At 31.9% G+C, this 72089-nt stretch overlaps 8 protein-coding genes across 10 annotated transcripts; 4 read left to right on the plus strand and 4 right to left on the minus strand.

Moving 5' to 3' along the window:
- Positions 1-6167: 6167 nt before the first annotated feature.
- LOC123906197 (serine decarboxylase-like) lies at positions 6168-11683 on the plus strand. Of its 3 annotated transcripts, none has more exons than XM_045956091.1 (7): positions 6168-6393; positions 8447-8699; positions 8840-9062; positions 10040-10271; positions 10385-10578; positions 10722-10858; positions 10961-11683. In XM_045956091.1, exons 2-7 carry the CDS (start codon positions 8544-8546, stop codon positions 11546-11548), a joined length of 1530 nt encoding a protein of 509 aa, XP_045812047.1. In that variant the 5' UTR covers positions 6168-6393; positions 8447-8543; the 3' UTR covers positions 11549-11683. The 3 variants fall into 3 exon arrangements, with proteins under 3 accessions (XP_045812047.1, XP_045812118.1, XP_045812200.1); XM_045956162.1 differs by having other exon boundaries at positions 8444-8699; positions 10961-11612; XM_045956244.1 differs by having other exon boundaries at positions 8623-8699; positions 10961-11612.
- A 3036-nt stretch (positions 11684-14719) lies between these two features.
- On the plus strand, positions 14720-19609 carry LOC123906391 (serine decarboxylase 1-like). Its single transcript, XM_045956320.1, has 5 exons — positions 14720-15030; positions 16969-17200; positions 17802-17995; positions 18435-18571; positions 18757-19609. The coding sequence occupies exons 1-5, from the start codon at positions 14802-14804 to the stop codon at positions 19315-19317; spliced, it is 1353 nt and encodes a 450-aa protein (XP_045812276.1). The 5' UTR covers positions 14720-14801; the 3' UTR covers positions 19318-19609.
- Positions 19610-23368: 3759 nt separating this feature from the next.
- Positions 23369-24343, plus strand: LOC123906470 (vacuolar iron transporter homolog 4-like). The gene has a single exon (XM_045956422.1). It carries the CDS (start codon positions 23480-23482, stop codon positions 24149-24151), a length of 672 nt encoding a protein of 223 aa, XP_045812378.1. The 5' UTR covers positions 23369-23479; the 3' UTR covers positions 24152-24343.
- Positions 24344-27475: 3132 nt separating this feature from the next.
- On the minus strand, positions 27476-36235 carry LOC123906560 (eukaryotic translation initiation factor 5B). Its single transcript, XM_045956529.1, has 12 exons — positions 33886-36235; positions 32741-33261; positions 32546-32653; positions 32342-32442; positions 31269-31359; positions 31060-31170; positions 30920-30985; positions 30392-30451; positions 29707-30264; positions 28749-28868; positions 28301-28420; positions 27476-28135 (listed from the first exon to the last, which is right to left on the minus strand). Exons 1-12 carry the CDS (start codon positions 35855-35857, stop codon positions 28070-28072), a joined length of 3894 nt encoding a protein of 1297 aa, XP_045812485.1. The 5' UTR covers positions 35858-36235; the 3' UTR covers positions 27476-28069.
- Positions 36236-36796: 561 nt separating this feature from the next.
- On the minus strand, positions 36797-40902 carry LOC123906647 (eukaryotic translation initiation factor 5B-like). The gene is made up of 10 exons (XM_045956640.1): positions 39977-40902; positions 39347-39870; positions 39150-39257; positions 38957-39057; positions 38783-38873; positions 38579-38689; positions 38434-38499; positions 37727-38344; positions 37326-37565; positions 36797-37211 (listed from the first exon to the last, which is right to left on the minus strand). The coding sequence occupies exons 1-10, from the start codon at positions 40830-40832 to the stop codon at positions 37146-37148; spliced, it is 2781 nt and encodes a 926-aa protein (XP_045812596.1). The 5' UTR covers positions 40833-40902; the 3' UTR covers positions 36797-37145.
- Positions 40903-43347: 2445 nt separating this feature from the next.
- Positions 43348-45303, minus strand: LOC123906729 (protein WHAT'S THIS FACTOR 1 homolog, chloroplastic). The gene has a single exon (XM_045956733.1). It carries the CDS (start codon positions 45265-45267, stop codon positions 43942-43944), a length of 1326 nt encoding a protein of 441 aa, XP_045812689.1. The 5' UTR covers positions 45268-45303; the 3' UTR covers positions 43348-43941.
- A 1091-nt stretch (positions 45304-46394) lies between these two features.
- Positions 46395-54707, minus strand: LOC123906809 (ubiquitin carboxyl-terminal hydrolase MINDY-3-like). Its single transcript, XM_045956843.1, has 7 exons — positions 53806-54707; positions 51836-51914; positions 51194-51342; positions 49691-49814; positions 49350-49535; positions 47757-47828; positions 46395-47661 (listed from the first exon to the last, which is right to left on the minus strand). Exons 1-7 carry the CDS (start codon positions 54204-54206, stop codon positions 46837-46839), a joined length of 1836 nt encoding a protein of 611 aa, XP_045812799.1. The 5' UTR covers positions 54207-54707; the 3' UTR covers positions 46395-46836.
- A 5700-nt stretch (positions 54708-60407) lies between these two features.
- LOC123906894 lies at positions 60408-63478 on the plus strand. The gene has a single exon (XM_045956947.1). It carries the CDS (start codon positions 60953-60955, stop codon positions 62306-62308), a length of 1356 nt encoding a protein of 451 aa, XP_045812903.1. The 5' UTR covers positions 60408-60952; the 3' UTR covers positions 62309-63478.
- Positions 63479-72089: the final 8611 nt, after the last annotated feature.

Below are 72089 nucleotides of genomic sequence, written 5' to 3' on the forward strand. Positions count from 1 at the left end.
ACCCCAAACAGACATTTTTGTCCTTGCAAGGTTTTTCGGTTTTTACGAACCGATTTGTTTCCATCGTTTAAATATTTCGGTTAATATACACCGCTCGCTAAAGTTTTTGGTTTATATCATTGCAAAAAACTTCGAAGTCGATGATTACTTCGAATCTTCTTTTGGTTTGGTCATTGCAACTCTAAAACGATTCATCACAATCAACTCATCGTAATCAACATTTCACATTCAACATATTTTCATCAAATCAACAATTTCATTCTTTTCATCAAATCAATCTTTTTATCAAAATCATTGCGCAACACAAATCTTTTTTTCATTAAAACAAATAACACATAAACATTTTTTATCCAGAACCACGGAACTTTGACTTCTCAATCACATTGGAAGATATGTAGGAGCAATAACTCACTCTATCAAGCACAATAATAATAGGGTTAAATATATTTTTAGTCCTTATTAAAATTTTCAAACTTCGTTTTTAGTCCCTATAAAAAATTTAAGCAACTTTCCGTCCTTGAAATATTTCCTGTTATGATTTTTGGTCTCCGCTTTTCAGTCAACTCATGTATATCATTCAAAAAAAATTATGTGGTTCTCTAAAAAAAATAAAAATTATGTAGTCATGTTTAGTACATTATAGAAACCTCTTTCGCAAAAGTTTAAATTTTTTTAACAATGAGCAATTCCCCTCCCCCGACAATCCGAGTGCGTTAAATATGATTTTATTTTAATTTTAGTTTTTTGTTCTTAAAAAATCATAAAAAATCATCTTATGTTAATTTTGTTTTTGGGAGAGGTTCTTACAATTAATAACATTGTATACAAAAAGTTGTGATAGAAAATATTTGAGAGACCAAAAGTTGTTAAAATTTTTCAAAGAAACTAAAAATAAAATTCAATAAATTTTTAGGGACTAAAAACATATTTAACTCATAAGCAGTATTTTAGCCTTGCAACCGCATCATAAGCGATAGCCTTTCATTTAAAACCATCCCATATAGATCTTCCATATCCTTGTGTAGCTTCTTCTTCTATTACCAGTTCATTATGTTATACTCTCTGCATCCTTCCAAAATCAGAGTAATAATCAATTAAAAAGAGAAATAACAAAAGTAGGTGAATTGGAAAAAAGTTTGAATAAACAAAAAGGAACAATATAACAAAAATATCTATGAGAAAGTTGTTAAGTCTCATATCGATTGCGAGATGGTCTGAATGTGTGTTTATAAAGTGAGGACAATTCTAACCTTACAAGCCGGTTTTGTAAGGATGAGTTAAGCCCAAAACTCAATTCTCTGACATGGGTATCAGAGCGTGGTTCACAATCCGCTGGACCGCCTGCTATCAGGTTTCCGCTATTAAGACATTCATCGTTTATATTCACGCACCAAAATTGTGTCCCTCTATCCGAGAATCTGTGTTTGCACGCACTGATCTACTGCCCGATTTCTGAATGATGTATCTAGTGGAGGATGGCTATTGGTCCAAAACTCAATTCTCTCAACAGAGCCAAAATTGTGTTTGGTGGTTAAACCTCTATATCTATGTTGGGCGATGACACAACCTTTCCCATCCCCTTCCATGTTCTCACATATTACCATATTTGGTACATGTGACATGTGAAAAAAAGGAGAAAGTAAAATTGTGTGTGTGTTTTTTATAGCATTTCATTCAAAATAATATATGGTTCATGCATAAAAGTAAAATTGTGTTGTGATTGTATTTGGTGGCTATTATCACACAAAAACAAAATAAAAACTAGTGGAAGTTCCGTGAGGCGGGGCCGAGGTTTTTATTTTACTCCAAGTAAAATGGAAAGTGGCTACGTTTAGAAACTGAAATGGACAGGGTATAATGAAAATTAAAAGAAGTTCACACCGCTTATAAAAAAAAATTCACACTAAATTCATGTATTATTTTTTTTGTCAACTAGTTTAGTGATTATAAATTACACATTTAAGGTGGATAAGTGGAATGATTGAGATTCAAATTCCGACATCTGCATATATAATACAACATCCCTACCAACTGAGCTAAGCTCACCGGATAACTCATATATTTTCTTTATATTGTCATATTGTCATAGATAATCACGTAAAATGGAAAGTGACTACGTTTAGAAAATGAAATGGATATGGTATATATAATGAGAACTAAAAATAGTCCACACCAAATTCATGTATTTTATATTTTGTCAAGTATAGCCCACTGACTAGAAATTACACTTTTAAGGTGGACAAGTGGGATGACCGAGTTTTGTAAAAAAAAAAAGTGGGATGACCTAGATTCGAATCCCGACACCTGCATATATAATACAACATCACTGTCAAGTGAGCTAAGCTCACGGGAAAACTCATATATTCTTTTATATTGTCATAGATAACCACGTAAAATGGAAAGTGACTATGTTTAGATAATGAAATGGACCGAGTATAATGAGAATTAAAAAAACTCCACACCAAACTCGTGTATTTTATTTTTTTGTCAAATAATCTGGTGACTAGAAATTACATCTTTAAGGTGGATAAGTGGAAAGATCTGGATTCGACTACCAACAACTAAGTTCACAAGATAACTCATATATATATATATATATATATATATATATATATATATATATATATATATATATATATATATATATATATATATATATATATATATATATATATATATATATATATATATATATATATATATATTGTAAGTCCTTTATCTTATTTTTTTGTAACACTTTGGTCCTTTATATTTTTTTATTTGTAACATATAAGTACTTTATTTTTATAAATAATTAAGATAAGAGACCAAAGTGTTACAAAAAAAATGGACTAAAGTGTTACGAATAAAAAAAGATAAAGGACTAAAGTGTTACAAAAAAAAATAAAGGATCAAAGTGTTACAAAAAAATAATATAAAGGACATGCAGTGTAATTTTTTATTTTTTGTCAAGTAGTAAATTGACTAGAAATTACAGTTTTAAGATGGATAAATGAGATAATCATAATTCAAATTCCGACACCTGCATATATAATGCAACATCCTTACCAACAACTAAGCTCACGAGATAACTTATATATTCTCTTTATATTGTCATAAATAACCACATAAAATGGAAAGTGACTACATTTAGAAAATTAAATGGACATAGTATAATGAGAATTAAAAAAAGTCCACACGAAATTCATTTTTTTTTGTTAAGTAGCCTAGTGGCTAGAAATTATACTTTGAGGTAGATAAGTGAGATGATTGAGATTTGAATCCCAACACCTGCATATATAATGCAACATCCCTGTAAACTGAGCTAATCTCACGGGACAACTCATATATTCTCTTTATATTGTCATAGATAGTTACTCCCTCCGATCTTTTTTATAAGAAACACTTTACAAAAATACATAGACCAGTGAAACACATTATACATAGTTATCTTCATTTAATACTCTTATAAATTTAAATTTATATCTTGTATACCCTTATTTAATTGCTTCATATTCTCTTCATCCTTAATTATAAGCAAAAGTTCACTTTTCAGATTCATTGAATAATTGATGCATCTGATACATCAATTATTCAATGAATCTGAAAAGTGTACTTTTACTTATAATTAAGGATGAAGATAATACTTATTTTTAATATTCTCTCTCATAATAAATAAGGATATAAGTGAAACTAAACATTGAAAATTGATGAAAATTCCTTATAAAAATGACCAAATTTTATTTCTCAAATTGTTTGTATAAAAATGTCCAGAAAAAGTAATTAAAAAAAAAAAGGCAGCATGAAACAAACAAGGAAGCTGAACAACACGCAAATGTAACAACAGTACAACACTAGGACACTCATCCCCTCCCATTTTCTTCAGCTTTCTATGACTTTCCAACAAATTCACACACTCTATCAAAAGCTTCAATCACTTTTAGTTCCCTTTCTTTTGCGATATCAATTTTTCTTTCAAGATCAATTCTATCATGAAAGAGTGAATGAAATGACGTACTCCCTGTGGTCTTAATCATAAGCAAAAATCTTCCAAAAAATTTATCCTTAAATATATAGGATCTGGATTCCCTGCTGTTGGGAATCACACAGTTTTCACGCTGTTTTGCATCTCAGCCATTCATTATCAGATCGGACGGATCAGAACAATTCATTTATAAAATTACTCAAAACGATCACAGCCACACGATTATGATCGGACAGTCCCCAGCTGTTACAGCGTCCTGCTGTAACAGCAGGAAATCCATTTCCAAATATATAAGCAAAAGCTAACAAATTCAACTCTATGACTATATATTACTTTTATTCCAAAAATACCCTTTGTTTTACATTAAGTTAACATTTTAATACTCACATCTTCCCACACGTTTTCCGAGAAATGGAGCAATCCATACACATAATAGTATAGACTATAGAGTACTCTTACTAATTTGAATGTCTACTGGTGGAGTAATCCTACTTCACATCATACTACCATTTCTTTTTTTCTTTTTTTGAAATATTTTTCATTGTTTTGAATTTTCTTTTTACAATTGTTTTGAATGTTAATTATTCCACTCTTAATTTTACTTTTTGCATTGTAATTCAAGTTTCTCTGAAGTTTTAAAAATAAAAAAAAAATTAACTAACCATGCTAATATTATTTCAATTATTAAAATTTTTAACCAATAAAGAAACGGACAAATTAAGATATATAACTCATGTAATTTAATTTTTTTCATTTCCACGATTCAATACACGAGTTAATTTTTTCGTTCAAAATTGTGAGGAATTTGTAAAGTTGCTAGCCAGTAGGAAGGAGTAGTAGTATTACTATTATGAACGGAGATAATAGGGAAAGTGCAGTATTGGTTGGATAGTAAGAAAACGTGGATAGTATAGTACGGTCCGTACCGACAAAGTTATTAATCTCTTCGTTCTTAATTATAAGCAAATGTCACTTTTTAGATACATTGAATAACTATTATTCAATGTATCTAAAAACTGACATTTGAGTGAATATGAATTTCAAAAATAAGTTTTATCATTTGATCGTTAAATATTTTTATAGTAAAAATAAGTTATACTATTTTTTACTAAATTAAAAAGATTGAATAATTTTTATAAACAAATATGTTAATTCATTGCACGGTTTTTTAAAAAATAAAAAGATTTAATGATTTTTATAAACAAATATGATGAGTTTGCACAAAAAAATTGTGATTATTTTTAATAGTGAAAAAAAGTTACACTATTTTTCAAGAAAATACAATGGGTGAGTTATTTTAATGAAAAAAATATGACGATTCGTCATTTAGATATTTAATATTAAAAAAATCAAAAAATAATTTGCGTAACCCACGACCCAATCCAACTCAACTCGAAAATTAGTGGATTTATCCAACACGATTCAATGTTGTAACGAATGGTTATTTTACTAGACCCAATCTGGAGTACCCTTTGTGGTTCGGGTATTGGTTTTAACCAAACCCAACACAATTCGGCCCACGTACACCCATACATGCTACTATAAGTTTTACACATGACTAGAACGGCTTAATATGTGTGAAATTATTAAATGTTGCTTATAAATTAGGATGGAGGAGTATGATGCAGATATCTCGAATAACATTATAACGAATTTGACAAAATTCACTATTATATCATATATATCATCCATAAATTTTCAAAAATCATTTCATATGTTATTGGAGATCTATCAAAATTAATGTTATTCAATAAAAATTCATAAATCGTTAACTCTGATGGGTTTCAATAAGATATCAGCTAATATTCAATTTCTTTAAAAGAAAATTATGAATAATTTATATGATATTAATTTTCAATTCAACGATAAATTTTATAAAATTCGTATTCCTTATAGAATTATTAACAAGTGTTGCACTTTGCACCACGTCTGATACTGTTTCATTTTAGCCAAAACTTTCTTGCAAACCACACTTTAATCAACATACAAATTATGCAATGGGGACAACAGAGTTTTATCAATTAACTCTTTAAATTGAGAGCAAAAAATCAAAACAAAACAAAACAAAACAAAACCAAGAAAATCATTGAGGAAAGAAGAGGCTGAACAGTGTAGAATAAACAAGCTTCATTTATCACCATCTCCATTCCCACAACCACACATCCAACATCTTCAACCATATTCAATCACTACCGGTCTACCACTACCATTAAAAACCATAAAAACCACCACTATTTTCTATCAACTAAACCTCACGAACCAAATCACAACACCACCATTTTTCAACACCTCCGACAAACCACCTCACAAAATAATATAAGAAAAAAAAAAACCGAAACAGAACAAGAAAGAACAGAGAAGAAGAGAAAAATCGTTTTTTCATCTTCCCCGCTGCCGCCGCAAACCTCGCCGGACCTCTCACTCTCACGGTCTCTTTCTTTCTCTCTTTCACGTTTCATGCTTTTATTTTCCTATTCTGTTGGTTTTGTTCTTAGGATGTTGAAAACAACCAGAATTCATGCAAAATTCTGCAACATACAATCTGATTATTATGCAATGCTTGTCATATGAAGAATACAAAAGAAATGTAAATCAGAAATAATGTATCGCGAATCAACCAAAAGGGCTTAACATAAAGAGTAGTGTTTTCTCATCTAAACTTTGTTGTAAGTGTGATAGGAAGATGAAAGCCATTAACGAGTTAGCAATAGACAGATGTATTTTCGGAAGATATGTTCCAAAATTAGCCGTTTTCGGATTGTATCTTCCAAACCATCCTGAGTCTAAAAGCATGGGTATTTTAAGGTTTTTGGCAGCGGCCAAAAGAACAATTTTTCAGGTCTATTAAAGATTTAGTATTGCTTTGTTGGGCCAATCTTCATCCTTGTTTGTCCAATATTTGTCAAAACATATGACAATTTTATAAAAATTAATCTATTTACTATTCATAAAATTAATCCTTAAAATAAATTTTAGAGATGTAAAAATAATTTTTATTGGTTATTACTTATAAGAAAAATGAAATACAAACAAATTTGTATTAATTTTATGAGAAAAGTTAAAGTAAATCTTACTAATTGATAAAAATTAAATTTCCTTTTTTACTTATAATTTAGAAGAAAAGAAATTAATTAATTTTTACTTATAACTAAAGTGTGAAAGCTTTTTGTTTTTGTTCGGCGATTGTAACATGCATTGGACGCGTGCACCAATTTTATTGCTTGGGCGCTGCTTTCCCCAGTATGGAATCTATGGATGGAAAGCAAAGAAAATTGGGACCGCAGATTGCAGAACATCCATCATACTTTTTCATCACGTTTTTCATCAATCATATACTTCCTCGTACTTTATTTATAAACAAAAAATCAATAAAGTAATCAAATTTAATTATATTTAATGTTATTGTTCTAAAAGTATCTCTTATTAATTGTTCTATTTTTTAAGATGATTGTATAACCCAAATGTAAATTTAATGTAATATAAATGATAGTTTAGTAAATATAACAATGTTCTTACTAAAGTCCTGTTTTGATTAGTTTATTTTTGAGTTTATGCAAACAGTTTATGTAATTTTTTTATATTATTATAAATTTGTCAATATAGTTTATGATAAAATAGCTTATAAAAATACAATTTTCACTAGTGTGAACTTATAAAATAACATAAAACATAATTTATATTGCATAAGCTCAAAAATAAGTTAATTCAAACAGGACCTAAGTGTGAAACAATATAATTTGACTTATAAATGAGTCCAGAGGAGGGAATTGACTAATTTTGGTACGTACAGGAATTTTTAGAGTATATTTGAAAATTTGAATGTACCTATAAATAAATGTATATTTTTTGAAAGATTTTTTTTTATCATTTAATAAAATTATAATATTTAATATTTTTTTAAAAATAACTTACTACTCACAATAGTTAATATTGATTTATTTTATGAAAAATGTAAAAAAGTAGTGCAATTCTTATAAATAATAAAATTGTGTTTTTTTAATGAAATTATTATCTCTAAAATACAATAATAGGTAAATAATTTTTTAATTCATAAAAATAATTATTAATTTATCGGTTTAATATACCGATAAATTTAAATTTTCGAATGTACATAGATGTCATGTGTTTCTTTTAACAAGTACATCTTACATGTCAAGAGATACTCATTTTAAATGTGTACATGTGTTACATGTTAAGAGACATAAAAGTCTCACATCAAACATGAGCCGGTATGAATAATAGTTTATAAGTAAGAGGCGATCCTTACTTTACAGCCAGTTTTATAAGATTGAGTTAAACTCAATTCTTAATTTTAAAATGATATCAGAGTCTTTTAAGATCCGTTAGGCCACCACCATTTATATCTACACACCAAGTCCTATAGTGCTGAACACAAAAGAGTGTGTTAAGAAATATCTTGGATGTGAGTTGGTCTTGAAAAAGATTAATAATTAACAGTTTGATATGTTATTTTGACAGCAGTAGCGAATCCTGCTCTTTTGTCAACCCGTCATATTAGTCACCATCGCTCCAACTGGTGTTTCAGAATTTTGAGTTTCATTACAAATTTTCGTTCCCCATGTGGCTTTGGCTTTTATCTTTTTCAACTTTTGTGGTTCAAATTCTACAGAAGCTGAAACATTATTCTATATGTGTAGTTAGAAACACTACTCCAAATAGAGTCCTTTTGGGCTCCAAACATCACAGAACGCTGAAACACTACTCCACAAAACAGGTATATCTTCTTTTTTTTCCTTTCTCTAACAATACATCTTTTTCTTTTCAATTATTATTATTAATTTATTATTATTAGAATAAATTCATGTTGGGTCTTTTAAGTCTGTAATAAATTCATGTTGGTCACACACATTACAGGATATGATGGAGACTCTAGAAGGAAACAACATGACTATGATTCATGATGCCATAGTTTTAAAAGAAGAAGCAATAGTGCATGAAAATATTCATGAACAAAACAATATTACTAGTCTTACAAACCTCGCCATCACGCAGTGCATTGGCGAAACAGATACCAATTTGGATGCAATAATTACTCGTTATGCGGATACTATAAGTAATTACAACTTGCGTAACTTAGGTACTCTTTAATTTGCTTGATTTTTCTATTTAGTTATTTATGATATCACAAGATATTTTTATTGGAGATTCTACGGTACATTATTTGAATGTACCGGTATATTAGATCATTAAATTGATAAATGAGTGATTATTTATATGAATTAAAAAATTATTAACCGATTATTGTATTTAAGAGATAATAATATCACAAAAAATAATACAATTTCATTGTTTTTTTTTTGGTATAATGGAGAGAAATAAAAGGAAAAAGAAAACAAAAGCAATTAATGATAGAAACAAGTCTCACTTGCATCATCAAGTAGGAGCAGATTTATTCTCGCAGATGGGCTTGCCATAATGGAGAAAGCGTCGTTGTTGCGAGCTCCAAATTTTGCTAGATAGTCTGCACAAGCATTACCCTCTTTCAAATTATGAGCAATTATGACCCTGAATAACCAATGATTTTCCAAATATTTTTCAAAACAACACAATCTCTAAGGCATGCGGTGAATAATTGTTTCGTTGTTATTCTTGCACCTAGGACAAGTGTTATCATGAATCATACCACGATGAGAAAGCATCTCTTTAGTAGGGAGGGCCTTAAAGCGCAGTCCAGAGGAAGAGTTTGATTTTTTCCGGCGCCGGGATGTGCCACAACCAAGACCAACTGACAGTATCAACGGAATTCTCTATGAAAGCAGCGGAATTTCATTGTTTATAAGCCTTACACTATTTTTTTAACATTTTTTCATAAACAAATTCAATATTAACTATTACGAGGAATAAAAATTCAAAAAAAAAAATCAAATTTTATATTTTTGATTGTTTTGATAAATGATATTTGGTTATTATAATTGTTTTAATAATAGAAAAAAATATTTCTTTTAAAAAATATTTATTTACCTATAAATTTAATGACCTAATATATACTTGTATATTAGAAATCATTGTATGTACCATAGAATTTTCCTCTTATATATACTGTTTCCATTGAAGGTTACCCTACAAATCAAAACTTCAATTATAATGCGTTTGCACCATTGCTTAATTTTCATTTGAACAATGCTGGAGATCCATTTCTTGGAAGCAGTTTCTCTCTAAATTCAATGACATTTGAAGTTAGTGTGCTTGATTGGTTTGCTAAACTATGGGAGATAGAAAAGAATGATTATTGGGGATACGTCACAACTGGTGGAACTGAAGGCAATCTTCATGGAATTTTAGTAGGGTTAGTTTTCTAACTACAACTTTTTTACTATAGATTTTAAAAAAATAAAATTGGTTACTAGTATAAATGACTAGAGATGGATAAATTACTTAATTATATATTTTCTTTTATAGGAGAGAAAATTTTCCAGGTGGAATTCTATATACTTCAGAAGATTCACATTATTCAATACCGAAAATAGCAAGAATGTATCGAATGCAATGTGTGAAGGTTGGTTCTTTGATCTCTGGTGAAATTGATTGTGTTGATCTAGAGGCTTCTCTACTTGCCAACAAGGACAAACCAGCAATCATCAATCTAAACATAGGTATATATCTCCTCATTTGTATTTGAAAATTGAATATTTATTTGTACAACTATAACACAAGTTAAAATGCTTATGCATGCACATTTGAACAAAATTAAATTATGAAAAACCTAAAACATGCAGTTTTTTTTTTTTTTTTGAAGGGACGACTTTGAAAGGAGCTATTGATGATATTGATCTTGTAATACAAACACTTTACAAATGTGGATTTACTCGTGATCGATTCTACATTCATTGTGACGGTGCTCTATTTGGTATCATGTTGCCTTTTATCGAACAAGTGAGTTAAAGTTATTTCCATAATCAGATTAAATAAATTTCAAGATTTGAATGATTATCTGATTATAACTTAACTAAAATATTATTTTTGGTCATTGGATAGGCTCCAAGGATTAGCTTCAAGAAACCTATCGACAGTGTAACTATTTCGGGTCATAAGTTTTTGGGATGTCCTTCGCCTTGTGGTGTTTTGATAACTCGTTTGAAATACATTGATGCCCTCTCGAGCGAATGTGGCATCATTGCTTCAAGGGATGCTACAATCACAGGCAGCCGAAGCGGGCATTCTCCAATATTTCTTTGGTATGCTCTCACAAAAAGGGGTTTAATAGGACTTGAAAATGAAGTGCATAATTGCTTAATGAAATCACGTTACTTATTAAATCTACTACGTGATGCTGGAATTGGTGCAATGTTAAATGAATTTAGCAACGTAGTTGCATTTGAGAAGCCCCAAGATGATCAATTTACCCGTAGATGGAATTTGGCAAGCAATGAAAATATTGCACATGTGGTAGTATTGCAACATGTTACTATTGAAATGCTTGACAACTTTGTTGGTGAATTTGTCCAAAAACGATTGATTTGCTCTAAAGATGGACAAAAGTTTCAACCTCTATGCATTGCAAACGATGTTGGTTCTAGGAATTGTGCTTGTTCGATGCATAACGTTTTGAGAAATATTTATTAGCTAAAATGTATGGGATGTTAATTAATAATTGGTTCAATTATTGGGCCATTTATAATATGATTGTACTCGTTTGTATTTATTTGATTGATTTTTGTTCTTCATTTTTTGAAGAAACCAAAATAATATATATATATATATATATATATATATATATATATATATATATATATATATATATATATATATATTATTGAACGCATGTGCAAAATAACTTTAAATCGCCGGTGCATATAAATTAAATTCTATATATATTAACACAAAATTAAGCATAAGGTGTGCCTATTAATAACAAATACAAGAGTTTGAAAAGAATAACATAATAGAACATACTTTAACCACCATTGTGACACAAGTGGTAGATACTTGCATCCCTTAATTATTTAGTCCTGAGTTCGATCTCCGACTGGTGCGTATGGAGAAACATTTGTTGAAAGAGGACAATCCATCAAATGAATCTCAGTTACATCTGCAGTTAAGCGCGGAGGATACCTTTGATTAAAAAAAAGAAAAGAAAAGCACATACTTTCTATTATCCAATTCTACACCCCAAACAAGCTACGAGATTAATCGAACTTAAAATCTGTCTTTCTAACCACCACCACATTAATAATTTCACCTAGTCGAACACTACCTCCAACAAAGATTATTTTTACGCAGAATTCATATTATTTTTCTTTCTTTTCAGAGATTCCAACAAGTCAATCAAACCGCTTTTATACATGTCCGAACACCCCTTTTCTAGTTTTTTTTTTATTATTTATTAAGATTACATCATTTTTGTTTACAAATGGAAATGAGTCTTTGGAAGAAGAGGAAACAAGAACACTACGATGAATTTTATGCGTTGTTGTTTTGGATGATACAGTTGTTGTTAAAGGAAGGTTTTACCAACTGCAAATTTCGTTTGCGATTTGTGCATGTTCTTCATCTCTCTGGCATTTCTTTCATCTTTGTGTTCTGTGTTTGATGTGTGAGAGGAAGATGAGAGGTGTTGGGTTTGAATTTTAAGTTTATAATTATTTGGTTTGATGGGTGTTGGACATTATTCAATTTTTTGGATTTGAACAAATTTCTGAGTTTGGACGCATGTGTTGATGAATTTAGTGATAAAGATATGAGAGATTTAAAAAATAGTTATTTTTTAAAATATGTATTTAATAGTAGAAGTGCCATGTGAATTTTTTTTTTTTAAAAAAGGATAAATAATTAAAAAATTCAATTAAGCATATCATATTATTAATTTTGTCTAGTTAGCGTCCAAGTTATCAATTTAGGGGGGTATACGATGAAATTTTGACATGAGGGGGAATCAAATTTTTATTTTTTTAGAGGATAAATCAAAATTCGCTCACATTACAAAGAATAAAGACTTATTAACCATAAAAAAATATATTATTATTTGAAATTATTAAAATAAAAACCATGTTTTTGATACTTTGATTAGAAAATAGACCATGTGTTTAGTAACAAAATAAAAATTTATAATAAATTGAATAACAAAATTAAACAAAAACAATAAATTTGTGTGAGTCTTTGGTCAATGTTCATGCTTGCTTAGGGATGGATCGATGTTTCTTCAAATTTTGAAAGGGTGTCACACTTTCTCTAGTTTATTAGGTATAGGTCCCTTATTTGAACTTCTATCAGTCAATGTCAATCCCTTATTTATATATATGTTATTTTTTAATATACATGAAATGATTCACTTGTTATCTAATGAATGTTCCAAAAAAAATAAACTTAACTAATGAGAGAGTAATATAAATTAATATTCTTAACGACTTTTTAAGAGGTGTTCACAACGTTAAAATAAAAAATGACCCGGGTATTACGCAAACTACCCATGGATTCCTTCCTGCATCTTGAGCATGAGACTTGAGAGTCTATTTTTTTCTCAAGTAGTTTAGTAGTTAGAAATTCTACCTTAGAGGTGAATAAGTGGAGAGTGTATTTCTAGTACACATCCTTATTTATTTTTGCCATTAAGAAAAAATCATCTTAAAAGCTAATCATTTATCCAAAAATTAATAATTAATTTGTGGAAATGCTAAGAGCATCTCCAATAAGGATATTTAAGAGAGTTTCATATACTAGTGATACAGTATCTTAACTTTTTTATCATTGGAGTTTCATGACGTGACACAGAGGGTATCAAAATTGATGATACTGGTACCTTAAATAAGGTATCGTGTCATCAATTTAATAGCTTCTATATATGTCAAAACGTTGCTGTTTGTCGTTAATGTATTATACTCAAAAAGTGGTATCACCATTGGAGTAAAATATGAATGAGTTGCATAAATATTACATGGCATTATAGGGACCACATGTTAGTAATGTATGATACTATTGGAGATGCTCTAATCTATATGATGATCATCGATCACTATTTATTTATTTATATAAAGGAGGGCTTAATGGAAAACTAAACACACCGCAAGAAGTGAAGAGCAAAGAGTAAAACGTTAAGGAAAAATCGTCTCCAAGTTTTCAACATTAGTAAGCTTTTCTTTCTCCTTAGGTAGTATATTCTTTGTTTTCATCAACCCTAAATAACATAAAACTGGTTTTCGATTTCTTTACTAAGCTTAGTTGTTTTTCATTTCTTTTACGGATCTTGCAATAAAAAATTGAGCTGTTTCAATAAAGAAATTGCTGACTTCTAAAAAAGATAATCATTTGCACATAACATGAAGAAAAACAAATTTGATCACTTGCACAATGAAGGAAATTAAAAAGTTTACATTCAATTCCACTCACCACCCTCACACACATTGGCATAGCCAGGTCCATAGTGTTAAAAAATAGATAAATTAAGTAATATAATTTCAAGGTTCAAAATGCTAAATATAAAGATAAATACGTGCATTTTAAAAATAAATAAATCGATGAGTTTAATTGAACCCCTCAATATACTTTGCCTCTGCCATTGCTAAATTACACTTTTGATCTCCTAATTTTTACAGAATTGCAATTTTGATATCTTAACTTTCATACTTAGTACTTTTGAGCTACCTAATTTTCACAAACTTTCGATTTTAGCCATTAGTTTTTTTACACTAATTGCTATATAAAGAAATTTGTTTCTATTTATTGCACATGATGTCATTATTAGAAAATGAGCATTGCTAGATAGAGTATTAAATAATGTAAGAAGACCATTCAAACAAAATATACTTTCCTCAAGAGAATCTTGAGCAAATGGAGAGGATCTTGAATTACTATTAATAATGCACTATTACAGGATGAATCAATGGGGAATCAAGTAAATGAAAACATGAATATATATTTCAATATTCCACAAGTTCATGGCTTGGAGCCCTGTAGGGAAGAAGGTAAGGATATAAAAATTCAAGAAATCAACAATGGACATAATATGAACCTTGCCATCACAAAGTGCAACGGGGAGTCGCAAGGCAAATTGGCTCTAGTAATTAATCACTACACGGAGACACTAAATCAGGAAATATCTCATCTTTTAGGTATGCCTTTTGATTTATATATTTTTTTTTTTTAAAAAAAAACTAGAAAACAATTATTTATTTATTTTTTGTTGAAAGAGATAAGATTTCAATATAAGAGTCAACACCGACAACAAGAGCATCATATCTTTTTTAACATGATATAATGGGAGGGAAGATTAGAGGATCAACACTTATTGGGCTCACAAAAGGCCCATTTAGCCAAGTTGTTGTGAGCCATTATGTTGAAAATTTCTCATCCCACCTACCCACTTTCTCACCCATTCCCTGGAAATTCCATTTTTGCCCTTGGTCAAAAAATTCGGAACGCGTTTTCCGAATTTTTTTAGTTCAAATTTGAAAAAAATTCGGAAAACACATTCCGAAGTTGTTTTTAAAGGCAAAAAAAATTCGGAAAACGCGTTCCGAATTTTTTGACCAAGGGCAAAAATGAAATTTCCAGTAGGTGGGTGAAAAAGTGGGTAGGTGGGATGAGAAATTTTCCACTATATTGCCATAACGTTTTATCCCAATCATTTTATTTTAGATGTCTAAACATATATTTAATGGTTAAATGGTGGTTAAATAAATCTTTTGTTCCTATAAACATAAGAAATTTTGTTTTTAGTCTTTCTTAAAATTTCAATTTTTAGCGAGTTTTGATCTTCTAAATATTTTTCTTCACAACTTTTTTTGATTATATTTAAAAGAACTCGTATGTATTTTTTCAAACTTTGAATTTATTTTTGTCTATATATTTAATTAATACATTAGAGAAATCTCTCGCAAAATTTTATAATTTTTAACAATGAATTAATTAACGTGGATTTTAAAATTTTTTACGCTTAAAAATTCATATTGAATTTATCTTTTGTTAAAAAAAAATTTAATTTTTTGTGAGAAAGATTCTTATAATATTATGAAGAGTCTCATGAGTTGAATTAAAAAAATAACAAAAAATCATGACCGTAAATATTTCGGATCCAAAATTTACTAAAGAACAAAATTTATATGCATTTCTTTAAATGCAGTTTTTCCTGTTCCTTTTACAAAAAGGTAGTTGTTTATATTTTTTAATTAAAAAAAGAAAATTGTTTTTAAATAAAAATAACTTCCCCATATATCTAGCACAGTAAAATTTGTGTATATGGAACTGTACATAAGTTTGGTCCTTTACTAAAATCTTTTAGAGCGACTAAGAAAATAAATTATAAATATTTATTAGACAAAAAAATTATTTAATCATATATTTAAATAGTTTTAGTTAGGGGTGTTCATGGGTGCGGGTCGACCCGTGAACCCGTCGACCCAATCCAACATAACCCATTATTTATCCGAACCCGTTCACTTGCGGGTAGAATCCGGTCCAACCCGTCATACCCACAAGCAATCGGTTCGGGTATTGGATTTGAGTTTTTGAACCCGTCAACCCGTGTACCCAACCCGGTCATGGAAATATGTGTTTTTTGGAAATTTTCTAATCTTATTTAGTTTATTAAGTGTTATGATTAAAGATGAATTTTTTTTTGAAGTTAAATGAGAGTGTTTTATTCAATTTAAGTGTTAAAAATGTGTCACAATTGTGTTAAATTGTATTATGGATTTTTTAGAAATTTAAAAAAAAAATGTATTTTTTTCTATCAAAAAATTATTTTTAATTTTGTGAACAATCCGCGAATCCAACCCAACTCAATCCGTTAATAACCAGATTAGTTCGGTTCAGATTTTATGGTGAAAGTGTGGGTTGGATGATGAACCCAACCCAATGAATATCGAACGGGTTGGATAATGGATTAGGCCAAACTCGGTCCAACCCAATCCACGTACACCCCTGATTTTAGTATATACATATAGAGATTTGTTAAAATACATCTTCATAAATACTGGTAAGTGTATTCTAGAAAATCCCTAATATATACACACACAATTGTATACACGCTAATATATGTTTCAAAACAGGGTACCCTACTAATCAGAGCTTTGATTATGGCGCATTGGCACCTTTAATGCAATTTCACATAAACAATCTTGGTGATCCATTTATTGGAAGCAGTTATGGTGTAAATTCAGCCAAGTTTGAAGTTAGTGTGCTTGATTGGTTTGCTAAACTATGGGAAATAAAGAAGGAAGAGTATTGGGGATACATTACAAGTGGTGGAACTGAAGGCAATTTTCATGGACTTTTAATAGGGTAATTAAGTTTTCATGAACTTCATTTACAAGCCATTTTGCTAATATTTCAAATACTATCATTATGACAATTTCATTCATACTGTATTTAATTTTAAAAATTATTTTTGAGACTGAATAAATAAATTAGGGGTAAGAGACCGAACAAAAACTTAAATTATTGTCTCTTACTAAATTATATGATAACATTTTGTCCAAATAAAAGTTGTCGAAAATACTAAAATAACATTTTGTTCATCATTAGGCGTGAATGTGGATGCCTTTTTTTTTTCTTTTCATTTTTTTGTTGGCAGACTCGGGTATTTCTCTTCGTCTAGGAGTTGCTCGCTTGGTTTTCTAGAATAGGAGAATCTTTTTTTGGTGTTTTGTTTTGGTTTAATGCTTTGTTTTTCGCTTAGTACTTCTTTCCATCTAATCTTTTGGTTAAACCGACTCAATAAATTTCTATTTATTGGAAAAATAATATTTTGTTCGTCAAACATCATACGAGACAACAAATTATTTAATATCTTAAAAATCTGTCATATATTGTTTTATACCGTCTTGTTCTATTAAATACTTATATTTTGTAAATCAAATTTATCATATATTCATATATACAGAAGAGAAAATTTTCCAGATGGTATTATATATACCTCACAGGACTCCCATTATTCAATATTCAAGATTGCAAAAATGTACAGAATGCAATGCATAAAAGTTAGCACATTGACCACTGGTGAGATTGATTGTGCTAATCTGAAGACTTTACTTCTTGCACATAAGGACAAGCCAGCTATCATCAATTTAAATATAGGTATTCAATCTTCTAATTAATTTTTTATTTTGGGAAAAGCCAAATTTGTTTTATTAAAGATAAAGAGGCAAAAGAAATGTCATATAGTACATGACATAGAAGCAAAACCCACATCAAAAACATACATTTTTTTTCTGAAGAAGTTAAATTAGCCCACCCAAATTAGCATCAAAGAGAATCGAATCTCAGACCTCAAGAGAAGCACACTCCCAGGTCCTAAGCCAAAAAAAAATTAAAAATACAAATTGAGTACAATATTTGTTTACCAGCCACAATAGTTATAATAGAATATATAGATTTTTTTTATCAAAGAATATATAGATACTTCATTGGCTAAACTTAAATATTATATATATTATATCTGGCCATTCAAAAAAAAAATACTTAATTGGCTAAGCTAAAATATTTTATTCTTATTTTGGTTCACATGATTAATTAGGAACAACAATGAAAGGAGCTGTTGATAACATTGATATGGTAATACAAACACTTGAGGAAAGTGGTTTTACTCGAGATCGATTCTTTATTCATTGTGATGGAGCTTTGCTTGGAATTATGTTGCCACTTATTAAACAAGTGAGTCCACGTCACCATCAATTTTCTTTAAAAGAAGCTTTTATTTAGTAATTTGAAAAGAGACTTATATTAACGGAAAATTGTGTTTGTCAAATAGGAGTTTATATTTAGAGACGAAACGAATAAATATCCACACAATTTTTTCTCAATTATAACTCATTCTTATAATGTTATGTGTAACACAGGCTCCGGTGATTACCTTCGAGAAACCCATCGGAAGTATAACTATTTCGGGCCATAAATTTTTGGGATGTCCAACGCCTTGCGGTGTTTTATTAACTCGCTTAGAACATACCAACACCTTCTCTAAAGATATTGAGGTGATTGGTTCTAGAGATGCCACAATTAGTGGTAGTCGAAGTGGTCATGCTCCAATCTTTATTTGGTATGCTTTGCAAAAAAGAGGTTTAATAGGACTTGAAAATGAAGTGCAAAAGTGCTTAATGAATGCACGTTACTTAAAAGATAAACTTTGTGATGTTGGTATTAGTACAATGTTAAATGAGTTTAGCAATACGGTTGTTTTTGAGAAGCCATTAGATTGTGAATTTATTCGAAAATGGAATTTAGCATATCAAGGAAATATTGCACATGTTGTGGTAATGCAACATGTTACTATTGAAATGTTGGATTCTTTTGTTGATGAGTTTACTCAAAAAAGAGCAACTTGGTATGGATTGAGAAAGCCTATATGCCTTGCAAACGAAATTGGTGCTGAAAATTGTGCATGTATGTTGCACAAATGATAATTTACTGAATGGAATGGAATAGAACGAAATATATTCAATTATAAATATTATTATATTACGAGTAAATAATTTACTCAACATGTTGTCATCAATTTGTAATGTTATATCTTAATTTTATTTAATTAAGATTTATGAATAATGATTTAGACTATTAACTATTGTTAATGTCTATTATCTTTTGTAAAATTTATGAATTGATGTAGTCTACTCCACTTAGTGGATAAGGCTTGATTGTTGTATATGTTGTAAATTTGTAATGGTATAGACAATTAACTATTGTTAATGTCTATTATCTTATTTGTATCAATTAATGATGATTGGTCATTTTATTATATTTTGTTCTTTCTACATGGATTTGGGATGTTGGTCACGTGATTATATATAGGGGGCATTTCTCACCTGTGTTACTTTATACATTAAAATATGGATTTGTTACAAAAGAAATTTTTCTTTTTTAGGTAAATATTAAAAACATTAAAACATCATAGTGAATCACAAAATCAGGTGAATTGGTAAGAATCCAACGAAATTTTTTGTGGGGAAATGGTTTGGATACAAAGAAGATTTGTTGGATTAGTTGGGATAATATTTGTTTATTAAAGGAGAAAGGAGGATTGGGTATTACTTTGTAAATGGAAATGGAGAGTACTTAACAAAGGAAATTTTATGTGATATTTTATGTGATGCAAATTATTAGTGCATAGATATGAATCAATGGACAAAAAATTTATGTGGACTGTGAACAGGTTTGAAAAAGGACATTCAATTATGGTGGAGAGATATCATGAAGGTAGGAGGAGAAGATAATGGTGATTGGTTAAAATCAAAGATTATGTTTATTTTATGGTTTTGGTTTATAGGACGATTAGAGAATATCTCTTCTTTGGTATTTTCTAATTGGTGTGTAATGACCCTTTAATTTGCATTCAAAGCCGCATCTAACGATAATTTTTTAATTGTAAGATTTGATTACACCTAGTACTTCTTATAATTCAATTTTTTCTTATTAAAAAAAAAACAAAATCAGGTGAATAAATACAAATTACAAAATATGATAGGGAATCAATTCTTTGCAAGCAATAAAGCTAATTAGAAGTACATTGCAATAACAAGTACATTCATCATTAACATATAGGTAGCAAGTACTTTGCAATAACAAGTACCATTCCCATAGAAATTATCCGGAAAGGTATTCACAATAGCAAACCACATGACTAATTAAGACCCTCACTTTTGACCAATCATAAAACAATCATAATAATATTAAAATAAAAATAAAAATGTTGTTCACTTTTTGTGTGTATCTTTAATCGACAAATAATGAATTCAACTCAACCACAACACTCCATTTGTTAATGGATGTCACTATTCAATAAAACTACTTTTTATTTATTTATGAGCTAGACAAAGAATTGTGGACCTTATTAGTCATCCATTTGGAGACTCAAATAATACAACTACGTAGTTGGAGAACAAAACATTATGAAGACTGAGTTGGTTTCTGTCTTTGATTGGAAGAGATATATATAATGCATAAACACAAAAGTTGGTCTTCGTACGTGGGATGTACACTCTCTTCCATTACTTAAATAATTGTCACAAAATCTATAGTGCTTTCCTCTTCATCAATCCATTCTTCTTTAATCCAATTCTATCTTTTCAATCTATAGCTACATTAACTTACTCCTACTTGTGCCAATAGAACCCACGTAAGTAAATTACACTATCTATCGTTCATTATTATTAATATTCACGTAAATTAAATACTAGTAGTAGTAACTATCTAACAAACTCATTGTCATTATTAGATTTAATGTAATAGAATCTAGATGAATTTATTGATAATATATAGATCTAGAACAGCTTATTATATTGAGTCTCTGCAGCTATCCCTTTTTTATTTTAACTATCTAAATTTTTATTTGTTTTCGAAAAGAAGGATTTGGCTTAGGATTGTCCCTTTTTAATTTCAGGGTTTCTTTGAATTTGACCATAAAAAGTTATATTTTTACAATGTGGTGAAGAATCAATGTTTGAATTTCGGAAAAAAAAAAATTATCCAAATTTAGTGTCAGAGAGGTTTTAAATATGATTACTTTTGGTGAAATGAATTCTCTCTCTTGTTATTAGGGTTGGGAACAGGTCAGGCCAGGCCAGGCCTTGACAAGCCTGAGCCTGGCCTGTGGCCTATCAAATGTTATTTTTTTTTGCCTGACCTGAGCCTTTTAAAAGTCTGGCCTGGCCTTGTAGCCTGTTTAAAAGTCTGTGTTACATTAAAGCTTCTCTATATAGTTTCTTTAAATAGACTAAACAGGCCTTAAAAAGTTCACATTTAAATTTTTATAATTTCTACAACATTAAGAAAAAGCTAATAATATGATTAACACAATAATTAAAAACTAATAAAATAACAAATACGATTACGAAAAGTCGCAATAATTAAAAGCTAATAATATTTATATAAATAATATTTTTTTATAAGATATAAATAATAATATTATATAAATAATAATTATTATAAACAGGTCGGCCTATCAGGCTTCGTAGGCCTTTTTAGAAGCCTAAGCCTGGCCTATTTATGTAAACAGGCCGTTTTCAAAGCCTAAACCTGACATTTTTAATAACCAGGTCAGGCCAGGCTTATACAGGTCAGGCCAAAGGCCCCTGTAGGCCGCCTGACCTATTCCCAACCCTACTTGTTATCATAAACAAATTACTAATATTTGCAACAGAGAGGGCACATGGTAAAATATTTAAATATAAAAAATTTATATTTAATAGTAATACAAAATGTTAAATGCTTAAAAAATTGAATGAAAGTTCCAAATAGTTCTACATTTTTCTCTTTAAGCCTTTAACATATATCCTTAACCTAATAAAACATCTTAGCATTTTTCTAATAACAATAATAATATATGCTAATTACTTTTTTTTTTGGCACATATTGCTTTACCCTCTTTTTATTATCGTGTAAATAAAGCCATTTCATATTGGTTGTTATCTTTACGTTTTGTCCTTTCTTTGTTTGAGTCATGCTAACTAATTTCCTTCTAGCGTCGGTACGTAAATCCTATTTTGAATGAATCTTTTTCATTATTCATTCCTACTTTCACTGCTTTAATTTTGTTTTTTATTTCTCTCCTTATCGTAATTAGTTTAGACTTAGTATATTGTTGCTTCATTCATGGTATCTTGCTATCTCTTTTCTCCAATCTCATGGTACAGTATATAATTAAGAATATAGTAGCCCAAATATAGTAACTTTCTTTTTCTCATAATTTATCATGTCCATTACCCAAATCTTCAAAAATTACAAGGCTAAACCATATGATATAATTTACTAAAGTAAACACATCCTGATTGCATGTTAGTTTAGAGCATATAATAATATTTGTGTCATGTAAACTACGTGCCCTTAAAACATTTGTTTCGTTTTACGCAATCTAGGACATTAGTTTAAGAAACTAAAAAATGTAAATTTTATATTAAAAAGAGTATATCTTATATTTTAAAAAGATAGATTATACAAATTTTAAGACTATTCTATTCAAAAAAAAAAAAGAAAAAAGAAAAGACTATTCTATTATATTAGTTATAGCATTTTCCATAAATTAAATTTATACAAAATGACCAACAATTCGATTAAACAGGGGAGAGCCTACCTTAAACATAAGGTCAAGAGTTCGATTTTTGGCTCACGCGTAAAGAGAAAAATCGATTAACAGAGAAGAAACTACCTTGTATACCCCATAGGTTCTCTAACGGAAATTAGTCATCGCTAATGATTATGAAAATTTTGTATCAATATCATTCTAAAAAAAAAAATATACACAAAAAGAAGTTACATTATTTGACCATTATCCTTTAACTTGTAATGTCACCATAATGGAGCACACACTTCCTCAATCATACCCCACTTTAATAAATTAAATTGGGGCAAAGTTAATTTATTTTTTTTTGAGGGATTTGGGGCAAAGTTAATTAACTTTAATAAAACACACATTCCGTATGAATTTGGTGAATATAGAATTTGTCTTTAAATTAGTGGCCTTCATAGTATACACACTTTTTCATCCATAAATACACTTCTTCATTATCGTGTGTCCTCCACACTCTCATCATTCAATCTTCCTCTAAATATATCTTCTATTTTATTTTCATGGCATCCAATAATTCATCCATGAACCAAACAAAATTTGTACATCAAAATAGTACTAACAATGAACAAAATGCAACACTAGAGATCATTGAAAGCAATGAATTTGATTACTCAAAAAGATCACAATGGCTTCGCGCCGCGGTTTTAGGAGCTAATGATGGATTAGTTTCAACAGCATCACTAATGATGGGTGTAGGAGCAGTAAAACAAGACATAAAAGCCATGATCTTGTCAGGTTTTGCTGGACTTGTAGCTGGTGCTTGTAGCATGGCAATAGGTGAGTTTGTTTCGGTTTATTCACAACTTGACATCGAAATCGCACAATTAAAAAGAGAGAAAAATATTGAAAGAGGTGATAATATTGAAGAGGAAGATGTTATTGAGAAAGAAAGTTTGCCAAATCCTTTACAAGCAGCAGCAGCTTCAGCTTTAGCATTTTCAATAGGTGCAATGGTGCCACTTCTTGCAGCATCTTTTATTAAAGGTTATAAGGTAAGGGTAGGTGTTGTTTTGGGAGCTGTTAGTTTTGCTTTGGTTGTGTTTGGTTGGTTGGGAGCAGTGTTGGGTAAGGCTCCAATTTTAAAGTCATGTTTGAGAGTCTTGCTTGGAGGTTGGGTTGCTATGGCTATTACTTTTGGGCTAACAAAGTTGATTGGGTCAAGTGGGCTTTAGATTATTAATTATGTTTAATTAAGTAAACTAATTAATGTGTACTATATGATTATCTCACTTCTCTTAGAAAGCCTCCTCATCTTTTTTGGGTTTTTGGAAGAAATGAGGTGAAAGTTATATAGAAGAAAGTTTGCCTTGTGTAATAATAAACTAAACATAAATGGAAATGAGGTTGTTAAAACCTTTTATATACATGTAAGACTAGTTACAATGGTTTCAACATCAAAACACATTCAACACCCATTTTTTCACTCCACATCATTTTCTCTTTCTTCCACCTAATCATTCAATACACATTCAACTTTTACCCTCTCCAATGGTTTTTCTATTCAACACCATACCCCACTACTTTCTCTACCCCACCACTTTCTATTTCATATTCTTATTTAAATTTTAATTTTTGTTTTTATGATTAATTAACATTATAATTATCGATTAAAATTAAATTAAAATAATAAACTTAACAAAATTTATTTAAATATTTTACCCCACCACTTTTTATTTTTTTTTAAAATAATTATCGATTTTTTTATTTTTTTTTTATTTTCATTAATCATCGGCATGTAACCATTAAACATGGGTGTTTGAGATGGATTTCTCAGCATAGTTCCATAATATGGATGAAAGTTTGGAACAAAGGATGATTGGTTGAAATTTGGTGTTAAACCAAAATTAGGTGTGTTTTGAGGATGTTGGTTGAAAAATTGATTTGAATTTTGATAATTGTTGGGATTTTGATAATTGTTGGGATTTTGAGAATTGTTGGGATAATTAGAAGAATTGTTGGGATCCATTTCACTAAAAAAAGATTAAAACTTCAAAAGAAAGACTAATTAGAAAGATAATAATAGATTAAGATAGTGAAAAATTTGGTTTTTTTTTCTGTGTCCAAATGAAATGAACCAAGTCTCTATTTGTATAGGAAAAAAAAAATCACGAATTTTGGTAAAAAAATAAAAAAATAAAAAATTAATTTGCAATGAGATAATTGAGTTCAAAGGATAAAAATCATAAAAATCCACCGGACCAATCAGCAGCAGCCACGTGGCTGCCTTTTATCCAAATTCAATTTCTCTCTCCGCACTCCCTGCCTTCCACGCTCCCTGTCCGCGCGTGTTTCACACGCGCCAGTCCTGGCCAACGAAAAAACTCCACGCGTCCCCCCCATGTCAGGATTCAACATGTTGAATGGATTCATCTTCTCCCTCCGCCAGCAAGGCTTCAACAGCTTCCCCACAATGGTTTCAACACCCATTTTCACCTTCAACACCCACAATTCAACACCATTGTGGGTAGTCTAATGAGTATTGTTTTTAGGTTTCTTATAGGTTTTTTTAATCGGAGATAATCCAATCAGACAGTAAATGTAGACACAACATCTTTGAGAGTCATATCGCAGCATGTCGTCCATTTCTTTTAGGGGGTGTTCCAAATCTTCAATTTCATATCATTGCTGGAACCAATTTTTGCTAGAAAATCTGCACAAGTATTGTCATCCCTTAGAGTATGACACAAATTCACCTCTCAATCCAAGTTCAACAGCTCTTTAATATTAACAATCACTAATTTTGGCTTGTTCAAAAAATATTAGCAATCACTAGAGCATAGAAATAGAATCTATTTATAGATTTGAAATAAGACCAATTGTTGTCTTGGAGTATGAGTAACAACAAAACATATGTGCAATCATAGTTCTTAGCCATGTTCAAACCATGATAAGTGGTCATAAGCTCAGCATAGGTTTTATTAGATATGTCAAAGTAGCAGCTAAACTCGATCAACCAAGAACCGTCACCTCTTCTAATTAATCCCTATGTACCAACTGGCTTGATACACTAAGACAACTCTCATCAACATTAAGAACAAATCAATAATAGAGAAACAAGTCTTCTAGCTTCAACCAGAATTTGGAATAAATGAACGGTGTTTTTCTCACACAAATCAATCTTTAGCACATTTAATACTAAAATCAAACTCTTAAATTATTATTTTTTTTTTTTTTTATGGATTTAACCAAATAGGTTAACTCATTTGTAGTGTCATGAACAAAGTAATATTATATAAAATTAAGAAAAGGAGAGACAACATGAGAAATTTTTTTTGGAGAGGATCCAAATCCCAAAATTTATAAGGGTTGTTTACATTGCATTGTTAAATACCAAAATTCTTCAATATTACGTTCGTCTCTATATGGTGGACAACTTGTTTCTCTCTTTTTATGAAATTTATTTTTATCTTTTATCAAAATACCCTTAATTATTTTACATTGTATTTTCTAGTCAATTGTAGTCAATTGATAAGCATCAAATAGTGTATATGATAAACTTAAAAAATATCTAATATTAACAAATTTAGCACTACTGGTTTTTTTTAATTCTCCTAAAATGACTAGACAAATATTTTAAATAAAAATAGATCAAATTATTAACTTAACTTAAAATCTATTACACTAGATGTTAGATGTTAGTTCAGTGGTGAGAGTTTTGTTTTCTAACCTTAAGGTGTCGAGTTTAAATTCCATCATAATATATTTTAAAATTAAAATAATCATAAGTGTCACTTGAATTAATAAAAAAAAAAAAAACCATCCCCAGTTTTTTATTTTAAAAAAATTATATACACTAGAAGCATCTATAAACAATGTGTCTTTTGGTTTAGTCTTGCAACATTTTATGAACAAGAGTGAGTGAGTCATAAGCATTGTTTCATATTAACATTATAGAAACAAATTCGAAAATCATGTTTACATGACTCAAATTTCTGCTAAAATATTTTGAAGTCATTCTTCATTTCTCTATTGCATGAGTTATTGAGAAAACTTTATTCTGTAAATTATTATTGAACGATATACTTTGATATGAATATGCAATTCATATCATAATTTTAAAGTATCCTAAAGAAAATTTGCCAATTAATCCATTTACATCCAGATTGCATAAATTGTTGGGAGCCAATCGAAACTAAAGCTTAATGTGATACACACTATGTGCAACCAACGTATTCTTCATCATATTCTTGTTCAAGTTATTTGCAACATACCCCGACACTACACTATGGCCGACACTACACTATGTACATAAGTTACCAAGATTTTTCTTTATTTAGCGCAATAAACTTTGATGAGACTATAATCTTTCCAAGCTTTTCCGTAAATTCCATAGTTTGCTAGGCTTCAATAAATTACACTATCATTCTTAGTGTGAAAAACTAAATCCATGCATACCAAAATGATTGAATGAATGAATATGCATGGATTGAGCGGGTATTATTTATCAGAGCAGAAAGCATCCTACTATATTTATTACAAGGAGCAAGGGTCTAAACTATTAGTGCACTACACAAACAAGGTAGTAATATGAATCTCCGTGTGGAAAATATGCCAAAACAAATAAATCACATGTATATCCAAACAAGTATACATATCCATGCCGGTTTCCACAACCAAAATGCTTGGCAAGGAACACCAAAATATGCATATAACTCGACGTCAAATACCATGGCTTGGTTACAAAAGGAAAATTTGTACACAATAAAGTGAACAATTTTATGTCACATGGTAAGTACTCCCGTGAATATTTGCTTTCCCTCAAAAAGAACAATTGCAAATTAAACTCTTATTTGCTCCCATGTATACCACAGATGTGTATAGTAAATCACAAAATTTGGACCTTTTGTCCTTTTGATAGTTACCCTTTTGGCCAGATTCCTAGCTGCAAAAGCATAGAAGTTTCTTTTACAAGTCACGCTGCCACCATAAAATGCCTTCTATATGCATCATTGTGATGAATTTTCAGTCTCCAAGGTGAACCCAATATCATCCTCACAAAAATCCTTCGAAGTTAGGCATCATACCAAACATTTCACTAAAACCTTGTTTTTCATAAATGAATACTCTCTTGAAAAAATACAGCTCAAGTCTCATTGTATCTTGAAAAGACTCTTCAATTTCACCACCAGCTTCCATTCATCCATAGACAGGTCATCCTATATCAATAATTCAACAGTGTAACTTTTACGACAGGTCCAACAAAAACCATCAATAGTTAAATATATTTTTTGACAAAATAGTTAAATACATATTGTTACTGATAAAATTATTCATTACTATTAACTATTATTCATTACTATTAAATGTTATTAATCACTTACCCGATAATTAGTTTTGAGAATATCAATAGATCTTCTCGAAATATGGCTTACAAGCTCATCATCAATCTCAAAATGCCTCCCAAACATTTTCTGCTGTTCCTCAGAATTGCTGCCAACAATCTGCAAACCAAGTTGAACGGAACAGTAAGACTAATCTTATCCACCTCCATACATTTTTATTTCTCCTCTTTCTCAATGACCAAGTCTAAAGATCGATCACACGTAAATCAGTGAAAATGAATCATCACTTTGCAGCAGTGTAACCAAGTTAGTTTTATATAATAAAACAATTGTTACAAATAACTTAACAGACATTAGCCATCGTTTTCCTTTTTCAAAGTCGCTCAATCACAAGTATAATTAAAACTTAAAAGTCCGTTTTTAATCCATATCTCAAAGTTCAAAGAAGTTCATTACATAAAATCCAACTTTAATTTCAAGCACATACCTTAATGGCTACTTTCTGCCCTTTCTTTGCATAATCGACCGGTTTATGGTTATTCTCAATGGAGGCAATGCGACCAATATCAATGAACTCTTGGGAAGGAATACAAATTGGAGTTCCAATCTGTCAGAGTAGAAAATATTAGAAGCAAGGTTTAAATAAACCACAAACAAATTTTGTGCATTGCACACATAACATGGCCCTCATTAAGACCATAACCAAAAAATTATGGTAAATCAATGTTAGAACAGGCCTAGGTTAAAAGTCAAGAAATGACAAATTTTTTATAGAATTGAAAGGACGTTAACAGATATAATATACAAGTAGGAACCATTCTGGCCAAGAAAGGAAAAAAAAAGTTCTCTACCATCTTTTAATGTGGAAATGTAGAAGAATAGGCTGATGAAAATAAGTAGCATAAAAAGAGGGGACGGCACAAAGATTCCAGGCCACGTTTAGTTTTGTGAGTTTACTCAACTTCACCGGCCTCTTGAATGTACCATGGCAAACAAAACACCACTATAATAGTGGAAGATATTCCACAAACTTAAAGACTGCACATTAATTATTACACAATATCTTCTTAAATGGCCACGTGCTAAATACGACCAAGTTTTTGCTTTCACTACTTGTAGCTTGGTACAAGGTGATATTCACATTAGTAGGGTGTTGGATAAATAAGGTGCACAACAATTTAAAATCTTCCAACAATTTTTATGTGCCAGTATATCATTTTCTTTCCAAAATTTTCACCTCCCCATTTTAACAGCAGCAGCATAAACTTATCCAAGGTACAAAAATATACAAATGCTAATTCATTTCTCAAATTAACATGCAACACTAAAATACAACTATTGAATTGACCCCAAGACAAGCAATACAATCTTATGCGCAGGAAACTGCTATCATCACAAACATTGCATCCACATTGAAAAGATATCATCATAATTAAAAACAATACCTTTAAAATGCCTTCAAGGATGTCAACTCCCAAAACAATCGGATCCTTCTTGTTGAAGACGCAATTTGGTAAGATCTTCAGAACGCATGGGAAGACTGCCTCATCAGCAGATTCTTTCTTTTTCTCCTCCTTAATGTTGTCCATGTAAGCCTTAAATTGATCAAATAAATGATAAATGATATCCGCAATAAAAATTTTCACACCCAATTCATCTGCAAGTTCCCTAGCTTCAGGAGTGACTTTGACATCAAATGCCAATATAGTAGAATACTCTCGTTTCTTTTCAAGCATTACACTGGCCTTCATCACATCCTTCTTATGTACAGGGCCTATGTTTATAGCACTAACAGGAATGTTCACTTCTGGAGTTTTTAAAAACTCCAGTAATGCTTCCAATGAGCCAAGGGTAGATGCCTGGACACAAACGCCCTCACCGCTCCTGTCAATTCTGCTCAAGACTGACTCCACGTCTTCCAAGGCCGACTTTTTAATATATTCCAAATCATCATCAGGCTTCACCACATATAAACTTGCGCCAGCAATAGCATGTTCAAGTCCCTGAAAAACATAATTGGAAATCTTATCAAATCTCTGATTCTCTACCCATTTACAAACTTAAAAATGAAGACAAACATAATTGGATAAAAACAAGCATTAAAGGAATCAAATCAATATCACAGCGTACCTGGGCAGTGATTTTGATACCCATCGCAGCCTTGATTTCTTTGTGGTGGATATATGATCCCTGGAATTAGTTAGACAACCATTACTTAAAACATAGAATACGCCTCCTCTGTCAAAGAAAACTCGGACTAAGAGGGTGTTTCCCATCCCCCCAATTGACAGTTACAAATTCCAATGATGAAAATATGAAAGACCTCTCCAGCATAAAGATATGAACTATGAACAACTATACTTTCTATAACTCGGTTCCTTCATGTTAAGCATAATGTCAAGAATCTCATAATCATTTCCAAAGTTTCCAAGACTTCACTTATCAGTCAGACAGTCACCCATTCGAATTTCTAAATGCCTTATCACTACCCAAACCATACTTTAGTACCAAATAAATAAAAATAATACCAACCAAGACCAAAATAGTCTCTTGTCTGCATGCAGACTTGATAGTTATGGACCAAGGTTATAATTTTCCTAACAAACAACAAATGTTATAGTAAAATAAATTAATCAAAGGTAAAAGATATAACAGTACCTTAACACGAAGTTCCTTCATTGGATGAGGTGTCAATAAAGCTCGAATTGTGGTAACAATTGGACCCTATATTATAAACCTTATTAGTCAGAAGCAGAAAGCAAGTATTAATAGATGTAGTTAGATTATGAGATGCTTGCCTGCATTCCAGCTACAACTATTTGATCTCCTTCATGAAGAATGCCGTTAACTAAAACAACATCTATAGTAGTTCCATGGCCTTCAATAACCTTGACTTCCAAAACAGTACACTGGTAACCACAGTCAAATAACAGTTAGGTCTCTGTTGTTAAACGATCAAGCATTCAAAAGTTCAACCACTTCAATATTATGTGGAAATATGGCTAACCTGTACTTCTTCACTGTACGTAAGTTTTTCGGTCATAGTTTTTTGGGTCCACTGAACCAATAGTAATAACATATCTGGGATTCCTTCACCACTGAAATATTAAGTAATAAAACATCAATACAAAAACACCGACAAAGTATTAAGCAGATTATCTGTAACGCTATAGTCATGATTTTTGCCTGAAAACAAATGTCTGGCATTCACCATCTGCTCCTATCAAGTTATCATATTTGGCTCAGACAGGTAGGACCCAACTTGGGTCTAGGAGATACAAAAAAAGTTGAGATGTTCTGAAACACACTGGAACATTTGAAACAGTCAAAGACTCCTCTTCCTAATACGATGGTGAATATGCTAAAGGAGAAGCACAATAAATAGATACTTGTTCCGTAACCAACTAAATACATGATGCAATATGTAGGCACATCATAAATGGAGACGATGATGCAAGTTATTTCCTATATTATAGTCGACACTATTATACCTAATGGGCCTATCATTAATAGTGGGCCTAAAAGTGTAATAGAAAGTAAGGGTCCGTTTGATTTGCAAAAGCTAAGTACTAGACCGAATAATAACTGGACATAACAGCACAGCAGAAAAGAAACGCTTAATATATTGAACAAATTGTGTCTGGTATGATGTTTGGAGAAAAAAAATGTTACTTGAGTATTTTAGACAACTCGTGTAAAGGACAAAAAGTTGTCCTGTGGTTTAGTGGGGACAAGAATCTCAGGTTTTGTCCAGTCCCTTAACCCCCAGTTTGCTCAGTCCCAGAAACAGTTTTAAAATCAAACACGATAGTACTGTAGTTGTCCTGTCTAGTCCCTTATTTTTTAGTAGATCAAACTCACGCGAAGGGGAATATAGTCAATTAGCCCCTCCCCTCGTATTAAACAAAACAAACGCCAAGTGGACGCAGGAACAAAAACAGCAAATAGGTTCAAAACTATATGAGTATAATAAGATTTCATGGAAACTTAAACCTCGTACAAAATTGGAAAGAGCCAACAGATAATGGGCTCCAAAACCAGCTATTGTGTTATGGCTACAAGGCTAAGTTAGTCAGTTACCTTAATGCACTTGTAGGAACAATGCTGAATGTTTCTCCCATTTCTTTGTTTTTATAATACAATTCAGTATTTAGCCCTTGTTCCTTGAACTGAGTAACAATCTAGAAGTGAAACAAGAAAAAATAGCATGGCAAACATTAACAAAAACAATCTGCCACAACATTGCAAATTAAAATGTAAATTAAAAGAAATGTTTGTTACTACCTGAGTGAGCCGCATATTAAACTCATTTTGAACATCCTTGGACTGCTGCAACATTGCTTTACGAATTGGAGCATTGCGACATACTTTCCAGCCATAAAGCCTATCAACCTGCAACGGTTCAAGAACAGTCGACAATTGAGCAACCTGTAAAGAACATATATTCGAAGCAGTAGTTCATAAAAGTGGAATACTAACCTTATTTAATGCAATAATGAATTCGGTGTTCCTCATTTTTAATAGATTGAGTGATTCTATGGTTTGTGGTTCTAAGCCATGCATAATGTCAACAACCAAAATTGCAATATCACATAGACCTGAACCTCGAGACCTTAAGTTATTGAACGATTCATGGCCAGGAGTATCAATAACCAGTAGACCAGGAACTTTCAGTGTTGCATCAGCTTTCAGTTCCTTAGTTCTTTCACGAATGTTCTCAGCAGGAAAGTATGTTGCGCCAATCTGTTGGGTGATACCACCGGCCTCGCCTTCTTGAACATTGGTACCTCGAATACAGTCCAGAAGCTTGGTTTTTCCAGTGTCCACGTGACCCATGATGCAGCAAATTGGCGACCGGAGGTTCCCCTCACTCGGCTTGGGAGGCACAGCAGACTGTTGTGGATCGTGTTTTTTCTTTTTGTCCTCAACCACAACTTTGGCCTGCTTTCTGTCTTCAATTTCTTCAGCCACAGGCTTCGAAACAGTTTTATTTTTAGCACCTGCAGTTTAGGAGGGAAAGCAAAACAAAATACAAATGAGCGGAAAAGTAGTTAAAAATTAAAAGATTCAATTTTACCCTTAAAGGTAAACAGAAGTATATGCCAAACACCACGGTGGCTTATTCCACTAGGCGAGGGAGTTAGCTATGCAGGTCATACAAACACCATTAGGCCTTCTAAAACACACAAAAGTCTGGTCACACACATAAGATACTGCGGTTTAGACCAGGAAAATTGCATCATACCATGCGTTCTAGGTTTGACAACAGTTGCTGCATCAGTTTATGCTGCAACAGTTTAATCTCAAAATAATTTTCTAGTTTAACGAGGCAGGCGACAACATTAATATGGCCAGAAGTTTGATGACTTGAAAAAAATATCTAAAACTAAGTTCTTTTTGGTACAACCTAAAACTAAGTTCTTGACCATAAAAAAGATTCCAGAGTAGCATCAGTTTATGCTTCTAGGATTCTAAAACTAAAGTAGGTTAGTATATTTCTTATGCTAATCAGGTAAGAATAGGAATCAAGATTGCTATGGTATACAGCATTTCAACATTTATAGAAATTTCAAGCACAATACTGTCTGAAGAAGTAAAAACTACCAATAAAATGCAAATCTCACCAGCATTTTTAGCAGGTACATTTTTAATCTCTTTTTTGCCAATCTGTTCAGGCTCGGAGTCAACTTCTTCATCAGCAAATGCATTCTTACCATTCAGATTGACATCATCAAAGTCTTTTGCATCCCAGTCAACCTCATCATCATCATCTTCCACTGCATCCTCTTCTACAGCTTCAGGAAGTTCAACTTTGTCCTCCATTCTCACCGACTCCACTTCTTCAACCTTTTCCGGTTCCTTCAAATCTAAATCAGCAGTAGGTTCCTTTTTTTCAACACTTTCATCTGTCTTGACAGCACCGGCACCATTATGATTTCGATTAGTTGATTTCCCCTTCTTTGTCTGATAAACGGGTTTTTTGGCTGGTGCACCAGTGTCCCCAGAAGGAAGAGTCAAACCCCCGGTGCTATTGATAATCTGCCTCAACATTATCTCTCTACGTCGGTTCTCTTCTTTCTGCTTAGCAGTAAACAATTTACCTTCTAGCTTCTTTCTCGCTAGTCTTTCCTTTTCTTTTTCCTTCTTTATACGTTTAGCCTCTTCTGCCTGTCTCTCAAGTTCCTCTTGCTTTTTTCGCTCCTCTTCTTCTTTCCTTAGCTTCTCTTCCTCCTCTTTTCTCTTTCTCTCTTCAGCCTCTTGTCTTCGAGCGATTTGTTCTTGCATCTCCCTAACATGCTTTGGCACTTTCTTGTTGGTCTTTGAATCATTTTTCTTTGGTTCACTTAACTCAGCTTTCTCTTCTACAGTTTCAGTAACCGGTGCACTTCCGGCTGCTGCTGCTGCTGCCGCTGCCTTCTTCTCCTTTTCCTTTTCCTTCTTCTTTTTCTTCTTTTTTGCAGCAGCTGATTCTACAGTATCCTCTTCTCCCTCCTTTTCCACTGAAGCACCAGCTGCAGAACCAACTTCAGGAGCAGGCTGAACTTTATCATCCTGCTGCGGAGGAGCAGCAGGTTTTGCCGTAGGAGGGGCTTCACCAAGCTCTGCAAGAATCTTATCTAAATCGTCCTCCTCTTCTTTTGTCCTCCCACTCTTCTTCTTATTCTTCTTCTTATTTTTAGAATTTCCAACGACCTCTTCACTCTTACTTATATTACCATTGTCAACATTAGCATTACTCACTTCTCCAACACTAGGCTTCTCAGCCTCAACAGCATCAACACTTTCATCACTCACTTTGGCAGCAGCACCACCACTCTTCTTTTTAGAAGACTTCTTTTTACCAGTAAACGCCAAAGAAATATCATCCTCGTCATTTTCATCGCCACCTTTAGCAGACTCTGATACAGAAACACTATCCTCATCCGGAATAGCTGTACTCAGTAAACTAGCCGCCTTCTTAGACTTAGATGATTTCTTCTTCTTCCCCGAGAAAGTGATCGATCCTATATCTTCATCATCATCATCATCCTCCGCCTTTTCATCCTTACTCTCCTCATCCCCATCATCAATCTCATCTAATGCACTAAACAAACTACCTCCTCCTTTCTTCGAACCCTTCGAGGACTTCTTCTTCTTCCCAGTAAAAACAATCGGTTCATCATCCTCATCACCATCTCCTTCACCTCTTAACTCCGATTTCTCCTCATCATCATCATCATCCTTATCCTTATCATCACCATCCTCCTCATCCCCAAGCAAACCAAACCCAGCAGCAGCACTAAACACACTCCCCCCACCACTTTTCTTCGATTTCCCCTTTTTCTTCCCAGCAAAAACAATTTCAGGCACATCATCATCAACAACATCAAAATCATCACCATTATCTTTAGCAGAAGATTTAGCGTTACCTTTCTTACCTTTCTTTTTCCCCGGTTTCTCATCCACTACCACCGGAGCCGCCGTTTCCTCCGAAAGCTCAGTTCCGATAGAATATTCATCGTCATCGATAATCGGAGCCTTCTTCTTAGATTTCCCACCGCCACCTTGTTGCGGAGGATTCTCGTCGTCGCGTATTGTTGGCTTCTTCTTTCCCATTTGTCAAATTAGGGTTTTCGATTCGCACGAATAATTGGATCGATTCGCACGGATTTTACAGAAAAAGGTTAATAAAAAAGCGAGATTCGTGTGTTCGATGAGACGAAAGAGAAAGAGGAATTTCGATCGATGGAAATTGGATGGATGGAAAGAGGACGGAAAGAGATTGTTATAGCGGCGGTGAAGGAAGAGAAATTGTGAATTTGTGTAATGTGAAGAGTTAATTTTAATGAAAAAGAACAAACACAGTGCCGAATAGCCAAGAAGAATATAGCACAAACAAACCAAGGTTGCTTTGCTTTGCTCTCTAGGGTTTTTTTTTTTTTTTTTTTTATACTCAAGCTAGGGTTGTAATAAAATTTTTTATTTTTTTTTTACGCATGTAATGAAAATTTATTCTTTTTTTATAAGTTTATATTTTCTTAAAAAAAAATATTTTAGGAAATTTATATTTTAGCATCACTATTCGAGTTCGAACACAAATAAACATATGATTTAAAAATATCGGCATTTTCTAGTTGAGTTAGGACTTATTAACAAAATACTAACTATTACGATGAAGATATATTTTAGTCATTCTATTTTTCTAATGGTCTAATTAAATATTTGATAAAAATAAAATTCAAATTAATTTCATGTATTTCTCTGTTATAATGAATCATGGAATAATTTGTCAAAAATATAATTACTTTTTCATATATTTCATTACATTCTCATTCTTATACAAAGCTTGCATCTTGCATATAAGTGGCAAATTTTGGTAGTACAAAATTAACAAAAAAATTGTTTTTTCTCTATAACTAAAAGTGGCATATTTTGATCCTACAAAATTATTATATACGCTGTTTTAGTCCCTACTATTAAACCAATGCGTATTTTCGAATAATTATTTTGCAAACATATTTAGAATTAGAATATTATAAAAAGTTTCTCAAAAAAAATTCAAAATTTAATTTATAAGTCGAGATTTTCGTCACGTTTCTCTTTCTCTTTGTCTTTCCAAATTTCAAATATTCATAATTAAGTTTGTGAAACATTCCAATTGTCACAGTTCAATTAAGTTTGTGAATTATTCCAACTGTCACAGTCAGCCTCACTAGCAAACTAGAAAAGAACTATAATATGAACTAATAAGAAAAACAATAAAGAGAAATATATGATGAGCATTGGATACATGACAGTATACACCTACCAACATTAAACACCAGAGAAGCACATAGAAGGACATTAATTAGTAGGAACTAAACTGAATACTCTCGTTGCATCTTGAAAATATACAGTCCAAGTCTCATTGTATCTTGAAAAGTCTCTTCAATGTCGCCACCAGCTTCCGTTCCTCCATAGACAAATCGTCCTATATAAATAATTCAACAGTATAACTTTTAAGAGACAATCCAACAAAATCCATCAATAGGTAGTTAAATACACATTGTTACTGAATACTGGTACATTCAACAGTATAACTTACCCGATGATTAGTTTTGAGAACATCGAGAGATCTCCGTGAAATATGGCTTACAAGTTCATCATCGATATCAAAATGCCTCCCAAATGTTTTCTGCTTTTCCTCAGAATTGCAGCCAACAATCTTAATGGCTACTTCCTGCCCTTTCATCGCATGATTAACCGATTTCTTGTTAATCTCAATGGAGGCAATGCGGCCAATATCAATAAAATCTTGGGAAGGAATACAAATTGGAGTCCCAATCTGTCAAATAAGAAATATTAGTGCAAGTTTAAGACATAACATGACCCTCAGAAACTGAGGTTCAAGACATACAGATAAAACCGTTGAATTTACATCAATGCAAGCAATACAATCTTATGCAGAGAAAACTACTATCATCTGAAATAAAAATGATACATTACCTTTAACGTGCCTTCAACGATATTAACTCCCAAAATAATCGGATCCTTCTTATTGAAGACGCAATTTGGTATGATCTTCAGAACGCATGGGAAGACTACTTCGTCAGCAGATTCTTTCTTTTTCTCCTCCTTAATGTTGTCCATGTAAGCCTTAAATTGATCAAATAAATGATAAATGATATCGGCACTAAAAATTTTCACACCCAATTTATCTGCAAGTTCCCTAGCTTCAGGTGTGACTTTGACATCAAACGCCAATATAGTAGAATACTCTCGTTTCTTTTCAAGCATTACACCGGCCTTAATCACATCCTTCTTGTGTACAGGACCTATGTTTATAGCATTAACAGGAATGTTGACTTCCGGAGTTTTCAAAAACTCTAGTAATGCTTCCAATGAGCCAAGCGTAGATGCCTGGACACAAACCCCCTCGCCACTCCTGTCAACCCTGCTCAAGACTGACTCCACGTCTTCCAAAGCCGCCTTTTTAATATACTCCAAATCATCATCAGGCTTCACCACATATAAACTAGCGCCGGCAATAGCATGTTCAAGTCCCTGGGCCGTGATCTTGATGCCCATTGCAGCTTTGATTTCTTTGTGATGGATATATGATCCCTAAAATTAGACCAAGGTTATAATTTTCCTATCAAGAAACAAATGTGATAGTAAAATAAATTAATCAAATGCAAAAGATATAATGGTACCTTAACACGAAGTTCCTTCATTGGATGAGGTGTCAATAAAGCTCGAATTGTGGTAACAATTGGACCCTATATTATAAACATTTGTGAGTCAGAAGCAGAAAGCAAGTATTAATTTATGTAGTTTAGACTCTGAGATGATGCTTGCCTGCATTCCAGAAACAACTATTTGATCTCCTTCATGAAGAACACCGTTAACTAAAACGACATCAATAGTAGTTCCATGGCCTTCGATGACCTTGACTTCCAAAACGGTGCACTGGTAATTACATTCGAATAAGAGTTAGGTCTCTAATCAAGAAGCATTCGAGAGTTCAAACTACTGCAAATATTAGGTGAAAATAAGGCTAACCTGCACTTCTTCGCTGTATGTAAGTTTCTCAATCATGGTCCTTTGAGTCCACTGAACCAATAGTAATAACATATCTGGGATTCCTTCACCACTGAAATATTAAATACTAAAACATCAATACCAAAAACACCGACAAAGTGAAAGAGTGTTACGGCTACAAGGCTAGACAGTTACCTTATTGCACTTGTAGGTACAATGCTGAATGTTTCTCCCATTTCTTTGTTTTTATAATACAATTCAGTATTAAGCCCTTGTTCCTTGAACTGAGTAATGATCTAGAAGAGAAAACAGTAAAATTGGCATGGCGGACATTAACAAAAACAATCTTCCACAACTTACAAATAAATTAAAAAATGTTTTTTACTACCTGAGTGACCTTCATATTGAACTCATTTTTAACATCCTTAGACTGCTTCATCATTGCTTTACGAATTGGAGCATTGCGACATGTTTTCCAGCCATAAAGCCTGTCAATCTGCAATGTTGCAAGAACAGTCGAAAGAATTGAGAAACCTGTAAAGAGCATATATTGAAAGCAGTAGCTCATAAAAGTTGAATACTCACCTTATTCAATGCAATAATGAATTCTGTGTTCCTCATTTTTAATAGATTGAGTGACTCTATAGTTTGTGGCTCTAAGCCATGCATAATGTCAACAACCAAAATTGCAATATCACATAGACCTGAACCCCGAGACCTTAAGTTATTGAACGATTCGTGGCCTGGGGTATCAATAACTAGTAGACCAGGAACTTTCAGCGTTGCATCAGCTTTCAGTTCCTTAGTTCTTTCGCGTATGTTCTCAGCAGGAAAGTATGTTGCGCCAATCTGCTGGGTGATACCGCCAGCCTCGCCTCCTTGAACATTGGTACCTCGAATACAATCCAGAAGTTTGGTTTTACCAGTGTCCACATGACCCATGATGCAACAAATTGGCGACCGGAGGTTGTTCCCATCACTCGGACTAGAAGACACAGCAGACTGTTGTGGATTGTGATTTATCTTTTTGTCCTCAACCACAACTTTGGCCTGCTTTCTGTCTTCAATTTCTTCAACCGCAGGCTTCGAAACAGTTTTATTCATAGCACCTGATAAGATTTTTTTCATCAGAAAATCTCACCAGCATAAGAAAATGCAAATCCTATTATAAGATACTAAAAAATTTAAAAACTATCAGTAAAATTCAAATCTCACCAACATTCAGATGCACAACTTCTTCATCAGCAAATGCACCCCTATCATCCCATGCATCCTCAACATCCTCTTCAACAGCTTCAGGAAGTTCAACATTGTCGTCCATCTGCACCGACGGTTCCTCTGAATCTAAATCAATTATAGTTTCCTTTGCCTCACCACTTTCATCTATCTTGACAGAAGCTTCGCCATTATGATTTCGAATAGTTGATCGCCCTTTCCTTGTCCGATAAATAGGTTTCTTAGCCGGTGCACCAGTATCCTCCCTAACAGGAAGATTCACAACCCCCATGCTATTGATAATCTGCCTTCTCATTGCCTCATAACGTTGCGCTTCTTGTCTCCGCTTCTTTTCCAGTAGTTTTGTCTTTTCTTTTTCCTTCTTTATACGTTTAGCCTCTTCTTCCTGTCTCTCAAGTTCCTTTATCCTTTGTCTCTCCTCTTCTTCTTTCCTTAGCTTCTCTTCCTCTTCTCTTTTCTTTCTCTCTTCCGCCTCTTTTCTTCGAGCCACTAATTCTTGCATCTCCCTAACATGCTTTGGCACTTTCTTGTTCGTCTTCGAATCAATTTTCTTTGGTTCACTTTCAATAACCGCTGCACTTCCGGCCGCTGCTGCTGCCGCCGCCTTCTTCTCCTTTTCCTTTTCCTTCTTCTTTCTCTTCTTTTTTGCCGCGGCTGATTCTACAGTCTCGTCTTCTCCCTCCTTTACCCTTGAACCTACTTCAGTAACTTTATCATCTTGCGGTGGCGCTGGACAAACTACTTTCACACCATTATCATCTCCATTCTCATCGGTGACCGGAGACTTCAACGTCGGAGAATTCTCGACCTTGTGTGGTGGTTTATTGTTCTCCATTTGACAGATTAGGGTTTATTCTTGTGTATAATAACAAAGAAAAGTTAAATATATAGAAATTGGGGAGATTAAGTCTTGGCTTGCAAGTTTCACAATTTAATAGATAGAAATTCAATCTTGGCGGCCAAGTTTCGCTTCAGATGAGTGAGCGCATCCTGATCGTTCATTAGAGTTTATTTTAGGAAATATAATCCAAACTAAATCAAACCACAAAGTTAATTAAATTATTAAACTATATGAATCCATTAGATTTGGTATAGTAGGAGTTTGGGTAGTTAGGTAAAAAAAAAAAGTGTGTCCACCATAATTATATTATTGCAATTGTTTCTTTATGCACAATGGAATAACTTGAAAAAAAAAAACTTGCGGGTGTCGAAGACAAAAAAATGTAAATTGTAAATTTTACAAAAATTAAACTAAAGGACAACTCTTTTAGTCGTGAGAATTGTCAATTATCTAAAAATTTAAGAGATATAAATATTAATTAAAGAAATTTTTAAATAATTTTTTAAATTTAAATTAAAAAATCAATCTTTTTTAATATTAGATAATTTATACAATTGACTCATTCGCATGAATTCAATATAACTACCAGAGTCATGCATTTCAATAACAAAGAAACACCAACAACTATATCTCCATCAATATATATTGTATAAAGGATATATCTCATTTTTTTCATGTGTTACATATGCATGATTCACTGAGCACGAGAATGAATATTATATATGATTGAAATACAAATTGATTGAAAATTTGAACCCTATTATTTTATTTTATTGTTATCAAACTCATATTACATTTATATAGCTATTATTTATCGAATAACTTATTTTATTTAAATAATCGCATAAATTTTTATAATGCTCCACTATTTTATAAAAAATTAATTAATTACTTATTTGTTTTGTATCTTGTTTGTTTTTATTTATTGTATTGTATTTTCCTTTTTTTTTCCTCTTATTTTCTTCTTGCATAAAAATAAGAGACATTGAGAATGCACTACTAGTATAAAAAATGAAAATTGTTAACCGATGCTTCTGAAGTACTAGTTAAGGAAACAAATACAGTAATCTTGAAATTTGTGTAAACAAACTCTTCAAAATATAAAAGGTCTTGTTTTTTATATAAAATTTACTTCTTCTAGTTTCTTAACTAGTGTCCCATTAGCACCGGTTAACATGACCCATAAAAATTGTTATTATTTGACCATTAATATTGTTATAAAAGAAATACACAAGTGCCAACAAAAATTTCACCTCTATCTATTAACATATATTATTATAAGTGTCCCTATATATTTTTTTACGGTAAATGGCTTAATAAGTGTCCCTATATATATCCTTCAAAAAAAAAAGTGTCCCTATATATATATATTATTTTAATATTCCTATTTTTTTGCATACACTTTGGGGGTGTTTGTTTCAAGGTTAGGAATAATATTCCTGGGAATATATGGGTTGGAATAAATATACCCATGTTTGTTACAAGGTTGACATGAAATTATTCCTGGATATGAAGTTTCCTTGGAATAAAATAACTTCCAATAACTTCTCTTATTCCCATGATTTTATTCCCAAGGAAATGGGTGGGAAAGAAAAGTTCCCATGAAAATGGGAATACATTTTAAATAACTTCCAATAACTTCTCTTTTACCCACTTTTATCAGTAATTCCTAGGAATGTAGTTAATATGAACCAAACATGTTTTTTTTAAAATACCTGTGAATAAAGTTCCCATTATTATTTCCTGGGAATATGATTCCTGGGAGTAAAATTAACAACCTTGAAACAAACGCCCCCTTTCTCTTTCCAATAAATTTGATATATGTAGGAAAAAAATTAATATGCTAAGTTCTAAAAAAAATTATAAAAAAAAAAAAAACTTTAGTTTTTCAAATATATAGCATTAATTAGTTTTATTAAAAAAGATAAGAGTACTTGACAAATGATATATTATCGTACCCTTAAAATTCCAAAACAACATTTAAATTGAAACGCTAAATCCGACAAAAAGCAACACTTAAAAAAACGGAGAGAGTATTAAATAAATTGCTTTTTCTAAATGTTTAATTGAGATTTTAAAAGTAACGATCATTTTGAAGCTTGCACCAAAGCCTAAGAAGACTATAAGAGTTATTTTCTCGATACGAAGAATAGAATAGTAAGGAAGTGAATTGATTAACCTAATATGCACTATTGAGATAACTTGAATCTAGCTAGATGCAGTGGAGGATGTGAAATTTCTCGTGTTGTTGAAAGGTAACTAGCTATAAAACAAGATATTAACAACCTTGCGTATCAATTGATTCAATTCTTAATTTTAGCAACTTATTCCAGATCTCTATGTTAGCTTTAAAAAAACCGTACTGGTGACATTTTAGCGGAGTAGTTGTGTGTGACACTCTTATGAAAGCATGGACTAAGAATTGGTCATTTCATTATGTTTCCTTAATATGAGCATTCCTTACTATGGACACTCTTATGTCACTGCTATTCTATCTTTTCTAGGCAGAGACAAATAAAATGGCATCCACTTGATAAATATATCCTGGCCTAAAACATAGGAAAATTCCAATACCTTGAAACTGCTACAACTAATCTGCCCCTAAATCTCTAAACCTCTAACAGAGAACAAATTACTAACAAATCATTTAATACAGTCCATTGAGACTCAAAATCATCCCAATCAACCTAGAATGAAAGTTTGAAGACTATTTCTGCATTACTGACTATTTAGTAAGACAAGCCTAATTCAATTTTGAGGAAAGATAGGATGCAGTGCAATGCAATCACCTGCATAATACTATCTGTTCCACATCAATGTTTTAAAAAATACATGAACATCGAACCGACGAGGCTTCTGTTTTTGATCAGATTCAACCGCAACAAAACTGCAGTCAAACCCCAAAAACAACCGAACATTGAACGAGAGACTTCTTTTTTAGTCAGACTCAACCATCTTAAACCAGGACAAACTGAAGTCAAACCGCAAAAACAATGTTGAAAAACGGTTGAAGCTTCGGGCAGTTAAACCCTGTCCAGTTTTGTTGGGTTTGGTTTTAAAAACACTGTTCCATGTACCACACTTAGGCTAAGCAAATCTTCATTCATGAACCATCATCATCAAAAAGAACTTTATAAAACCTTTTTCTTTCTTCAGGGTCAAGCAACCCTCCCAACTTATTACCATTTTCTCCATCAACCTCATCATCTTCGTCAGAAACTACCCTGTTTCTTCTCCTTCTTCTACCATTCATGTGATCCTCATCCACCCTAGTCAAAGGCAGACCTTTGCTTCTCTTCTTTTCGATATTAATAAGACGCCGCCTTTGGTTATACTCATGAAGTCCTTCTTGCATAATTTCCCCAAATTTCTCCTTAACAACCACAAGAGGATCCTTATCAACTAATTGAGACCCAACATACCCTTCTCTAAGTAGAACAGTATAAATCCTATACTTATTAGAAACATAGAAAATCCCAGGATGCTTAAGCAACAACACATTCAACTTATCAGGCAAAAAAAACTCCCTTTTAAAATGACCCAATTTCATAATTGAAACTTTCTTCCAAAGAGTCAATGACAACAACTCATGAACCAAACCCACATTCCTTTTCTCCATTTCCTTCGACCCTTCGACCAACCCTCTCGGATCCGAATAAGGCGAAACATAAGGAACCGATTCAAAATCCCGAAACTTTTCCAACGATTTCACCCAACTCGAAGGCAAACAACACGAAAAATTCGGTTTTTTTCCTCCGTTCTTCAACGCTAAAGCTTCAACTTCCGAAACAGCAAAATCAGGGTTCCAATGAATCAATTCAATCGCCATAGAACTTCTCCTCCCACTCTCATTAACAATTCGAAACAAATCCGGATATTTCGGCACAATCCTAATCAAATAATCATCAGGAAACCCTAAACTATTCTTAATCTCATTAATTTTAAGCACATTCAAAGTATTATTAACCGAAAGCATGAGAATTTTCGCAAGACGCTTAACAAAAACAGGTTCAAGAGAATCCTTAATCGATTGTTCTTCATTAACAAGTTCAATCATGCGTTTTGTAAGACGAACATGACGTTGATGAAAATCGAAACAAGAAGGGTATTTAGAAATCCAATTTAGGGCTTTACCTTGAAGATCTAGGGTTTTGAATTTCTTCTGAAGAGTTTCGATTGGGATTTCGTTGTTTGGGTAACGAAGGATAATGTTTTTGATTTGATTGTTGATTATCCAGCGTCGATTTCGTGATAGTGCTGATTCTAATTCTGGGTCTTTTTTCATTGACCATAGACAATAGTGTTTTTTGAGAATGAAACATTTTGGTTTTGATTGAATTGAAATTGATGTTGTTCGGAGAATGGTGATAATGTTGATTTGATTAGGTAACATTGTTTGAGTGAAACGATGGGAGAGACAGCAAAACATAGGTATGTCCTTCAAGATGAACTGGACAGTGATGACTGGATCAAATGCTTTTTTTGTCAAAAAAATAATTACTAAATGCAATTTTTTTTTTTTAAAAAAAAGTTAGAGTTTTCAATTTTCATCTCTTTCTCGTTTTTTTTTTCGCATTTTATTATATATAAGAAAAGTTTTTTTTTTTTATAATATAAAAAGTTATAAATCATCAATTTAGTTCCAGAAAGAAACACTTTTAAATAGTCTTTAACTTTGTGAATATCTTAAAAATATCGATAATTTTTGTTAATCCGTCAAATTAGTCTACGTAGTTAATAACTTACTATCTCAATTTGATATATAACTTTATAAATCAATTTCATTTCAAAAAAAAGATTTTTGTCCCCTCGAGGGAGCTCCATGAGAAGCCACTTTCGTGCTAATAGCTTACTACTAAGTTTTTTTCCCTCTATCTCTACGAAAAGTACAAATAACTCCGGACGCTTTTTCATTAGCTCATTGGATTCGTCTTATATAAGCATTTCGGATTGGAAACTAATCATCTGATTGGCCCCCAACAAAAAGGGAGAGGTTTTTCTATCAATTTAGTTTTTAGTATACTTTTAGAATGACCGTTCAAAAAAAAAAAACTTTTAGAATGACTAATATGAATAAAATTTTAGCAAGTCAAAAAACTTTTTAAAATATTTATAAAGTTACCTATTTGAAAACGCACTTCAAAGTCAGATTTACTCATTTTCATTTCTTTCGGGAATGGGAGGTTATCTCAACCTAATTTCCATCACTAAACTCCTCTCTTAGTTAGAGAGCTTGATTCCTTTTGGTTGGAAAGCTCATTGATAGTTTCCAGACCTAAGTTACAAACACACGGTTAGACTTGAAGAACAGCTGAAAGAAGAACATAATTGCACCATAAGATATTTTTATAACTACTACTAATTAGAATGACTCTATGAGCCAGATACTTCAATTTCAAGTTTCAGATACTGTAAGTTTAAATCCTGGAAGATATATTTCAGAAACTCATGCAGACCATGCTCATGACTCATGAGTCATGATATTGAGCCCAACACAAATCAAATGAAGATGCTGATCATTAGAAGAAGAGGGAAGGAGGGTGAGATGGAAAAATATTATTATGAAATACACATTTTCCTCTACTCGGAAGCCAAGCTCGATAATATACTATATTACAACAAATTTATAAATAAAAATAGGATCCACGTTTATTAATTAAAAAAAAACCAACAACTAAGATCCTTCCTAATTCACGATATTACATTTAAATTAATTTTACACGCCCCCTCCTTCCCCGTACTCTTTGAATGTCATGACAAAATCGAAGAGAAAATTGAAAATACAATAATCCACATCATATATTGGCTGCACAAATATTGGAGAGAATCCGGAGATTTGAACCCCTCCTTATTTTCATGTGCCTTGAGGAACAATATATCAAAGTAAAACATGAAATCTTCATGACCTTGTTTCATGATGGCTTTGCTGAACCAATTGTGTTATCCTCTTCACAGCTCAACCCATTTAAGCAGACGAAATTACTCCAAATATAGTCTTTCAGACTATACTAGGAGGATCACCTGACCAGCTGCAGACAGCACGGGGCCAGCGTGTCCTTATGCAGTCAACCAAAGGTGCATGCTGGACAGGCTCTGGTTTTGATACCTCAGTGTCTTTCCCAGCAGAGTCACTTGCACCAGAAGCAGATGGACCTTGCACATCTGCCATAAACTCCTCAGGCGTCCACCTTGGGGGAACCGAGACGCTTAATTTTGTGAGCCTGGGTCTTTGCAGTGGAGTTTCACCCCCAACATTTACTTGACTTCCATTCAAATCTGATTTAGCAATCCCATTAAAATGGAAAAGATCAAAGACCTTCTTACCCATTAATCCTGATGAATCTTTCAAACCTCCCAAGCTTTTGTCTAGGTCCAAAATTACCTGCCAGAATTCACTCCATACAATGAACCCTGCACTGCAAAGGTTATCTAGCTTATCTGCCGGAAGTTTGATATTTGTTTCTCTGATGACTTGATGGAACCCCTCCACACTAATGAAGCCACCACCTCCACTTTGATCTTGTGCATCAAAAGCTCTGCGAATCTGTGTTTCCCTTCCTTCAAGTTCATTCTCATTTTGAACACTGGGATCAAGAGCAAACAACACTGTGTAATGGGATTCACTCCCAACAACCCATATTGGCCATTTTGGGGTTTTCAGAAACTGACCAACCTTGCAAAAATTCAGGGATTCTAGCAGGGTGAGAAATCCAACTTCCACGTTTCGGGCTATACCTTTCAGAAACATCCCCCCACCTAAATCCATCCTTCCATCAAATACATTAGGGACAGCCTGCCCGCAGAGTAGTAGGTTTACAATTTCCTGCACACGATTTGTACAAAAAACAAATCTCGTTATAAAATTAATAATTTAAACTGAAGTTAAAATTTAAAAGAATAGCAGCATTTTTCATTTACCTGGGAGGCATGGCCAAAAGGAGCAGTAACCAGCGGTAGGCTGGGATCATCCCTGTCACTTTGAACCAAATCCTAGAGGAAAGCAAAATATTGCATACATTAATAGGAGAAATTTTGTAATGAAGATATTTTGTGGACAATAAATGTCAGAGGAGAAGATATAATTAGACACAGGATTTGTGCTATCGAATCAACTTGGCATTGGTTCTCATCTTGGACCACAAATTCTGGTATCCTTAAAAAAATTATAAATTCTAACAAACTTTAGGTGGATCTGGGTGAATATTTGGATTATTATTATTGTTTAAGGCGTCTTCTTATGTTAGGAGTGTCAATGGCTAAATATTAATGATTTTGTAATGACCTAGAAAATTAGCATGAATAGGATAATAATGCATAATAGTATTATTTAGAATCACATCACTGAAATAAAATATGTTCTCTTGGTTTTCCATTCCATATTTCAACATGATATCAAATATCATCCACCATGACCAAGACGGATGCCCATGGTGTCTTCTACTACAGAGCTTCTGTGTTTCAATTTGCTACTTTGTTTCAGTCTGCTTATAGTTTCTCTAGGATAAATAGAAGTATCAATCTGGTGTCTATCATCTATCACAATCATTCAATGTTCTATTTGGTAAAATATACTTCCTTTTCTAGTTTTCCATCTAATCCCTGCAATTTCAACAGAGTCCTTATGGAATAAGCTTTTTGGCTCGTGAGCTTTTCCAAAGCAATTTCTTGACAGAATCCAGACAATACTAAGATAGTTAGTTGCCATACAAAAACCCTAACTCTGAACTTCCCCTCAAACTTAACAAACCATGAAGGTACGGTCACAGCCCACAAGTATCATCCACGTCTTAATATATAAGGGAAGAACCATAAACTTACGTTAGCTTCTCAAATAATTTTTTTTACGGTTCTTCGAGGTCCTTCACTTATGGATTAGCCACTAGCTAATAGGAGCTTCTCAATTAAAATAAACGAAGAACCACAAAGAACCATAAGTGAAGAACCATGAATAACTATAAACTTATTTTAATTGAGAAGCTAAAATAAGTTTATGGTTCTTCACTTATAAAAAAGTCTTTATGATCTTTGTATATGTTTATGGAGAAGAATTTATGAAAAATTGTAATGCAGAAGCTTATACGAGAAATTGTTTGTTTAAAAACTTCAGTAATTGCAAGCTTCTGGTAACTTTTCTTTGTCTTAAAGTGCTTAAGGAGAAATTAATCTGAAGTAATGCAAACTACAGAAGGGTCATATAACTACTTTTCTTCATTGCATGAATATTCCTAAAGAAGCAACTAAAAATACAAAACATAACCAAACCTAATAAACAAGTTTCTCTAGTCATGCAGCGAAATTCTAATATTCATGCAAAAAGACACAGCGTATTAAGTCACAAGCAAATAATTAATTCTTTTTCGGTAGAAGCTTTACATATTTCAGAAGAAGAAAAATAGAGGAAAACACGCCAATATCTCTTATTTAAATAAAAAAACTTCGGTAAAAAAAGACCTAAAAGACTAAAAAATACATTGTGCAGTAGTTAGCAAAGCTCGAAGTAAGAAAACATACCAATCCACGAGAAAGTAAAGCAGAGATTAGGAAAAGCAATGCCCCCATACGACTTTGAAATACAGGAATAAGTGCTTCAAGCCTCTGGAAAGCAGTTGTTTCTGATGTGTGTGTTTCAACTCTAAGAACTTTCAGCAGATCCAAGGCAGATTCAATAGAAAGAGCTTTAAGTGAGCTTGCAATAACCTGCTAATTGGAAAGGACAAGAATCAGCACAGGAAATAAGAATATCATCAGAGAACCATCGTAGAAGTTTCAGTAAAAAGATAGGAAATTCAATTCCATCTGTTGCCAACAAGATGTTGCACAGATAACTCATATCAGTACAATGACAAACGTACCTCTTCCTCTGAGATTCCTTCAAAACGTTGAATATCATTCTCTGGAATGCTCAAAGTTGCAATCACAGCCCTTTTATTATTTCCACATAAAAACAAAATTTCACCCATACTTCTTACAAGGGCTCTGCCAAGAAATCAATAGACAGAAATATATGATGAGCATAACATATAAACATTAAACACCAGAGAAACATAAAGAAGGACATTGAATGGGAACTAAATTTTAGGCTGTTTGAAATTTAATGTATGCAATACACTAATAAACACAAAAACTTGTGTTTGTACTAAATTCCGCATTTAATAAAATTAATTAAATAAATTAATAAAACAGGCAAATAAACCACACATAACTTAAACGTTGTATTCAAGTATGCCATCATTGTTCAATCACCAAAGAAAATGGATTAAACATAGTGAAACGAAAACGTATTTGGTGAAACAATAAAGTTTAATCTGCATCTGATGCTTTCTAGATTTGTCTGTACACCAGCCACTAACCATTCCATTTCAATAATTCATAGGTAAAGTAAAAGGAGTTTTTAATTTGGAAATTCTCTGGAGAAAAATAATCCTTCTTTTGAATTTTTCACCAGCTTGTTTGGTTATATTGTTATTAACTGGAAATGTCTCTACCAAGAATTCCCAAATAGTGATTCTGTTCAAGTAATTGGGGATGATGAGCTTCATTGTTACTCAAACAAATGCCTTGTACAATGAAAAGAAAACATTCTAATAACAGAATCGCCACATTTAAAATGATCACACTAGCAGTCTTGATGATCAAATATCTTAATGACTCCACAGTCCAGACAAGTGTTGGAAAAACCTAGACTACAACAATGCACAGCAATAACAAAACATTGATAAATAGAGTAAGTTCTGGCTCAATGTTGTCAGGTTTTTGGTTTACAATGAACTAGGGATCGAACCCAGAACCTATAATGTAATATCCAAACCCCTCACCACTAGACCAAACCTAGTGGCTTACTCAATGTTATCAGGTGAAAACCAAAAACTGTCTACAGTAAATGAAATATAATTAATGAACAAAGAATTCAATACAGAGTGAAAATGACTGATAGAAACATAATTAAATAAAGGGTGATGTTAACTTGTGCCCTAAGGGCACATGTTAAGCTAACTAAGAATAGAAATATATCATTTAATGATACAAAGAATTTAATGTTTAGAGAATTGAATACATCACAAGTTCAATAAATTCTTTCCACATTTATCTTCTTAACATGTGCCCTTAGGGCACATGTTAACATTCTCCTTAAATAAAAATCTTTTAAAGAAAAACTGCATTCTGTCACTCAGAAAAGGATTGAATCAAATCACATTCATGTTCATATAACAAAAAATTTAGGTATTCAAAATCAATGAAATTGAAAGGACGAAGTACAAAGTACAAAACATGGAAGTCTATAGTTTTATTTTATTACGATTAACTTTATTTTTACCTAGCTAAGCACAAATGACTGGTCATGAAAAGTTAATCACCTTACTTTTACACCTTCAGTGAGTGAAGAAATATTATATGATGGAACAGAGTGACTTTTACTTGAAGCACCTAGACCCCGATTTTGTGGCATGCGTGGCGATTCTTTCAATTCATCACTGAAGAAAATAATGTATTTGAACACAAATGCCTGAAAAGTTAAAGGGAAAAACAAGCAAAGTCAATGTAGAACGAAAAAGGAACTTATATTGTATATTGGTAGAAGAAATAAACAAAATGGAAACGAAATAACAAGTAGACATGCCCACACATGAACAAACAAGCTACAAAAATATCTTTATTACTAAAGCAACGAGTTCTACATTACTATAGTGAAAAATGTGGAAAACAATCTATGAGCGAAGCAAGATATTGTTTAACACAGGACAAACACAAAAGGAAGATGAAAGACACAAATTACATGAAATGTAAAGCCACTTAATATTTATCCTTATAGTTCAAAACCATTGAAAACAGTCTCGATAGTTTAGGGACTCTGATGGTCACTATTATATGAGCTATCTATCCAGAAGGTCCCTACAGGAGTGAAGTTAAAGAATCAAATAGGGATCTTGCATCGCTATAAGTAAGGACTTCATTCGACAGTTTTACAAATAAGTAATATTGAAAAATGTAGCCTTTACTTGTATAGCTGCCAAAACGCCGCAGGGGCCTCCTTCATGCTGCACTAGGCCCATTGATGTTTCAGGATCAGAGCTAAACCTAAAGGAAAGTTTTCATAGTATTAGCAAAAAAAACAAGTAAATAATCCGATCGGAATTTATAATTACTAGAAACAAATAATTCAAAAGTCAAACTACTATTTAGAACAGGACAATATGATAAACACACATGACTTGTTGATCAGTTAAGGACACATTTTTTTATTTCCATTATTAGTTTGATTTTTCAGTGAATCAAATCAATCCATTCAGATGTTAAGCTTAACAACTGGAAACTGTGTAGCATATCATTAGCAGCAAAAAGGTTAGGATGGACAAGATGCACAGACATAAACGTTGCTAAATAAAGAAAAGTTATTCGTCTATTACAGGACAACGTTCTAATTGATAAGTTCTATAGCATCAAGTGAACAGAATCACCACGAATGACAAGAAATTTTGCCACTCTATTTCCTGCAAAGATGACCACAGTGAATAGAAATGATGCATTTTATCAAACTAACAATCATGATTCGTGATCTAGGTCAAGAGGTTTGCCCTTAGTGGACTATGCATGTATCATCTGAATTAGTTAATACTTAATAAGCAAACTAACATAACAAGTCTGTACCTATACAGTTATAATGTGAAAGGAACCCCTGTCGGTAATTCTGAAATATCCGTGTATTATTGTTTTTTTTTTTTTTAATCAACCGAATGACCAAATTATATTAAAAGGGTCATGTTAAGGATCTCAAAAATAGAAACTATTTATTGTAAGAGTTAAAATTTAAGCTTTTGAGAAATTGAATGCACACTTACAAGATAGAGTTTCCGCATTTGATGCCTTAATTTTCCATATTAAAAAACACTATTTTGGCACAAGGTGTACACAAAACAACAAGAGAAACAAACGTCACATTATAACAACCTGTCGGGAAATCGACAAAATTACCAAAAAGCAAAAGCCTCCCAAACTAAACCATCCCGAGACAAAATAAGGGATTAGTTCAACCCCTGCTGTAACAACTCAAAAAAACCACCCCAACTACCAATTCCCCTTTATAGACCTTCATGTGTAAACCTTTAGGGACTCAACTTGGCATCAGAATTAGGGTTTAGTCTTGTTCTTTTCTATCAGAGTAATTCTCCGACATGTCCATGGATGTACTCTTACGTCACAACACTGCTATAATTTCAGGGAAACCAAATAAGCCTGTTTCATCCTATGTGAATGTATTACTTGTATACAATATGTTGTCATGAAAAAAGTTCAGGATTTATATTAAATCCATATTAATGTTGTTTGTCCTACATCTCCCCCTACAAGGAAAATACATGACTTCATATAATAAAATTTAACTTTTTATTAAAGCATCTTGGCGGTATTGTATCTTAAATTTTAAAATACCCCCGTATCTTCGCATTTGTATCGTATCTGTGTCGTATCAAGTATTTGGGCTTCATAGGTCTACACTCTCTTGGTCAACTCCCTCCTCATACTTACAGACAAATTCTTATTCTAATAACCATCCCATCCCAAAACTAACCCTAACTAACAAACTAATCTCTCTCACCAACAGGCCTAATAGACACTTAACCTAACACTTTGACTCCATTCTCAATACTTATTTACTATTTTTCCATTTTATTTTATTTTTGTATGATCGCCAAAACTCAAACTATTAAGTCAGATTTAGGAAACTCTTAATATGTTTTCATAATAGGTGAATAAATTATTTGGACATAAATGGTTAAAGCAATTTCCATGTAACATATAGCAATATCAAATGCCACAATAACCAAGTTTGCTAATATAAAGTATTGGCAAGAGCATAGCAGTTACTCCTAAGTCATAAGAATATGCTTAAAACGACCAAACAAACAATCAATGCAACAAAGGTTTCAAATTTCAATACAATGCTTGTGTTACAAAACAACAAACATAATACCTTATTCCTTGGTTACACCACTGTGCTAGAATATCCTTTGAAACTTCACTTCCAAACACCATTACAAATAATTTATTAGCTTCTTCCGCGGAAAGCTCCTTACTCAAACTCTCATGTCTGAGAGGCAATTCCTCCACTCTCTTTACAACTTCAGCCTCCTTCTTTACTCCTTTAGTTGCCGGGGACGAGGCCGAAGGCGAAACCCGAATGATCGATGCCATCCGCTTCTCAGCAGCCGCTGCCATAAGTTCCCGTCTCCGTGTCTTAGATTCCGGAGAATCCTCCGGCAACCCCGAAATCACACCGGCCACTTCATCCCTCGGCTTATTGCGCTTCGGCTCCGGCGTCATACTCATCCGAATCGCCATTTGCAAATCCTCGTCTTCTCCTCGATCCGCCATTATCGAAAGAATCAAAACCTTCAATTCCCGAAACACGCAAAAACCCTAATTGAATGATTTTTAGGGCTTCATTCCAACGACGATCGAAAATTGAACCGTTGTTAGTGAGAATTGGAAATTGGAGAACTTGTGAGGGGTAAAATTGGAAATCAATTTTGTGAGAGAGAGGCGATGATGTCGAGGTGAAACTGAAACGACGACGGTGGCGATGAGTGGGGTGAAACGGTGTCGTGTAAAATGAATGGTGATGAATGAATTATTGTAGAAGTAAGGGTGGTGAAATTACTGTGTGGACCTTGAGTTAAAGACGCGGCGCAGTTGTACTTGAGTGAATAATTAAAGTGAACAGGTAAGGGTAGTATGGGGAATGAACTTTGTCAGTTTTAGATTTGCAGATTTTAATAGTAGTACTAGTAGACACCGGTGATGCTTTGCTTTGACGGACAGGAAACAAGATTTGTTTCTGTTTTTTTTTAGATTTGTTTCTGTTTTTAACAGTTAAGAAATATAACTTACCCCTTTAGAACATAAGTATGAAACTAGGACTAGTAGAAAGTGAGGCACAACCCTAGCGCACACACGTCAAAAGATAAAAATTAAATTATAAATAATTTTGTCACATCAATCAATATTAATTAATCTTTTTATTTTTAAATTTTATTTAGATGTGTATGTGTACCTAAATTTAAAAGATTGTATTTATACTTATAAAAGTGTTCGTCGTAGAAAGTACAACAATTTCTACCCAAAAAAAAGTACAACATGATAGAACAACATATCACAAAATAATATAGAATGAATTTTTAAAGTATTGAATAATTTTTTGTTTTATATACATTATTCAACGGATATAATATTATTTTGGAATTAAATCATTTGAACTTAGAACAAAAAGTTGTTTTGTGATTTTTTTAGCACGACATTTCAATTTTTGTCAATTTTATCTAGTCTTTTGCGCCTAATTTATTTAGTTTCGAAAACATTTTTAAAACCAAATATAATACAATCGAAGTTATCATCTCTATCTTATTTTTTAGAAAATAAAACACACTATTTGTTTCACATATATTTTTCCATTTGAAGCAATCTTATTTAAGATGTGTTAGACACTATATTTAGGTTTTGTAGCATATGAGATTCAATTTTGGGTAGGCATGACACCGGAGCGAAGATGAATTATATCCTCCCCAAACCCACAAAACTCAGGTATCCTCATACCCGTTCCGATTCCAAATGAAAATAAAAAGTAAAATTTCAAATTTATGTCTGAGGAGATTCGGATATCCTTGTTTCCTCTCAACCCACAAACATCGGTTGTGTTTTGGTTTTTTATATTAGTAGAGCTGTCAAAAAGGGTCGGGCTATCGAGCCGGCCCATTAGCCCTATCCTTTTACACGGGCCGGGCCTTTATCGGGTCAGTCTTTTTCATGTGCCGTCATGGGCCAGCCCACAGACTTTTGGGCCGGCCCCTTAAAGAATTAAAAAAATTATTTAAAAAAATCGTATAATCTTTTTATTGTTATATTTTGGTCCTATTTTTATGCATAAATTCATATATAAATTTTTTAATTATTTTTGTTGTTTTATTGTTATTATTTGTGTTTTGTTCCTATCTATAATCTGTTTTATTCCTATTTTTAACCATATTATCTTTTTATTTTATTTTTATTTTTTTTATGCAATTACAACGAAGGATATAAAACTTTGAATATGGTTATTTAAAGCCTGTCATCTTTTTATTGTATTTATTTTATATTTTTGTTTTTTTACTTAAATTACAATGGATGAATGAAAGATATAAAACTTGTAATTTTTTTTGGTAGTAATAATAATAATATGAAAAAAAACTTATTGGATTAGAATGAGATTATTTGTTAGAGATTTGTTTGTTTGTTTGATGAGGATAAAGAGAAAGATATCGTTGTTTGGGAGATTATGTGAGAAAATATAGGGATACAAATTATCTTCTTAAAGATTTAGTTGAGAAATATAACATAAATTTAGTAGAATATGTTTTTTTTTCAAAGAAAATTAGTGGGCCGACCCATCGAATCATGTAGGCTTTTGTTTATTGGACCGGGCTAAGCAGGGTGGGCCATGAAGTTAATGGGTCGGGCTGACTGACCCCTTTATTTGACCGGGCCCCTCCAGGCCGGGCCAGGCCGAACCGGGCCGGCCCATTTGACAGCACTCTATATATTAGTAATGTTAGAATTACTCGATCCATTATGTCAAGTCTTAACTTAACACTATTTAAAACATATTACATGCTAAATAGAAATTCAACGTGACTATTAACATAAATACTTACTCTCATAATCAATCTATTATGTTTATTTGGTGAAGCAAACAAACTCATTTAAGTATAGACTTTCTTTCTTTTTCTTAATGAGAAGATAAGGATGAGCTTCTACACAAGCGGTACACTGAACACAAAGCCAATCTCAAAGAAAAAAACAACTACTCGAGAACAACAAAAACCACCATCTCGCTCTTTCCTTTCTTCGGTGCTATCTTTTTATTTCCAAGGGATAGAGCTGGGGGAGCATTTGGGCGAGAAGCCCTATAGTAATGGGTTGCTAAGCTTGGAATCAAAGGTGACAAATTATACTGCTTTAATTTTTTTTATACGGCTTTAATTTACATTTTATATAAATAAAAGTTATTGTTATTTTTTTCTTATTAATACTTATACGTATATTTTATTTTCTCCATATTTTACCCCCGTAAAATTTATGTTAGGGCTTCACCACTTTCTCAGATAAGGTCCCGTTTGAATTAACTTATTTTTTAGCTTATACAATTTTTATGTATTTTTATAAGTTTGTCAAAGTAGTTTATGATAAAATAGATTATAAAATTTTTTTGCTAATACATACCTACTTGAAAATTAGAAGGACTATATTAGCATCCTACACCTTTTCATTTTGACACAAATATATACTTTTTTTTTGGGAAAAAAAAAGTAGGTGTGTATTGTATTGTATTGTAGTAGGAAACTTTATAATCCATTGAAAAGGTGTAGGATGTTAATATACTCCTTCTAATTTTCTCAAGTGGGTGTGTATTAGCAAAACCCTTTATAAAAAAATAATTTTCACTAGTGTGAACTTATAAAATAATATAAAATCTAATTGCTATTGTATAAGTTATTTGCATAAACTCAAAAACAAACAAAAAAAATTCAAACGGGTTATTAATTCTATTTTTATTTTTTCTGTCAAGTAACTTATTGACCAAAAAATTCACCTTTGAAGTAAGTAAATAAAATATATAAAGTTTAAACTCTGATTCTACATATTTAATGCAATGTCCTTATTATTAACTGAGTCAAACTCACAAAAAGATATGCAACACAATGACTCCCTAAAATGTCATTCGACCTAATATTATTCTCGCTCAAATACGATTAACTCAAAGAGATATTTTAAGATATTCATAAGACATTGAATATTGAATATAATATGCTACTAAAACAGAAATAACAAATTCTGTTAAACCAGTCACAATCACTAACTTATTGCAATAAAATATAACAATCTTATTCATGCTACATGTGTATGATGTAATGAATATTACAACATGGTGCCTGAATTAGATTTTGAGACATTTCAAGAGCCTAAAATCACTGTATTGACAAGAGGACCTATCAACAAATTTATAGTAATATTGTATTGTAGGAAAAGGGCATTTCAAACTACATGGGAGAAGGAATAATTTAATCATGAATCAAACAACAGAAACATGAAGATGACATTGCTTCATGAGTTAGATATTATTAGTATTAATTAGACTAATACCAAGTGTCCAAGCTGCAACAAAAAGGGTCCAATCCCAATCAAATACCATTATTTAGTGCCTGACTATAATATATGTTTGCCGTGGGGTTACGTTCAATTATTCCCATACACTCAACCTATTAAGCTTTTTTTTTTTTTTTTTCTTCCTTTGGCGTCTTATATTAAACTAAAACAAAAACATGCCACAAGTCCACTTATGTTATGTAGTACTATTTTTGTTTTTCTTCTTTTACAGGATAAATATTTTTAACATAACTTCCCTCATGATTTGGATTCAGCTAGTGGCGGATCAGGACTTGAGTAAGTAGGATAAATATATATTTAAAAATAATAGTTATTATAACAAAACCTAAATTGGTAATAAAAGAAAATTTAGTTGAGAGTATATAATAGTATAATCCACCTTATGTGTTCTACAAATTTTTCTATATATAAAGATTAGTTATCCCTTCGTATCAATATCACAACCATAACATTTGTGGACTTATAGATCCATAACCTTTAAAAAAGTTAATACTATTTTTCTATACACATCATTTGTACTTATAGATCCATAATACTATTTTGGTTCTTATAGATACAAAATAAAGCAAAAATAATTTAAAACAATATTATCCATTCGCTGTCAACGCCTCATCGAATGATGATACTTTTTGGGCAAACAATATATTATTTCTTCTTTTCATAAAATTTAATTTCTTGACTAAAACAAATACATTTAATTTTTAAAATCTATACTCACTTTTTTTTTTATGAATGTACCTAGACTCAACTTTTAAAATCTATACTAACTTCTTGACTAAAGTTAGAGCTGTAAAAAGGGTCTTAAGGGGCCGGCCCTTTAAGGGGCGGACCCACTTATTCCTGATTATTAATTTTATTTAAATTTTAAACACAGTTTTTTTAGGGTGCCGATCGTGGACAGTGCTGATTGAAGAAAACGAGAATAAGTTCACGACACTAGAAAAATTGTTTAAAATTTAAATAAAATTAATAATCAGGAATAAGTGGGTCCGCCCCTTAAAGGGCCGGCCCCTTAAGGCCCTTTTTACAGCTCTAACTAAAGTGGAGAACCAAAGTCTCCCGATCTCAACTTTTACCAAATGAGTTATCCATTGTAATATTTTTTTTGGTAAAATATATTTTCAGTCCTTACTATTATATTGAGTTTTGGTTTTCATCCCCGTATTTTAAAATCACTTATTTTCGTCCTCAATTAATTTTTAATTTTAGTCTCAAATATTAGGTCAACCAACTATTGACTATCGGAAGTCCATGTGACATCCTACGTGGACTATCACGTCATAATTTTATTATTTTTTTAAAAAAAGATTAATTTTTTTTACTGTTGTTTTCTTTTTTGTGTTTTTTTTTATGGTTGTAATTTTATTTGTCGCTTGTATTATTAAGTTAATGTAGTTTATAATTTTATTATGTTTAATGTGAGTTTTGAAATTACAACCATAAAAAAAAAGTTCATCAAAGACAAACAAAATTACAACCATAAAAAAATTATTATTTTTTAAAATATGACGTGGTAGTCTGTCTAGGATGTCACGTATCAGCTGAATCCTATGTGTCAACGCCACATGAATTTTCATTAGTCAACAATTAGTTGATCTAATATTTGAGACTAAAACCAAAACTGAAAATTATTTAGGGACGAAAACAAGTAATTTTGAAGTACCGGGACGAAAACAAGTGATTTTGAAGTACCGGGACGAAAACCAAAACTCAATATAAAAGTAGAGACCGAAGATTTTTTTTCTTACAAAACGTTTTTAATAAGTAAAAAAAATGCTCACTAAAATAAATTAAAGAATGTACCAAAAAAATAAAATAAAGAATTGTACCAAAAGAAAAAATTAGGGTTAAATATGTTTTTTTGTCCTATAGTTTCACATAATTTTCGTTTTAGTCCCTGAAGTTTGTTTTCACACTTTTTAGTCCTTGAAGTTTCTTTACTCAAAGTTTTTAGTTCATACTTTTCATTCAACTCGTGTATATCATTCGAAATTTTAATTTTTTTCTGCGGTCATGTTTAATACATTATATGAATCTCTGTTACAAAAGTTTAATTTTTGTCAACAAGAGATGAATTAAATATGATGTTTTTTGCACATAAAAATTCATAAATAATTCATCTTATGTTAAAAAAATCTAAATTTTTATCGGAGATGTTCTTATAATATTATAAACATGAATATAAAAAATCATTCAAAAATGTGAAAGTATACAATAGTAATTTGATTAAAAGTAGGGACTAAAAACCTTGAGTGAGGAAACTTCAACGACTAAAAAATGCGAAAACAAACTTCAGGAACTAAAACGAAAATGATGTTAATCTATATGCACCAAAAACATATTTAACCCAAAAAATTAAAGAAAAAAGTTAAAACATGCTCCTATGTTGTTGTTAACTTGGTCTATGTATGTATTTTCCTTTTTTGCCGGGGATTCTACTTCTCAGTTTTCAGAGCCTTCAACATAACTCCATTTTCTCTGCTATGTCGTGATTCTCACCTCTGGATTCCTTCCGGATTTTCTTCCTAAAAGCTCTTTTTTTCCGGCTTCTGAGTTACCAATTCTTGTCAGCTTTCAAGCAAAAGATAAGTAGCTTTAACTTCCTTCACTGTTTGCTCTTCAAGAAGCTTCTTTTATCTGTTTTTTTATTGACTCTTTGGACATTTCCCCTTTTTCTGCTTCTGGGTTATTGTTTTTGAACCTTGTCCTTCTCTTGTCATGTGAAAGTTTGTTCCTTTTTCTCTTTTCATCATGTTGGTCTCTTTGAAAATTGAAATGATGTTTTTTTTTATTGTTAGATTGGTGATTAATTTTGCTTGAAGATTATGTGAAAAAATAATTAAGGTTTGAAATTAGGATTTGATGTGTAATAATGGGTTTATTAGTTTGATCTAGGTTGTTATTTTGTTTGTGAGAAAAAAATGGATATGAATTTGTCACAAGGTGGTGTTGGCAATTCTTTTGGTGGATTTGATTTACCTGGATCAATTCAGGTTCATCATCAAGCACACCATCCTCATACTATTCACCAACATCAATCTCATCCTCATCCGCGTCAAGGGTCTTCGCTACATTCATCGGTTCATGACGGTTTTCCACTCACAATGGGAACTTTGCAGAACTGTGATCAAACTATTTCAATGACAGATTATAGTAAGGGAGAGAGAAGCAAAAACTCGACGAGTGATGATGATGAGCCGAGTTTTAATGAGGATGTTTTTGATGGTCAACATGAAGGGGGTAGAGGTAAAAAGGGATCATCGTCGCCTTGGCAGCGTGTGAAGTGGACTGATAAGATGGTGAGGCTTATGATAACAGCTGTTTCTTATATAGGTGAGGATATAACTATTGACGGTGGAGGTGGAAATGGAAGAAGGAGATTTGCGGTTTTGCAGAAAAAGGGTAAGTGGAAATCTGTATCGAAAGTCATGGCTGAAAGAGGTTATCATGTTTCACCTCAACAATGTGAGGATAAATTCAATGATCTTAATAAAAGGTATAAGAAGCTTAATGATATGCTAGGGAGAGGGACTTCTTGTCAAGTTGTTGAAAATCCTTCACTTTTGGATGTAATAGATTATCTTTCCGAGAAAGAAAAAGATGATGTTCGAAAAATATTAAGCTCGAAACACTTGTTTTATGAAGAGATGTGTTCTTATCATAATGGTAATAGGTTGCATTTGCCACATGATCCTGCACTGCAATGTTCGATGCAATTAGCTCTCCGAAATAGGGACGATCATGATAATGATGATATCAAAAGGTCACATCTTGGCGATCACGACGAAGATGAACAAGATGCAGAAATTGATGAACATGATGATTTTAGAGATAATTGTGCTTCCCGTGGTGATAGCAAGGGACTATTTGGGCGGTTAGGTGGATCTACTAAGAAATTGAAACAAAACCAATGCCAAGAAGATGCTAATGTTTCTGGTCATTCTTTAAATTGTCAAGATAATTTCAACAAAGGTTCGTATCCCCGCGAACAATCGGTCCATTCTGATGGTAATAGAGTTATACCAGAAAACATGAGAGCAGCATGGTTACAGAAGCAATGGGTTGACTCTCGCCAAGCTCAGTTAGAAGAGCAAAAGCTGCAAATTCAGGTTGAGAAGTTGGAATTAGAGAAACAAAGATTAAAGTGGCAGAGGTTTAGTAAGAAAAAGGACCAAGAGTTGGAGAAGCTGAGTCTAGAAAACGAAAGAATGAAGCTTGAAAATGAACGTATGGCTTTAGAACTGAAGCGAAAGGAAATGAGTATTGGCCTTAACTAGGTCAGCAACCTTGCAAGCTTTGTGCGTAAACCTTTTCTGCTGTCTCCGGTAAGATGTAATCAATTTAGTTGAAAGATGCAAATGTTGAAAGCCATTAACCCTCGCTCATGCCTGTACTATTTGAGTATGTCAATTTAACAACTCCAGATAGTAATAGTTTTTCTCAATGATTGCATTACCGAAGTTTTGTTGCCTATATTTCTAGTATTATATATACTGTCTTTCATTTCATTTATGTAACAACTGTATATGTTGTTCTGCGTATTTTATTTTATTTTATTTTTCATTCTAGAAATCGTTTATGTTCTGATCTAGTGGAAAACAAATTCTAGAGTTGTTGAAGAAATCATGTGTTTCATACTGATATATGTTTGGAAGAGATGTCATATATATTAATTGTAGCTTATAACTAGATCAATGTAGTTTTTTCTATCTCTTCATCTATGTCATGCACTCATGTGTTCGTAATACATATAAATTATATACACTTTATGTTTCTCAGAAACCAGTTGAGTTTGACGTACGGTTTTTAATTTTAGACTTAGTTTCATGTCCCAATTTTTCAATTTTGTAATCTTAAAGAGTACTTTTAAAATGTGAGTTACTAGCCACTAGGATCAAACTCCTGACCACCATGTCATTGATCAGGTGGAGGCTTGGAAATGCTTTTAAAATGTCCACAATGTTGTCAATCGCGGATTATAGAAAATGGTGATTTGTTTGAATTTTGCTGCGCTGCAGTGCTATCACACTGCTATAGCTGATATACGACAACACTTTACTTTAAATAACATACTGCGGAACCATAGAGATTTGTTCAAATTCCTTCACTGTAGCGCAAATATAGCTTCTATTTGACAACATTGCTGTCATGTACAAGAAATCCATTTAGGCTTAAAGGATGGAAAAAACATATGTACTAGGTAGGAGTGAGACATTGGTACAATGTTCATAGACAACCCTTTTGGTTAGTTAGTTAAAGAAATAGTTAGAAGAAATAAGGCATGTTGCGTGTAAATAAGAGGAGGGTTGAGATAGAAGGTTTTGAGCCATTTTGTTAGAATTGTGGTCTTTTGGCTTCGGTAGGTACACCCTTCAATGTCCCGCAATTCATACTGTAAGCTGAGGAATTCATCCTAGTTTTATTGAATAAAATTCTAGTTTGAACCATATCTAATCTCATTTTTTCATTTTTTTGAATGTAGTGTTAAATTTTAGATATATATATTAATTAACTATTTTGCTTTCTTTCCAAAAATCGAAATGTATTTCTTTAAGAGTCATAAAATGAAATAACTAAAAAATCAGTCATTAACTAACTACAAAAAAATGTGTTTCGTTATCTCATTACTGGATTGAAGTCAAAACTACATAGCTATAGTTTCAACTTTCAACAGTATTTTTTTTATGTCAAGAACCAAGTCTTCCAAAAAACTTGCACTATTAGGTGAAGGATCCAAAATGACTTTTATCCTTAACTGTTAACTCTATTTTGGCTCCAATGTAACATGTATTTTTTATTTTTTATTACAATGTAACATGTCTTTGTCATTGAAACTTGGTCTTCTTTTCAGGCTCATCATTTATAATTCTCTTTAATGAGGAATTTTATCTTACATAGTCCATGCATTTGTACCAGAACAGAAATAAATAAGTCTTACATATACTTTTACAATGAAAACACTGAATTATGCCTACCTATATGATTACTGGCTGATAACAGTGGATATATTTTCCGAAAAGGTTATACCTTAGTGCATAAATGAGATGCTAAAACATAAACATTGTTACAGAAATTGCTTGTATTGGATTTAATGAGTTTGTTTATGTAAGTCTTTATTTTTTTGTCTGCAAGATGTTGTGAATTTATCAGAGACCTATTCATTCTGTTGGTCTATGCTATATTGCTATGTAAAATGCAATTTAATACAGTATCTATTATAATGGGTATGCATTGTTCCAATTCCAGTGCAACTGGACTTGAAACTCATAAGCAAGGTCTTGGATTCAAATTTTGTGGATAGAGAAAACATGATTGGGAAGTGGAAACAGAGGCCCCGCTTAAGGTGGTCAGTTAGATTAACTGTTGGAGATTAGTCATTAACAAAATCGGTAAATATTTTGCACCAATAATATACATATTTTTTAGTGTAGGGGTGTAAATGGTGACAGGGGTGTAGATCACCATTTACCCAGCTTATATAAGCCTTGTATTCAACCCATTTAACTTTGTAAAAATTCTCTTTTTCCCATGTTTCTTTTCTCCCCTTGAATTGCTCAATCATGTGATTGTTTTTTATGTTAATCATGTGATTATATTATATGTTAAGATATAATATTATATATATTTTTGAGTTGCTGGAAAAAATTGAAATAGATAGAATGGCTAGAATAACAATGATCTTGTGGACACTTTGGTGGAGAAGGAACCAGAGGTGTTGGCATGATAAAATTCCAACCATTTTTGAGGTGACACGGCGCGCTAGAGATACATACCAGAGTGGGCTGAATGTGCAGTTACAGCATAAAAACACAGGCAATTGCAGAACTGCTATTGCAACGCACACATGGTCCAAGCCACCGAACGGAACGATCAGATGCAACGTAGACACTGCTTGTTACAATCAAGATAATATTTTACTGTGTAGGTGTATGCAGTCGCGATGACGAGGGAAGATTCATGAAGGCTTGCACAAAGCAATTTCAAGGAGTACCATCTGTTGCAGAGGCTGAGGCTATGGGAGTGAAAGAAGCATTGCTTTGGCTATTGAACACATACAGGGAGCATGCTGTCATAGAGGTGGAGAGTGATTGTTTGCATGTAGTGAAAGCCATCAATGGAAAGAATTTGAATATAGGTAGAATTATATCTATGTGTCGTGATTTATTAGTCTCGAACAACAACTGTAAGGTCAGTTATGTCAGGAGACAAGCAAACCGGGTAGCTCATGAGTTAGCTCAAGCGACTCGTTTTATCGCTAGTCCCCAAATTTATAATTATTGTCCACCGTATTGAAACCATTATTATGAATGAAATGAATTGAGTTTGCTTGTGTCAAAAAAAATATGTCTAATGAAATTATAATATTATCGACACAAGCAACACCATAAAATCATAACTAAACCTCTCTTTCCCAAATACACCCTTTTGAAGGAGTTTGATAGGTTAGTATAAACATCTATAAAATCAAGCTTTCTATATTTAGAGTGATCCCAAACTCTAGTATCAGACTAATTAGAATAATCATGTTCTAGGTATCATTACTAATCAAATATTCTTTAAATTACATAACAATTGATTTAATTTTATTTCAAAACTAGTTCAATCTTCTAAATAGAGAATATACCTGAAAAATATACCTAACAATTGATTTAATTTTACATAACAATTGATTTAATTTTATCTCAAAACTAGTTCAATCTTTTGAATAGTGACACAACCTATTGTCTCTTTTTTTTTTTCTTTCTTCATGTGTTTATCTCTCTCTCACAGACACATTCTATCTTATTCTTATCCTGTTTTATATCCTATCATGTCACTATACTATCTTGCTCTACATCTATAACATAAGTAAAAATATATATGTATTTAGTCAAAAACATCATTAATTTATATTTATTTTACATTAAGAACATATAATATTAATCACGTGATTGGGTACTCAAATAGTTAATGAGTTCTTTTTACGATAAATTGTTCAGAAGAATATGTCTGAGCTGATGGAATCTTTATCGGTTTCGTTTGGTTTGTTTCGATTTTTAGTATTTTTTAATAATAGAACCGAACCAAACTAACAAGTTTGATTTAGTTTGATTTGGTTGACCAGTTTAAAATATTTCTTTTTTTAAACAATACATTCATCCTATGTATTTTCTCTTATCATTTTTTCTAGTATATTCTCGAATCTTGACTATTTAATTTTTCAAACTATCATTTTCATACAAAAAATTTCATGCTCTCTATTTTTCAATCAATTTTTAATTACCTATAAACAACTTACGACACTTTCACTTGTCATTTGACTCAACCTTCAATTACCAATGAAAAATCTTAGTAAGAACACCAAACCAAAAATTTATAATTTATCAAGTTATAAAATGAAGCTTCAAACAAAGCAAGTACTCAATTGTCCTTAAATGTGAACCAACTATTATTAATTTAGGGCATAGATAAATTTGTAGTTTAAGAAAAAATTACATGTTCATGAATTAAAATATAGTAGATGTTACTCCCTCCGTCCCAAAATATAAGCAAAAATAGGTCAACAAAATTTGATGAATTTGGTTTAAAATTTAGTCCAGGTACATTCACTTTTGTTGACCCACTTTTGCTTATATTTTGGGACAGAGGGAGTAACTCTTAAGATATTATCCATAGGAGGAAAGAGTAAACTACAAGGACAAAAAATTGAGCAATAAATACAAAAACCAAAACCCTTGAAATATGAATGTGAAACACATGTAAAAAAAGATCAACTTTAATTAAATTTAAGGACTGTGTAACCAAAAAGGTTTTAAGGACAAAAAAGAGCAAATTTCAAAATAAGAGAGCAAAAGACAAAGCAGAGCAAGCTAAAAATTAATAAAGTTCTACCAATTTATTCACTTTCGATGTTCAGTTGAGCAACTACATAAATAATAGTAAGATTATTAATTTATTATACATATCGATTTGGTTCATCAATTTTTAAAAATGAAAATGAGAATTTAACCAAACCAAGTAGGTTTTCATCGGTTGTCATGTTAACTAGTGCAGTTGGTGTTAGTGCACTAGTTAATGATACAAAAAAAATAAATTTTACATTAAAATAACATTTTTTTTATATTTCACAAATATTGACTACACAAGTTTTAATGTATTTTACTAAATTAGATTTTTTTATTTAGTTCACCGGATGCACTCTATATAAGTACAGTACAATAATTTTATACGGATAATGTATAGAAAAATAAACTATTAAGATTTGTTTAATTTGGACATACAACTATTGAAATGATGCAACTATCTTTTTTTGAAGAAGCTAAATTAGCCCACTCAAATTGGCGTTAGAGATAATCGAACCTCAGACCTCAAGAGGAGCACACTCCTAAATCCCAAGCTAATACCAATGCACCAACCCAAAATGGGTTGAAATGATGCAACTATTAATTGGTGTACTGTAGTAGTATACTACGAGTAGTAAATATGTAGTATAGGGTCAGACTTATTGAAAAGATTAGTAGAAAAAATAAAAGAGATTAGTACTAGTAATATTTAGTACTGAAATGAATATGGTTGGTGAAGTGAAATTGTTCTATTTGGTCCCAAATTAAACTTCCTCTAGCAGATACTGAAATAATGTCTGAGCCCACATAATTGGGATCACTGCATTGCGTAAGATAATAGTAACAATTCCAGTCATTAATTTCTGCACCTCTGTCTTCACTGACTTATCAAAGATTCAAAATGTGTTAAATAAACTCACACTATAGCAATGGCGGCACTAATGTTAAACGTGGCCCAAAATAGAGACACCTTTTTATTTTGCAGTTTTTATCTTTTGTTTCTGTACCTTAGTATTCTCTTTATATTAGGAAAACAAAACCCTATATTCATCAATATCCTTGTGTTAAGATCAACCACACAAGCGAGTTGAACACCACATTTTTATTCAAAATCTTAAAGTATTAAGTCTATGAGTCCTCTCATTTATATCTTATTCAACGTCAACTCTTTCGAAACTTTAACTTAAAGTGGACATATCACAACAACATATACACACAGACAATATAAACCTATTTTACACGTGCATCTAATAAAATCATGACTAATATATTTAAAAGGTTGACTTTTTAAATTGGTGAGTTTTCTTACCCACAAAAGCAAAAATCAAATTCATAACTATACGATTAACAAGTTTGAGCTACTACTTACCATTCAAATTCAAATTACACCTGTTGTTTTAAAAAATTATTACTTAGTAGATAGCTATGATTGGTCTACCTATTATCTTGGTTCTCATAGACTCGTAGTGTTATTTTCCATTGTGGTCCGTTAGGGATGAAAAAGAAGAAAAAAATTGGCAAACACGCTTATATAAAGTCCACTTGCACATGCTTATCCAATTATCCATTTCATATACGTGGATGGAATGAGTGAAAAAAGAGATGTAGAAAAGTTAAAATAATTTATTTTTAAGCCATTAAATAACAAAGAAATGAAGTGGACGTGAGAAGATTAATTTTCTTCTCTACGTCCCTATTGTAAATTGTTGACATGGGCCCCACCACCCTTCCTTGCTTAATATGGGCTTTTTTTAGTGCTTTCATTCTAAGGGCCCCAATGTGGGCCCCTTTTATAACGACCTTCTTCTTATTAATGTCGGTCTTAATTAGGGTTAGCAACGTGTTTAGAAGTGGCGTGGTTTAGTTAATTACCCGTGATAATTATAGTAATAATTAAGAGCATTGGGATTGCTAAGGATTTTATTTATAACCCTACGTGCAATGTGCACATGGAACCACGTTACAATGAAATCTACTACACAAAAGACATGGAGGAATAATTTTACTGTAGATTATAAGTAAGAGCTAGCTGTAATAATAAACATGAAATTCTAGCACTATACTACTATAAAATTGTTTCACATGCTATGATTGCTTGCAATTTACTTAAACACAACTTTTTACATACTTTCTCCAGCCTTAATTATAAGCAAAAATCACTGTTTAGATACATTAGTTACTCAATGTATCTAAAAAATATTTTTTCTTATAATTAAGGTCGGAGAGAGTACTCATTTATAGATGAGGGGTGTGGTTAAAAGTGTCATATTAGTTGATAGATACTTTAAAATTAAATACATGTTTATAAATGATAATAATTTTTTTATTTTAAAAGTCAAATTTATGAAATTGATTAGGCTAAATTCTAAGATGTAAATACATGTTCAGACCATGTCATATCAAATATGTCTCTACTTGTCAATTTATAATTTCAAGTCGATCATTTCACATATGATGTAAAACTCTTAATTAACAAAGACCATCACGCCTAACATTATTGGACTTGATGTGTGAATATAAATGATGAGTGACATGATCATGAAAATCTGATAATATATGACCCAACGAATCTTAGAGGAAGCTCTAATACAATTCTTAGAATTATAAGTTGGTCTAATTCAATACAAAACTACCTTGCAAGGTGAAAATTATATCTACTTATTATAGACACATGTTCAGGTCATCTCACATGCATATGAATTCTGATATGAGACTCCTAAAACACATACAAGTAAAACATTCTTGTATCATCACAATGCGTGTCAATAAGTCAATCATATTTCATTTGATCTAATGATGGTATTTGTTGATCAAATAATGGAAGTTAACTCGTGCGTGATGCAAAACTTGTCCCATTTGCAGACCATAAAATTAATTAGTCATTTAATTACCGTATCAAAATAAGCTTCGTCTAATCAGGATCGGTCTCGAGTATTTGGAGGCCATATACAAATGTTAAAAGCGACCCCTTAACTAAAAATGTGCAATTTTTATACATCATCATCGATTTAAATTGCAAATAACGAAAATAAATAACTACCCTTGTAATCAACATAAAAAATATTCATATTCTACGTATTCTATCTCTACATTTTTTTTATCTTTAATTTTTTTTCTTTAGAGAGACTGGGCCTAGCTACGGGTCTTACGGCCTATAATTTCTACCTCCTAATTTATAAATACTACTAAACTATAAATTTTTTAAAGCCATAATTTTTAAAAAACCATATGTCATAACTCATGTGACACATGAATATAAACCGCCTGTGTCTAGTGTGCACAAGTAAATAAGTTGCACCATCACCATGTATAAGTTTATTTTTCACCATTGCATCAATACCTCTATCACACATTTCATTTGATCAAATAATAAAATTTATGTAAAACTAAACTTTTGCATGTCCAACATTTAGCTTACTTGTCTACCATAGAATTTTCCATCGAAATAAACTTTTACATGGCCAACATTTATCTTACTTGTCAATTTTCATCTTCTAATTCTACTGCCCTCAAATTAATGTTATCCACGGTACTATTAAATCATTGTAATTCACTATATATTGATGACATGCATGATTAATATAAGGATAATTTTATAAAAATCAACAATTCTTTACTTTATTTTTAATAATTATTCTTAATTTGTTGCGAAACACTAATGTGATACTTATTTTAAAACAAAGAAAGTATATGTCAAATGCCACAATTTTCAAGTCTTTTTAAGAGTTAAAAAAAGAGAGTGAGGACTTTCAAACGAAGGGGAGAAAGGAAAGTTAAACAATCTAAATGCATTGAAAATCTTTCAAAACATTCTAAAACTCAATCTAAATGCAATCTTTGAGTTCTTCGTATTGAATCATAGTCCAATGAAGAAAAATAAAATTGTATGCAAAGGTAGAAAAGACTACAGATCATTCATTTATCCTTATAAAGTTTCCCTTCCATTTTCCTCCAAACCCCAAACAATTAAAGCCCAAAGGAGAATAATGACTACTGATTAGAGTACTGATACATAGTAGGCATTCTTTAATTTGTTATTTAGGTACAGTTATAACCGTAGCTAAATGTGTTTTCTCCTAGTTATCCTTGTACAGTTTTGTTACGGCCCAACCATGGCTAATTGATACCACGCTTTATATTGCTGTGACAAATACTAAATTTAGCCGTGGCTATATTTTACAACGTCTCAATAGGCCATACTCAAAATTAACATGGTAAATTTTATTAGCCACAGTTGATTGCACATTTAGGTATGGTTTCGACTGTGGCTAAAGGGCTTTTTTTTTTTTTTTTTTAGTTTTTCTTTTTACAATAATAGAAAAAGTAGTTATTGAATTATAAGAAAATGGACCTAGATCAATAATCACCCTTTCATGTGCTAAGCCATAAAATCGCTTTTAGTTTATTAAAATAAACTTATAGTTATAGTTTTTGTATATATATTTTTTATTTATTAGTTTTTCTTTTTACAATAATAGAAAAAGTAGTTATTGAATTATAACTTGATCAATAATCACCCTTTCATGTGCTAAGCCATAAAATCACCTTTGTTTATTAAATTTACATCATATGATAAACTTATAGTGATGCATGCATGTGTGTATGTCATTTATAAGATTTGAAATTACCTTGACAAGATTTGGAATAACACAAAGAGAGGGTATGGGAAAGAAAAAAAAGAATAATAAAGATTGGTGGATTGCTTAGCTGTTGACAGATAAAAATGTAAGGGTTAATCTATTCCACATGGTAGACAAAAAATGTAAGTGTACATTCACATCACATGCATACCCCATGTGAAGTAAACCTTTTGTCTACATGTAAAACTTTTTTTTTCATATGGGGTCATGTAAATATTAATTCAACATATATATAAAAATAAATTGTAACGTATTTAATGAGTGCATATGCATATGTTTATGTTTTTATTTTCCCTCCCATCTCAGCAACTTCAAAAGTGACAACCACACTCCTCCATTTCCTTAGTGATTCCCTTGTCTGCAGGGTCACTCTACAGTTTCTTTTTTTTTATTCTACTTTAATATTAAAAAAATTTTAATTTATTTCTTGAAACAAAGAATATTATTGAGGTGGGTTCCGTTCTTCTCATTCACATCATCAGAGCTGTAATTATTTTATTTTCCACGTATACATGACAAAAAATGTACACTTCGAGTTGTATTCTTCAATCGTATTTTCTCATTCAAAGTTACCTATAATCCTATATACTACTATA

This window comes from Trifolium pratense, linkage group LG1 (genome assembly GCF_020283565.1).
Source record: "Trifolium pratense cultivar HEN17-A07 linkage group LG1, ARS_RC_1.1, whole genome shotgun sequence".
NCBI classification, from domain to species: Eukaryota; Viridiplantae; Streptophyta; class Magnoliopsida; order Fabales; family Fabaceae; genus Trifolium; species Trifolium pratense.

Excerpts from the sequence above, each read along its gene's own strand:
- LOC123906894 (XM_045956947.1), top strand. The coding sequence starts at position 60,953 with ATGGATATGAATTTGTCACAAGGTGGTGTTGGCAATTCTTTTGGTGGA.
- LOC123906809 (XM_045956843.1), bottom strand. The coding sequence starts at position 54,206 with ATGGCGGATCGAGGAGAAGACGAGGATTTGCAAATGGCGATTCGGATG. Across the intron at positions 49,536-49,690 it reads AAGGAATCTCAGAGGAAGAG|GTTATTGCAAGCTCACTTAA; the intron begins GTACGTTTGTCA and ends TCCAATTAGCAG. Across the intron at positions 47,829-49,349 it reads CTTTACTTTCTCGTGGATTG|GATTTGGTTCAAAGTGACAG; the intron begins GTATGTTTTCTT and ends GCTTTCCTCTAG.
- LOC123906647 (XM_045956640.1), bottom strand. The coding sequence starts at position 40,832 with ATGGAGAACAATAAACCACCACACAAGGTCGAGAATTCTCCGACGTTG. Across the intron at positions 39,258-39,346 it reads TCATTATTGCATTGAATAAG|ATTGACAGGCTTTATGGCTG; the intron begins GTGAGTATTCAA and ends GCAACATTGCAG. Across the intron at positions 38,874-38,956 it reads GTACCTACAAGTGCAATAAG|TGGTGAAGGAATCCCAGATA; the intron begins GTAACTGTCTAG and ends TTAATATTTCAG.
- LOC123906470 (XM_045956422.1), top strand. The coding sequence starts at position 23,480 with ATGGCATCCAATAATTCATCCATGAACCAAACAAAATTTGTACATCAA.
- LOC123906729 (XM_045956733.1), bottom strand. The coding sequence starts at position 45,267 with ATGTTTTGCTGTCTCTCCCATCGTTTCACTCAAACAATGTTACCTAAT.
- LOC123906391 (XM_045956320.1), top strand. The coding sequence starts at position 14,802 with ATGGGGAATCAAGTAAATGAAAACATGAATATATATTTCAATATTCCA. Across the intron at positions 17,201-17,801 it reads TTTCATGGACTTTTAATAGG|AAGAGAAAATTTTCCAGATG; the intron begins GTAATTAAGTTT and ends TCATATATACAG. Across the intron at positions 18,572-18,756 it reads TGTTGCCACTTATTAAACAA|GCTCCGGTGATTACCTTCGA; the intron begins GTGAGTCCACGT and ends TGTGTAACACAG.
- LOC123906197 (XM_045956091.1), top strand. The coding sequence starts at position 8,544 with ATGTGGCTTTGGCTTTTATCTTTTTCAACTTTTGTGGTTCAAATTCTA. Across the intron at positions 9,063-10,039 it reads TTACAACTTGCGTAACTTAG|GTTACCCTACAAATCAAAAC; the intron begins GTACTCTTTAAT and ends TTTCCATTGAAG. Across the intron at positions 10,859-10,960 it reads TGTTGCCTTTTATCGAACAA|GCTCCAAGGATTAGCTTCAA; the intron begins GTGAGTTAAAGT and ends GTCATTGGATAG.
- LOC123906560 (XM_045956529.1), bottom strand. The coding sequence starts at position 35,857 with ATGGGAAAGAAGAAGCCAACAATACGCGACGACGAGAATCCTCCGCAA. Across the intron at positions 32,654-32,740 it reads TCATTATTGCATTAAATAAG|GTTGATAGGCTTTATGGCTG; the intron begins GTTAGTATTCCA and ends GAACCGTTGCAG. Across the intron at positions 28,421-28,748 it reads GGCAGAAAGTAGCCATTAAG|ATTGTTGGCAGCAATTCTGA; the intron begins GTATGTGCTTGA and ends CTTGGTTTGCAG.